Genomic DNA, 68447 nt, shown 5'->3' with positions numbered 1-68447 from the left:
CGTTCCTAGCTAATATATCTTTTAAAAAGCGTGCGGCTTAGAAGGAGGTTAAGAAGTTAATAACTTAGAGTACTAGCTTGCCGCTAAGATATATAATATTTATAATGATATAGAAGTTAAAGTTATAGTTATTTTTAAGGGTAAACTTAAATTGGCCGGGGGACTTCTAGTTTATTTAGTAGTGATAGTAGTACTTTATAAGATGTTTAATCGCCTTAACCTTAACTTTATAACCTACTTATTAAAGAACCCTAAGTAGTTGGTAAATGGATAGGTGGCTAAAATGATAATGTAGTTAATATAGCTCTAACTTAGTTAAGTAACTTTAAGTAACGCTCCTTTTTGGCTGTTAAAGGAGTAACTAAGGGTGACCCTACTTGCGTATAACGGGTACCTGATTATCTTCCTAAATAAGTATATTCTTAAGGTTGTTAAGCTTAACGCCTAATTTATTTATATCTTAGATATAGAATAGGAATGGGGTATTTATGGGAATAATATAGAAAGTGATATATTCTAATGGGGTTTAGACCTTAATTATACTGAGAGAGATTATAGTACCCTTGCTAAAGCGAATTATATATTGGCCTGCTGTTAATTAGTTAATCTAAATAGAACTATTAAGCTGCTAAAGAGCTTGGACTTAAGGTTTTCCTATTATAGATACTTCTATAGCTTTAGTATCTGGTATAATACTATAAAAGACGTTTGCTAAGTATTTATTATTAAAGGAGAACGTAGAACTTTCCTTTAGCTTATTAAACATATTTAACCTTATAATAGAATGGAGCGTAGATTGGTTATTAAGGATAGCAATAGTTTGTGTGCTATTTACCTTACTATATTTAGTAAAGTATTAGTTAGGAGAGTAGTCCTTAATTTTTATATCTATAAGGAGCTATTTAGCCTTATTAATTTTACCCTTAAGATCTTTTTCGCCTTTATATTGAACCAGGAAGCTTTGGAAGTAGGCTATAGTAACTTTTTAGTTTCTAACGTTTTGTGCGCTTTAGCGAAACTTATTATATGCCTCCTTTTGTTTATTAAGGGGGTGTTTAGTTAACTAGTAATTTGGCTTTTTATAAACGTAGTATTTCTTTTACTAATTATTGCGAAATAAACCTCTACAAGGACCTCTACGGTTGCTTTATAGTTAATATTAATTATACCCTTTACTATATCCCCTGCTACGACTACTACATATTTAATTAGTCTAGTTATAATTATATTAGTTAGCTGGGTTAATTAAAGTAGGTTAGAGTTAGGTGTTAAATTGCTATACTTTTTAAGAGCGTAGGGTGGTGCTAATAGAGGATCTTAATTAAGTATATACTCCTTTATAAGTACTTATAGGGTTAAAGAGAGTAAGGTTATATTCTTTAANANNTTNGTATATNCTAATNACTTAATNNNATANGCTAAAGTNCTNTTAATATNATTNGGATAAACNACGCTAAATTATCTAGAGTTAATTAAAGAGCTTTTAAAGATAATTAAGTTAAGAGGCACCTGGGTTTATAGTAATAATTCTTAGGAAGGTAGTCTCTCTCTACTCTAATATATACTGCTGCTTATTCTTCTCTGTTTTAAAGTAGCATCTTGTTTTATATATTATTTGGTTAAAATTATATTCTTTTCCTATTAAACGATTATAGTAGAAGGTACTAGCTTGGCCCTTAAGTATAACTAAATAAGTAATGTGGTATTAATTGGGTTCTAGTCTAACCTTCTAGTAATAGTTATAAAAGATATATAACTTTGAATTAAGGATATTATATAGTTCTCCGCTAAACTTCTTCTCCTATTCTAAATAGAGCTTTATAAGCTCTATAAGCATTTTTAAGGTGCCTCTAATTAGTATTTAGCTGCATTATATTGCAGGCTGTAATAGTAATATAGATCTAGTTAGCGGAGTTTAAAGGTTATTAGACCGCGAAGTAAGGGGATCTTGTGCTTGTTAGGGGTTGTTAATTAAGGCTATAGGTTAAGCTGGTTAATATAGGGGAGTTAAAGATAGAGGTGGAGGCGATAGATATGGAATGTTAGAACTTATACCTAAAGTAATAGAGTTAAAACGCGTCTCTAATAGTGTATTACTTAGGTTCTATTATAATTTAAGCTTCTTTATAGTGCGTAGTTAGTGCTTAATCTCTTATAGAGTCTATTTATGCTCTTTCTTTATATTAATAACATGTTTCTAAATGTTGTCCCTAATACTACCCCTATCTATAGGGATAAATACTCTATACTCCTAAAGGAAGTTATAGAAGTCCTATATAATATCTTTATTTATAGGAACCTATATTTCCTTTATCTATTTAATAAAGTCCTCCTTTATATAATACTATAGCGTGGTATTATTGTATTTACTGTCTTTATAGTGTTCTATGCGGTGTATTAAAAATCTATTTAGGTTTTGTTGCTTAGCGGTTATAAAGTTAGTTACGGCTCTGTTCTATATCTCTGGGTTAATATCTTTCTTATACTTCTTCGGATAGGTTAACGCTATAGTAGGTAGAATTAATAAGGTGTCGTACGTTAAAGGTAGGTAGGATTTTTGGTTTTATAGGATCTTATAGGTTTGCTATCTAAAGGTGGGCAATTTAAGATATTGTTTAACGCGTTTTGGACGTTAACTTAGGACCTTAGGTTTAGTAATACTTCTGACCTAAAGTACTTAACTAAATCTTCGTAAATGTAATTGTTCTGTATAATAGACGCAACTTGGTATCTTTTAGTATTTAGTAATACTTCTGTTACTAGTTTTTTACAAGTTTAAGGTAGCACAGTATTGCCGGGATCTATTCTATATGAGCGCATATAGCACCCCTGCACGAGACTGTCTCTTCTATTAATAACCTAGCTGCTCTATGGTTAACTGTGTATTTAACTACTAATTAGTGTTAGAAATATAGGGCAAATCACTAATATTACTTGAGTAGATACAGTGATGGAATAGGTTGTTGTTCTAGATAGGGGAGGGTGAGGAATTTAAGGTTCCTCACTACGCTAGTGCCGCGACGGCATGTAACGGCAAGTTGCCTCACGTGACGGCAATATGCCGCACGTAAGGGCAAATTGCCTCATTCCCGACAATAAGGTTCCTCTTCTATAAAAACATTATACAGAACCTTGTAAAGTGGGTATCTATTGCTATATATGGCGATATATACTCCTCTTTAGAGTAGGTAAGTATAGAGCTTTACTCTAATAATAGAGCGTATCTTTCTAAAGTCCTTAATAGTAAAGCCTTTAAATTTTTCTTAGAATAGCGACTATAATATATAATCCGTAAAGTTCTTATATGTATACTTATAGATTTTTGTTTCTATATATTCTTCCAGGTCTTCCTTTAAGGCAGTTATTATATTAATCCCATAACTATGTTTAGTAATTCTCTCCTTCTATTTAGGATCTATCTTATTATATAAAGCAGTATGCTAGTCTTTGTATATATTGTAGTTTAAGGTTGAGGTTAAGGTTAAGGTTAAGGTTAAGGTCAAGGTTGAGGTCGTTAAGGTAAGGGTGTTAAGGTAAGGGTGTCGAGGTGAGGGTATTTGGGTGTGTACGTCCTTTACAGCCGTTGGGCCTGTAAAGTATTCTTAGTAAGACTGCGATTTTCTTAGTAATCTGTTATATTAGCTGTAAGGCCAGTATAAATTCTCTTAAGCTTAAGGGAGGTTGTAATCTTCTTTAAGTAAAGATATAATTCTCTAGGCGATCTAACGCGTTAGCAGTTAAGCTAATACGTGGTCTTAAGCTTTGAGGGTAATATAGCTTTCTCCTGCAACTAAAATAGACAAGGCTAGGCAATCCGTATACTATTACTAGTACGGTTTTTAAGCTCTAGCTTATTGCGTATTTCCTAATCTATACGTCTACTAATTAGTGTTAGTATACTCGCTTTATTAACGGGCACGAATATCACTGTATAATACGTATATAGTGTTAAAGTTAGTAGTTAATTAATTGTCTAGAAGTAAGGGGTTGCTCTAAGGTTAGGTTAGCTAGCCTCGCTTTATAGTCTCGTGACTACGTTATATAACTAACATTCCGATAGGAAGAAACTAAACTTAATTAATAGGGAGTATTTGTGTATTAATTAGGGTGTTTATATAGTATCCCTTTACTACTATCCTTCTTTAAAGCCTCTATAGTGTATTAATTAAATTTAATAATATTTAGATACTATCTAAGGTTAAATAAAGTAGATTTAAGACTAGGTAATACTAATATTTATATATATATATATATATATACTACTAAAAATTTAAAATATAACTCTATAACTTTACTAGATCTATATAATTACCCAATTAGGATAAGCGCGCTAATAGCTTTGTAGTTAGCGTATATACTTTTCTAGTGAGCATCTAGTAAGCGGCTTAATTGGCTGCAGTTAGTTAATAGAAGACGTCTTCGCTCGCTAAACGCTAACTATTAGCTATACTGGTTTTATTTAAGGTAATATAGATCCTTTAAGGATCTATATTAGATAGACCGTCTAATAAACGGACTTAGTTGGTCTGCTAGACCGTAAACTAACAGACTAGCTATTTTTATTAGACCGATAGACCGCACGCTATAGTCTATCTGGGTTAATTTAGGTCTAAGTTATAACAAAGCCTTATAGTAGAGACTACGGTGGACTTGTTAATGGGCTAGGTATATAGGTATTGCAAGTAAGTTAACAACGTAATAATAACTAGTGGAGTGGTTGCCCAATAGATTAACTCTAATTATATTCTAAGAATTACTATAAGGAAGGAACTATCTAGGTAGGGATTAAGGGTCCTTAAATATACAACCATACTCCTAAGAAAGTCGTTGCTCTATCTGCTCTGTCTGCTCTATTCGCTCTATTATAAATCTCGTAGATTATACAGATTATATAGATTATATTACATAACTCTGCTTACCATTCCTCGTCATATAGTTCCACTAGTTTTATCCTGAACCGTACCTATATTAACCAACTAGCTTTTTCTAACTCTTCTCTAAGTAGTTATAATATTGTACTTAAAGCGTCCATAATACTATCTCCCTCCTCTTTATCTTCGTCCTTAAAGATTCTAAATATCTCTAAGTTATTTACTAAAGGTATAATGTCCGTTTAATTAATTTGGTTAATATTATTACTTATTATACCTAAAGTTTCTTCCTCTTCCTTAACTCTTTGTTATACGCGTATAGTCTCTTCTATACTATCGCTTAGTAAGGTAATGCTATCTCCGTGTTCTTATTATATAAAAAAGGGGTTAATTTATATTATATTGGCGAGTCCTTTGTCCCAGTAACCCTCTTTTTATTTAGAGTGCACTAAAGCAAACGTTTAATTGTTTTATAATGTTTGTTTAATTCCTAACGCTAAGTATACGCGTTTTATAGTTCTTAATAGTTTCTAAGTTCCCTAAGTAATTTATTATAGGGTCTTGTGTTTAATCTACTACTATAAAGCTTAATAATAAACTATCCATTACTTTGGCGGAACTTTATCGTTTATATAATGCTAAGAAGGAGGCTGCTAATGCTTAACAGCGGGCTCTTAACTCCCGTCTTGCTGCCTCTGCTTAACTAATTCGTCTTAAGAAAGTGCGTAAGAAGGTCCGTTTTAAGGAGTGGAAACTTATAGAATAAGGTCTACAGGAACTTAGTAATGAGAGAACTGGCTCTCCTCCTATAGTAAGGGGAACAACTCTAAGTAGTTCGGCAGTCGCTCTTTCTAGGTCCCCCTTAGGTAACTTATTCTTTAACAATCCTTTCTTATTAATATTACCTAACCTATTCTCTTCTAATACTCCTATACCTTTCCTATAGCGTTTTTTAAATTCTCTAGTAGCTCCTAGGTAGTCTTAGTATAGCCTATCTACTTAACCTTATACTATGTTTTATTGTTAATATCCTTATAGCTAATAACTTTTAAAACTTGCTATTTATCTTCTTCCTAACCTCTATACGTGTCTGCCTTGTAGACTAGTAGCTTAATATTCCTATATACTGGCTCTAGTATTACAATATACTATATAGGATAAATCTTTATTTTAGCTAGTAAGTTTAACTTAAATGTAACTGGTGAAATCCTCTATATAATTTTAAAAGGTTTTAGTCTAACGTAGTCCAACTTCTTACTTTGTTGTTAACTTTTGAAATTTTTATGTAGTAGCCATACTCTATCTCCCTCCTTAAGATCTGGTCCCTTAGATCTCTTAGCATTATAGTACTTTTTCATTCTTTGCTATACTACCTTGGCTATTTTTATAAGGTTTATATAAAGATTTATTAAAGTCTCCATTCTTTACTTAGCTTTATTACTCGTTTTTTTTACTTAATATGGCGATAATAATATTCTTAGCTTATATCCATAATTCGCCTTAAATGGTAACGTACCTATTTCTTCTTGTAGTATTGCATTGTATATAAACTATATAACTAGTAATAATAATACCCAATTGTTCTATGCGTAATTAATATAATACCTTAGATACTGCTCTAGTGTCTAGTTTAATCTTTTTGTTTAACTGTCTATCTGCGGATAATATATAGTGGAAGTTACTACTTAGACTTCTTACTCTGCTAAGAACATTTCCTAAAATGCTACTATAAATCTTAGATCTCTATCCAATATGATTTTACTTAGTGCTCTATATCTTGCGAATACTTCCTTAATATAGATTTTAGCGATATCTTTCGCTAAGATTTCTTCCGTATATACTATAAAGTATCCCCACTTCGTAAGCTTATCTATTATTACTAAGATTATATTATAATCTTGTCTAGTAATAGGGTCTCTTAATTTTAGTAACTTAATAATAAAGTCCTATAATATAACCTCCTATGGTCTCTCTAGTATTTTAATAGGTTGTAGCCCTCCGTACGGCTTATGCCTTATTAGTTTATTCCTTTAGCAATCTAGACACTCTTTAGTGACCCTTTTAGCTATCCTTTAGATTCCGTTAATAATATACTCCTCCTAGAGTCTTAACACTAAGCCCGTGGCTCTATTATGTCCTTAAGTTAGTCCCTTATAAAAGTCCTTCATAAACTACTCTGCTATGCTTCTTAGGATATACTTCGCTTCTTAATTTTCGTATACGTCTAACTATAGATCTTCTAGCTGTGCTTCTAGAATTCTTTATACCTAAAAGCTTCCTAGTGTCTTATAGACTTTCTTTTCTAGTTTATTCTCTTATATTGCTATAATTTTTAGGTAATTGTACCTAATTAATCTATCTATATCCTTTTATAGTAAAGCCCCTAATAGCTTATTATTATTTTATAGTTTAGCTTTTTAACTTAACGCATCGGCTTATGTGTTGTCTATACCCTTAGTATACTAAATCTTAAAATAGTATTCTATAAGCATCTCTACCCATCTAACCTGTCTTTAGTTAAGTTCCTTTATTATTAGGAATCCTATTAGGTTCTTATAATCCGTTTTAACTATAAATGGTTTTTCTATACCTTGCAAGAATACTCTTTATTTCTTTAGTACTATAACTATACCTAGCAACTCCTTATTATAGATATTATAGTTTAACTCTAGTAGTGTTATCTTCCAACTATAGTATACCACTAGATGCTATCCATCTAGATGCTTTTATATAAAGTATGCTCCTAGTATAAAGTCTAATATATCTATTTCTACAACCATCTTTAGCCCTAGTTAGTAGATCTTAAGAACTAGCTCCTAGGTAAATAACTCTTTAACTTTCCTAAAGAGTTCTTACTATTCCTCTCCCTATACCTATAGTTCTTCTTTTTTTGTTAATCGCGTAAATAGTTTAATATCCTTTAACTATTACGCTATAAACCTTTTACAGTAATTGCAAAACCCTAGGAACGATCTTAACTATATAACGTTCTCTAGTTCTTACTAATTCACTATAGCCTTAATCTTTTTTGGATCTATACTAAGTTGGCCTAGTTTAATAATAAATCTAACAAAATTAGTCTTCTTAGTAAAGAACTCGTATTTCTTAATTATTACTAGCATCTATTCTTCCTATAGTCTCTTTAAGACCCATTTAATATATTCTCCGTGCTCTTCCTTATTTATTAAGTAGATAATAATATTATTAAGATATACTATAACAAATTCATCTAAATGTTCTCCTAATACATTATTAATACACTTCTAGAACGTTACTAGTACATTTATAAGCCTAAATTATATAACTAATAGTTTATACAGTCCTTCCTTTAACCTAAAGGCTGCCTTTTATTCGTCGCCTTCCTTAATCCTAATCTAATAGTATGCCTATCTTAGATCTATCTTCGTAAAGATTTATACATTACTAATCCTATCTTAAATTTCGCTAATTAAGGGTAAAGGATACCTATCCTTCCTAGTAATGCTATTTAACTATCTATAGTTAATACACAGCCTTAGTTTACCATTCTTTTTTGGTACAAACAGTACTGGATATCCTACTAATAACTGCGATAGTCTAATATATCCTTTTCGTAAGTTTTCTTAAACAAATTCTTTTAATGCTCTACCTTCTTCTTTAGTAAGCTTATAGATTAAAAAGAACCTTAGACTTATTCCTAGTTCCAATTCTATCTTATAGTCCTATACTGCATACTTTAACAGCTTTTTACTTTTAGGTAACTATAGTTTCTTACTATACTTATAGTATCTTTTTGGTATATGGCTTAGCCCTTTTTCTGTTTCTTTATAGGTCGCTCCTACTTAGTACTATACTAACTTAGCTTATTGTTATATCTTACGGCGTTAAGTATCCCTAATATTAACCTGACCTATAACCTAATTGATTTTTAGATTATATTCCTATAACTAAGGTATTCCTAATACTGCCTTATTATTTCCCAATAGTAATATATCAAAAGACATCTCGACTTATCTTCCTTTAATGGTTAACTAAATAGGTCCTGTTTTAAGATTAATAATGCCTCCTCCGTAGGCTATTAGATCTCCTAAAATCATTACTAATAGGTAAGGACGTTCCTTCTGTCTATATAATAACCCCATTTTTTTAACTACTGCTAGCAAGATGTGGTTCCTTATTACTCTACTATCTATTAATGCCTTAAACTATTAATCTTACCACTTAACTCGTAAATTTAGGTGTTGTCCTTAAATTCCTTTAAAAGTCTAAGGTTTTACCACTAGCTCCCTCTAGTCCTATAGGCCTCTACTTTTTCTAACTATTAGCTGCTAGATCCTGTTTATACTTAGTTTAACTTAGGCTAATACTTAGTTTGCTTTTTATCTTTAATATGCCATAGATAGGTGTTCTCTAGATATTCCTACCATTATTATCTATCTAGGCATTTTTCTATAAGGAATCTTCCTAGTTATAATATTAAATCCCCTTATTCTTAAACTTCTACTAGGTGCTAACCATGTATATACTTAGTGTTTTAATATTTCGCCTTATCCGTTATCTAATATATTCTTATTAGATACTTCCGATTTTTATCCTTTAGTGCTCTATATATATTGCATATATTATCCACGCATACTATCTATAATAGTATATAATATACTTAGTGTTTTGGGTTAACTCTTAGCTTATCTTTATTCTAGAGTTTAAACCTTTCTTATATTAATTTAAGTGTTGCGACTTCATTTACAGGTACTAAGATTTGCCTTTTACTTCTCTAGTCCTCTAATTACTCCTCTAGATCCTTTAATGTTATAATTAAGGCCCCCTTAATATAAGTTATAGCCTTCTCTGTAATTGGGTGGTCTTAGATAACTTTTTCGTCCATCTATATATAGAAATCCTCCTACTTATTATTATGTCGTTGCCTATACCACTTTTAGTACAGCTGCTTAAGTATATACGGCTTATCCGTAAGGAAATATCTCTTTATTACTGTATTATAACAGCCTTTAGTATATCGTTCTTTAAACCTAGTAGGAATCCCTAGATCCTCTTTTTATTCTAGTTTAATAAGCCACTTAGCTCTTAGTATGCCTATTCTAGGCCTATTGGTAACTCTTTATACTAATGCTCTGTCCCTTATACGTCCTAATATACTAGATCTCTTATCTAGTTTCTATTCTTGCTATAAGGTAATTTTTGCCCTAAACTCCTCTATGGTTTCTTTTACGTTGCGTCTTATAAGTAGATCCTTAAAGTCTTTATACTTCTTAATCTTAGTATTAACTTTTTAATCTTTAGGCTAAACACTGTGTTCCCCTAGTAAGTCCTCTAGGTCTATATATCTGTCTCCTAGTCTAATCGCTATTTGCGCTGTAGATTCTCTAATCTATAAAGAAGCTCCTTGCCTCTTACTTATAGGTGTTCTAATTTATACTCCGAATTCTTAACCCCTTAGATTACTTAATCCTAAGCTTGCTTCTAACTTAAGCTTAGCTCTAGCCTTAGTTTAACTAGGCTTTACTAGTGTCCTTATCTTATCTTAAGAGTCCTAGATTTTACTTATCTTGTCTTAAAAGTCTTATGCCGTTGGGAATTCTTGTCCTAAGCTTATTTGTATATCCTTAAACTAAGCTACTGCTCTGCTCTATCGGTTTCTGTTTATTATAGGTCTTTAAGCTTACCTTATTTTGTCTTAAGAATCTTGGTCGTCTTTTATCTTATCTTAAGAATCTTAAGCCTTTAGCCTTTTGCCTTTATTAAGTGGTAAGCTAGCACTAGTAGTTGTCTGCTTGCTTAATCGTCCCTAGATATTACTCCTTCCGTCTTATAAAGCGATAGATGCCGTATTTAATAGTATTATAATACCCGTTACTAAACCTTACTCTATAGCGGTCTTAGTCTCTGCTTCTATTGCGCTATTAAGGTTTAGATACCTCTAGTTAGTTCCTTTACTATCCTTATCGCTGTTAATTAATAAGTACTCCAACTCTATTATTATTATTACTAATCTTTATCTGTATATTGCTGTAATATCTTAATTTAGCTTATAGAGTTAATCTTATTCTTTATCTAACTCTTTAGTTCCTTTAAGTCCTTTTAATTCTAGCTCTTATGGCTAATAGCTTACACTATACTTAGCGTCTTTATAAATTTGGCATGTGTTGTTATAACAAAACGTAAAACTTTTAATTAAATATTCTTTTATTCCTTATAGTATACTATTATCCCTCTATATATATATGTTACATACTACTAGTCTAGTTCCCTTTATTATATAGTGACTCTAACTATCTTTATAATCCCTTATAAAGTAACCCTATTTTTCATAATTTATATAAGCTCCGTTTCTAAACTATTAACTTTATTATAGAGTCCGCCTAAACGTCTTCTGCTGTTAAGATCCCTAGTTTGGCCTCTGCTTCTTAGTCCTATAATTACTAGATCCTTAACCTTTAGGTTTTTATAGTTTCTTACTCTATCTCTTATAGGCTTCTTTAGTACTACTTAGGTCTATTAGCTCTGCGCTATACCATAGTTTCTAACTTAGCTTTAGTTATTGCGTACTCTACGCCTTATATAACTATAGAACTCTGTTTTAGCCTCTCTTAGCCTGTTCCCTTTAGAAGATCCTATTGTTAATCTTAATCACTTAATCTATTAATTCCCTTAGAGTGTCCGCATCTTCTATTAGAATAATTACGTCCTAGACTTTAGCCTTAAGTCCCTATTTATACTATGCTATAAGCGCCTTATTATTCTACTTAAGTTATATAGCTAGTGTTTGGAATTATATTGTGTACTTAATTACTAAAGTCCGTTGCGTTAAGTCCTAAAGCTTTTTTTTCGCTGTAGTTATTGCTTCTAAGTCCCTAAATATTTGTATAAGTTGCTCTATAAATCCATTCTAGCTTAAAAATATAAACCGTACTTCCTAGTTCGTTGTTATTATTCTATTTACTTATATCTCTGTTAGGTAAGGCTTAAACTATTTAAGTGCTTTTTCTAATAGGAATAATCCTATATATACTACTTAATCCATAATTATTGCTAGCTTTACTCCTTTCTATATAACCTTAAAGTGTATTTACGTAAGGAATCCTTTAAGCTTTAATCTTTCTCCTAAGAATCTTTTAATTAATAGTAACTTAACTTTTGCTGCTCCTATCCTATTAATCCTATTTTTAAGTGCCGTATTATCTCCCGTTAACTAATTAACTATTATTTATAACTGTCCTACTGTTATAGGTTGTTATAAATTAATGTCTACTATACTAGTGTTGTTACCTAATCCTAACGTAGTTGCCGCCGTCAATAGCGTTGTGGTGGCTGCTTTTAGTGGTATATTATTTAACTTATTAAAACTATAACTATGGTAGTAATTGTGTAATAAAGCCTTGTAGTAAAGACTACGGTAGACTTGTTAATGGGCTAGGTATATAGGTATTATAAGTAAATTAACAACGTAATAATAACTGGTGGAGTAGTTGCCTAATAGATTAACTCTAATTATATTCTAAGAATTACTATAAGGAAGGAACTATCTAGGTAGGGACTAAGGGTCCTTAAATACACAACCGTACTCCTAAGAAAGTCATTACTCTGTCTGCTCTGTCTGCTCCATTCACTCTATTATAGATCTTACAGATTATATAGATTACACAGATTACATCACGTGACTCTGCTTACCATTCCTCGTTATATAGTTCCACTGGTTCCATCTTAGACCGTGCCTATATTAACCAACTAGCTTCTTCTAACTCTTCTCCAAGTAGTCGTAACATTATACTTAAAGCGTCTGTAATATAAGTAGTTATATAATATATGTCAGGTTTAGCTAATAAGGTTCTGCCAGGTCGACCTAGCAGAAAGTAATTAATTTGCTTAATCGTCCGTAATATCGTTTATGCTATTGCCTAGGGCCCTAGGCTACGACACTATAAGGTATCTACGGCTTTTATAATATACTAAACTATTACTATCCGTCTTTAATATACTTACTCTCGCGCTATTATGCCTTTTAGTAGGGCTTTAAGCCCTATACTATCTATATCGCAGTTTTTTCTATTCTAATCACCTCTTCCTACGCGTGTTAATGATGGCTTTAGCCCCACTTTTACTACCTTTAAAGCTACACCAGACAACGAAACGGATACTTTATAATGCAAATTTGATATTAATTGGGAGAATATATGGTATAATGGCAAACAGCTTATAGATGCTAAAAGGAGGCCTTGTTATAAACGGGTCATTAGTACAAAAATTAAGGAGTTGTGGATTTATCAGTATAGGGCGAATTTAGAATACGGCGGAGTACGTTACTAGCTTTATAAGGCCTGCTATAAAAAAAAGAGCTATTTAACAGCTTTATATGCCTTGTTAGAGACAGCTCACGCAGTAAAGCACTTGCTTTACGTACACTAAATTACAGAATTTGGTTAGCGCAGTTTAAACTAATAGACTTAATTTACTTTAGCAGCTTTATTAGCATTTTTTTTTTACGTTTTTTGTTACAGTAGGCTAGCTTAAGTTTTTAGCTCGCCTTTTACTTTAATAAAGTGGCTTAGAAAGCTTATTTTATAAACTGGATTATCCTTAAAGACGTTACTTTTTAGCAAGCATCTAGTAAATAACTTTAGTGGCTAATAGCGAACGGTAAAGAGCTTATAAGTCAACTAGTTCTAAAGCACTACACTATAGTTTGTTTATGGATCTGTTAAGGCTTTAAACGCTAGCAACAGATTATTTTTAACTTTGTTAAAAACGCGAAGAGCTCTATTTATTTAAGCTTTAATCTATAAACTGCTTTAAATAGGTTTAACTACATTAGAATTATTAGCTACTTTATTAACATCGCTAGTTAAAAACGTAATATCCTTCTTAGACTGCCGCGCCTTATTAGTCCACATTCTGGTAAAAATATCGCCTTTTATATTAAAGAGGTAATCGATTAATACGAATTAAACTTAAAGCTTGGATATTTTATGCTTAATAATGCTGATAGCAATAACACCTGTTTAGAGACTCTTGCTAGGTAGTATCTAATAAATATTAGCTAACGCCGCTTACGTTATATTAGCTATATTATTAACCTTATTATTAGGGCTGTTATTTTTAGCATAAATATTAGTAAGTTTGAGGCGGAGCTTTATAAGGTTAGCGATAAATTTAGTTTTAAGATTTAGGCTAAAAAAGGAGCTGTTAGTAGGCTTTACAACCTTATTTTATACATTTGCTAAATAGACTAATAATAATAAATTCTTCGGCGTCTATAAAGAGAACTCGTAGGTGACGATGTTATTTTCACTATAGAGGTCCTTATTAATGGCAAAACACGCTAGAATTCTGTTTACATTATAATTAAACGCGCTAAGTTTATAACGTACTATTACTTTCTTTTGCTTACGTATTATTTAGCACTTAAGCTTTATAGCGCTATTGAGCTCTATTAGTCCCGCTGGTAAAAGCTTAAAAACGACCTTAATTACTGTAACCTAACGAAAGACTTTCTTAGCGCTAACGACTAGGCTAAATTGGAACGTTTTTATAAGTTTTTAAAGCTGTTTTATATCTTTACAAAAACTATAGAGGGTAACGCCAATAAACCAGATGCTGAAGGAGGCTATAGCGTAGTATAAGAGACGCTTAAGACAATAGACTATATGTTTATGAAATTTAAGCGGGCTGCGGAGGATACTTAGCTGGAAAAAGCCTTATATTTTAAGTCTGGTATTGACTGCGGATGGGCGAAGCTTAAAGAGTACTACGTTAAATTAAATATAACACCTGTCTATTGAGCTGCCCTAGCTTTTTACCCATCCTATAGCTACGACTATTTTAAGCGATACTGGGAAAAGGCGATAAAGAAGCCGCAATGGCATAAGGATATGCAGTCAGCCGTTTATGGTCTATTCAATGAATATTAGCGGCAGGCTGAAGTTGAGGCTTAAGCTCAAGCTGGACTTTTAGAGGACGATGACAGCGGAATTGACTCTAAAGTTAATGAATATTTTTTATTTAGGAAAAGATCAATTAACGCATTAAATGCGCAATAGAAGAAGGCTAAGACAGCTAGCGAGCTTAACCTTTTTTAAACGCGGACAATCTATGCTGAAAATTTTGACGTCGCGAATCCTCTTAGGTGGTGGAGCTGGCATCAATCTAAATATCTAGTTTTTTATTAGATGGCACTAGATCTCTTCTTTATTCCTGGTATAAGTGCCAAGTGCGAGAGAGTTTTTAGCCAGGCAAAGAAAATAATTACAGACGAGCGCAATCAACTATCACCTAAGACCGTTGGGGCTGATCAGCTTCAAAAACAGTGGCTAATGAGAGGCCTGGTAGTGTAGGAGCGTGTATATAATAGGAGAAATAGCCATATCTACTGCAACGCCATCAGTCTAATGAATCCATTTCAGTGGTGCAATTATTACTAATCAGACCATCAGACCTAGACCGACCGGCCTGCTAACCACAGACAGACCTAGACCGACAGACCGACATCCTATACAAACCCAGACCGACAGACCGAAGAGGCCGGTCTAGGTCTGTCGGTCTGTTAGCCACACTGCTCCAGATCCCTCTTCTGACGAGCTAAACAAAATTATCACCTAATTTGAGCAGTTTGAGTATATATAAAAACCAATTAATCAGCCAGAGAGACCCTTGTGTGAAAGTTGTTGAATTTTTCACAAATGAGCAAAGAAATTGTGGTGGGCGTGGTTGCCGTTGTGGTGGTGCGGGAAGATTTAGGTACGTACAGTATTTGCGGCTAAAGTCTTTTGTAGAGGGCTAGGATATGCAAGTGCGAGCGCGCTTTCGTTTCATATGATAAGTTGATTATATACCTGCTTCTTTGTCCACTTCGGCACGCTTAGCTACGGGGCCTAGGTTTACGGTCGTAGGTCATTGAGAATGTCACCGCCGGGGAAGGGGCAACACAGATGCTAGGAACATATAGCGGCGATTCGTTTTTCGGTCGAATTCCGTTCTCTTACCGCCTACCCCATGTTACCCATCCTCATGGTACCCATCCTCACGCGATATGGCGGACCTGAAGTCTCCAGTTCCGTTCTCGTATGATATGGTAAACACGAAGCCTCCCGTTTCGTTCTTGTATAAAGGGCGCAGATTTCGAACTATCCCTTGCACCGATAGTGTGTTCGGAGTTGTGGCCCGTGCACAGCAACACCAAAATCGACGAGAGTTTATGGCTTCAAGTTGGTGTTCCTGGCTGGTTGCGCACGGGCCAGAGCTCCGAACACATAATTATCGGTGCAAGGGATAATAATTTTATTATGATGTCAATCGTTCTGTCCGCTGCATCCGTCCGGGGCCGCCAGACCTGTATTGGCTGCTCGAGACCCAGCCAGTTTCGGAAGCAAAGCAGGGCGTCCAATCAACGACTTTCAAGTCCGCGGCCGCTCGGCCTTATCGGGTCATGAGAATCCCTTTAAAGGAAGCATAACCCCAACAGTGCCTCATCCAAGGCTTCACTCTCTACCTAATATTTGTCAGCATCGAAAATCAATGCCCAAACCTTTTAGCCCTGCCGTAGTTGGCGTCACCAAGCCCAGCCTTACACCGCGCAAAGCTTCTTCATCGTGAGCTACAGAAAATTAAGGCGTTGTATACTTCGCGATCAGTAGATTTTCAAAGCTCGGTCCAGGAGGCGGATTTTAGCGTTGCCATATATAGAATCTGCCAGTAGATTCTTAGTCAGCCTGGCGTAGTTTAGCGCACTCACCGCAAATCTCAATCTCAGGCCCTGTTCACTTTTTCCTGCGGCAGGATAAGCTAATAGTTAAGAAGGGGTCCCGTTCACTTTTACCTGCGGCAGGAAGCCTCCTGCCACAAACTTACCTTCCAGAGAGCCTATCGTTCACTGGCGCGTGAGACGGGTATGCCTCGCGTTGTTTCGAAATCCCGCGCCTCCTTCAGCTTAGCCTCTTCTGTCATTCTTGCGTCTTAGATAGGCGCAGCCAATTCGATATATTTCCGACAAGCAACCAGCCCGTACCTGCAGTCAACCACCTGCAAAACAGCCCTCGCCCTGGACGAAATCAAACTCGAAGCAGAAACCAAACATCGCGCCAATTGATTCTGGAACGGCACTATGGACAGAATAGGCGACTTTCAATACATGAGTCCTACCGAATTCTCAAAAGGAGAAGTGCCATGGTGTTTGCAACCGGAAGAAATGCCGACGACCTCAGACGCCGAGCGAGAACGTTTGCAAGAATTCAGACGTGTCTGGCTCCAACTTATCGACACTCGCATTGCTTCATACGAGATAATTCCAATCAAACAGCTCACACCATCGTCGCCACTTATGGCTGAGAGTCGCTCCAACTCTAACGCCGGCTTGGCCAGCAACCGCGTTTTCGGAATCGCAGAACTTCTGGAAAAGATACTCCGCCACGCCAACAGCTCAGCACACCTCATCGCTTTAAGTGTCTGTCATAAGTGGAAAGATATAGCTCTGCATATCATGAGACCATCTAGCGTAATCCATGATTTCGCTCATGCTTACCCCTGCCCGCCAGTCAAATTTGGTGATCGAGTTCCCCAACAGCTTAACTGGCTGCCCGCCACGACCGAAGAGTTTGACTATTTAGCTTTCGAACGCGAGCAAAATTTAGGATGGGAACGCGACGGTATATATCGAGGCATGCTCCGCTTCCAAGAATCCGATAGGCCCAATATCATTAAAACAGTCTGCTACCCGGGACGAATTACCATGGCATCGAACGCAACTTCCGATCAGATCTATGGAGCTAAGTTTTTCTACTATGAGCAGTTGCTGTGGAACGATATCCAGCTGGATTTCCATTATCACGCTAGGCACGTCCATTTACCGAAGTGGGTCGATGTCACGCAATTTAGGTTAAATGCGTATTTTGCGAACCTAATTCAAGATGCATTCGAAGTTATTAATGGTCTATATGAAATCAGCCTCCAACCTTTATGCCCCATGGACAGTGGGTCGACTTGGGATTCGTTGCCACTAGCGGCTATGAGCTACCTCGCCACCCAATTCATTACGCAGCCACCAGTTATCTCCCTCAACGTTAGCACCTGGATCCCAATGATGGATAAGCCACGAGTGCGGAAGGCCCTACATATTGTTAACGTGCGAAACGATAATGGCATCCGCGTTTCGGAGTTATTGGTGGCAATGAAAGCGGCATCGGGCTTAGCTATTGAGCACTGGAAATACTGGGCAAGGCTACTATATGCCGCGGTTAAGAATGGTCACCCAAAACAAGATTTTTGGGTTGTAGACGGAAGACCAAAGCTGCTTATATCGTTGGATCCATTTGTGAGTGGAGAGTCGAGCGCGACGTCGTTGCACTATCTTTCTTGCATGCATGCACTTCCGGACAGGGACAAGCGTCAGGAAGAATGGTTACCGAAGAAAATATGGTACCCCGAGACACCGGAGTAGATGCAGTAACCATAGTGTCAATAAGGACATTGAACTATATTGCGACGGGTACCCAGCACAGCAAGTCAGTTAGGGTGCGCATGACATTTTGTTCTGAGCTGTAGCACGCCGCGAGTACATGACGGAGACTATCTGCTCCTACCAGCGCGTACAACCCCACCAGCTCCAACTACAGCAACCCCTATGTATCATTTACACACCGACCGATAGCCCCCAACGACACCCTACTTTCCGGACCCGAAATATCACCCGTTTACATATTCCCAGGAAGGAAGGAAGGGTAAAAAATAAGGCGGCTACATAGGCAGAGACACGTGTAGAGGCTATCGGGAATATAGCTGGGACCCGATGCAGAGCTTCGTGTAGAGCCTCCGTACGCAGAGCTTCGTACAGAGCTTCGTGCAGAGCCTCTAAGTAATAAGACTATATAAGATTATATAAGATTGCGTAATTGGCATATAATTTTACCTTAATTGCATGTCAAGGAATATACAGTTAGCTTTTAAAGTTGTTAAGTAGGTTAACTGCGTGTTATTTAACTTTTAAATATGTCAAGTAGGTCAACTGCGTGTTATTTAACTTTTAAATGTGTCAAGTAGGTCAACTGCGTATTATTTAACTTTTGAATGTGTCAAGTTGGTCAATTGCGTGTCGAGTTGGTCAATTTGCATGTCAATTACGCGAAACGCGCTAAACAAAGTCCACTTGAATCTCATCCTGCGAATATTTTCCCGATGATATAATTATATAAAGTAATTAAATTATAAAGGCTAACTTAAAGTACTGCGTTTAAATCGTCAACTTATTTTAGCGGGCGGTGACTTTTTATGCCAATCATTAAAAGTACGCCAAACCACCTAGGTAATCACCTAATCACTTAAACACCTGCTTTGGCGTTTAACGACGCGTCTGTAGGGCCGCGAATAACCTCGTCATCCAAAACAATGTGCCAAAACAGTCGCTCATGCTAACTCTCCCGTATACTCGAGCTATTGCAACCAAGAACAATGGCTCCCCGCGCGCAATTATCTGTGCCCACTAATGGCGCACTTCCTCACGGTCACCGTCTACCGTCAACAAACCCAGAGGTCTCCCGGACAATATCCAGGCTCTCACGACAATCCTTGATATCTCTAGCCCTTCAATGGCTTCACAAGAAACACCGCGCCTTTTGCGAACCATACCTCACCGCCGACTACAGCCTTGGAGACGCCGACATCGATGACGCCCCTTACGACCCAGCACAGAGCTGCGAGGAACTGCAAGAGATATACGAGGAACTTCAAGGCCGTAAAGGCGGCCGAAAAGAGGTTGCAGAGCGGATACTGGAAGGCGATTGGAGGCATGGACTGTCATTATACCAACTTGCCATGGCGGAAATCCAATATCTGCTCGACCACCCGACATCACTACGATGGAGCGCTCAACGGCTGGCCAAGATCGAGAACTCCAAGAGGAGGAGCAAGGACCTGGAGATGGACAACTCCGCAAACCACCTTCCCCGCTTCCACGCGCAGACCTTCCTCCTCAACCTCGTGCATGAGGTGTCTCCCTTAGTTAAAGCGCACTACTACCTCACCCGCATCAACTCCATGCCCCTCACCCTCCTCCGCGTCTACATCCACGACTCGCCATACAGCACCGAAAAATCCCTCCACGACACCCTCATCACGCCTCACAGCAGCTACAGCAGCGACGGCTCCAAATCCATCTTCCTCGTCTTCCCGGACGGCTCCCCCTTCACCTACGTCTCCACCGCCACTAGCCTCGGCCAGGCCGTCGGGGTAGAAGGCCGTAGCCTGCGCAAAATAGTCCTCGACGCCGTGCCCAAGGCCCTCTCTAAGCCCGCGGCGCGCTACACCCTCCAACCGACCTCGCTCTCCGCGCGCTCCCTCTCCACACTCCTCACCCTCCGCGGGCCCGGCCGCAGCAACGCCGCCGCAGGCGGCTGGAGCATCTTCGCCGCCAACAGCCTCACCCCGAACGCACTGGACTTCGCGCTTGGCGGGCCCGACACGCTCTCCTCCCCTTCCTCCGCCGACGCAGCCGCAGCCGCAACCGCCAACAAGGAAAACGCCGCTCCAGCCGCCCCGCAGCCCCCGTCCCGCAAACGCGCGCCCCACACCCCCGACTCGCCCGCCTCGAAGCGCCGCAAGCAGGTCGCGGCGGGCCGCTTCGGGCGCTCCGCGCGCCAGGGCGACGGCCAGGGCATCGAGCGCTTCGACGTCCGCATCGACGACGCGTTTCCCGCACTTCCTGCCCCTGTCGCCGCCGCCACCGCAGCAGCAGTGGCCGCGCAAGCACTCCCAGCTCTAGATCCGGCTCCGTCCCAGCCCGCTAAACAGCCGTCGAAGCGCCCCCGCCGCTCCCGTGCCTCGGTGCTGGATCGGTCGGAGGGCCGGCGCGGCGCTGCTGGTGGGGATGCAGGTGCGGGTGCGGGTGCGGGTGCGGGTGTGGAGGGCGCGGCGTGGTGTCCGGACGTGCGGATCTCGTTCCAGGGCGCGCATGTGTTTGCGGGGATTCGGCAGCTGGTGGAGCGCGGGGTTGTGGACGGCGAGGCGATGCCCGGGTGGATGACTGGGGAGGCGGGGGTGAGCATTGGGGTTGTGAGGGGGGGGCGGATCTTGGGGCAGGGGGAGGGCGGGGTGTAGGGGTGTTTGGTTTTAGGGGAAGGGGGAAAGGGGAAAGGGGGTTGGGTGCGCTGGCGTTGGGTTTGGAGTTTCTTGGGTGTAGGGGATGATTTGGGAGGTGGGCTTAGATACCAGTTGGCGGTACGTTGTGGAATTAAATGTTATTGGCTTCGAGGAATTGGAGCTCTTCGGCATCTATATAGAGGCGCGGGTAACTGCTGATGGCCTGAAGTAAGGCACGATACGTTGGCATATGAAGCGAACCCAAAACTCGACGTATCTCTTGCCATCATTGTGGACGCTGCAAACACCGCCACGAAAGCATACGCACGTTTTATTAACAATCGGATTTGTACAACCGCTAAAGTACTTCGGCGCGTCTTGCTTGGTCGGTCTTGGGTTCCGGAACACGGGTTGAGGGCTTCCACTTCCCTCCCTCGTTCTCGAGAAGAAGTATAGTGTACTGGCTGTCCCTTATCGGTTTCTCGAACAACATGTGATTCTGAGAGAACCAGTGAAATCAACACCAATGAAGTCTTTCCCAGGCTGTGGCTAGCGAGTGCCAATATCTACTAAGTAGAGTATCGAACAATTGCATAACTATAGTTGATTACAGTAACCGGATTCAAAGCCACAAAAAGAGTGTTTTTTCCATACGAAAAACGTCTTGCAAACTGATGGCCGGCTGCACGAAGCCGCCATATATGACAACAATCAATTCCAAAAGCCCTGTCCCTAACCAAAAGAAGCACATTAGGGTATCCTAGCGTCCCTACCAACGCCTCCCTACCCCATCCAATCCTACCTCACTTCCTGAACGCGCTCCCGACCGCCAGTTTATTGATCCTCTTCTCATCCTCCGGTGTTATATTTTTGGCATTAAACTCACCCGGCTGCGCTCTAAACCCTTTCTCATACCATTCCTCAAAATGTTCCATCTTAACCTTGTGATACGGAATGCCCAGATCGCGTGAGACGCGGTCATCCCACGCCGTCATAGAAAATGCCGAAACCTCGTTACGGTTCATTCCCATGAGCTCGGTCTTGCGATCGTCCTCATTCCGTTCCCGCTCGAGCATCTCCATGTATTTCTTGCCAGACCTCGCGCGTGGCCGGCGTGTTGCGGCAGCGATGGCGTGGTAGTCGAGCTCGTAGCCTAGGCTGTCATAGGTCGGGGAGCCGTTGGGACCTTTGTTGAGACAGCGTTGGACCGGGTCATCCTCGGTGCTGGAGCTGTCGGAAGATGACTCTGAGGGTGGTGACTTTTTACCCTTTGACGCTGATCCGGAGGCCTTTGGTGGAGGCGCTTTGGGTTTCTCTTTGGTCGCTTTTGCGGCTTTAGGCTTCTCTTTGGCTGCCTCTGTGGCTTTAGGCGCTAGGTCTGCTTTCTTGGTTCTTTTAGACAGAGGTTCGGGGTCTGGCGGGCTTGCCTGCTCCTCTGAAGCTCCACTCCTCCTCTTGCTGCGTCTCACGGGTTCAGATGCTTGTTTAGATTCCTCAGCCTTCCGCTTCGACCCCTTCGCCGGCTTCTTGGCCTGCGCCTTCTTCCCTTCCTTTTCCTCTTCTTCCTTGTCTTCGTCGGCGCTCGCTTTCTTCTCGGCTTTCCCAGGCTCTGTACCAGCCAAATCAGCACCCTCCCTCCCCAACACCCACGCCACCTTCTCCATCTCCACAGCCGGGACATCAAGCCTCGCTCTCACTTTCTCCACCTCCTTACATAAACTCTGATACTCTTTCATCGTATACCCAATCTTCCTATCCCACCCCTTCCCCTTCCCCTCCTCCCAATGCACCCACCTGAACAGCTCATCCGAGAAGAACGCCACCGCGTCAGGCTTGTAGACGCTCAACAGCAAGGAGGCAGTAGCAGGGCCAATACCTTTGAGCTTAACTAAGATCTTAGCTGCCTCGACAGGGTTGGAGGGATTCCCATGACAATGCCCGAAGGCATAGCCCGTCGTGCCACGGAGGTCGCTTGCGGGGTTGGAGGAGACAAGGGAGAGCAGTTTCGGGCGGAATGTGCCGTGCTTGCTGTATGAACCATTAGCTCATCTGCTTACAGCGGTGAGTTTATCTGGGGTTGATTTGGCTCTGTGCTTGCATAGCACTTCAAGACATCCGCTATATCAACGTCGATAGGAAATTAGAGATACATACAGTTTCCACTCGACGAGGCTTTCCACCTCCTCTTTCTCCAGGAATCCATCGAACTCTTTCTTACGTTGTGCGACTTTCTCTGGGATCGACTCGAAGCGCAATTTGTCGAGGTCGTGGAGTTTTGCGGGGACTGCGTCCTGGTAGCGTGCGAGGATGTTATTGAAGTCGACGCGAGAGATAGTATGCGCGGAGAGGGAAGCCATGACATTTATCGCGTATAGGCAGATATAAGCTGTATAAAAATACTCTCCTCGAGCGAGGGCGTTCTTGTGCTATAGACCGTGGAGGCTTTGTTGAGTACCTTGATTATTGGTCCACGACGTACGACGTTAGGATCTTGGAAGAACGCGCTTGAGTTCACGAGTTCACGTGATCCAACCATCTCAAGAGCTGAATTGTATTGAGCTTCTATTGCACGGTAGTTTTTGAATATCATTAAGTGGAATATACTAATCATTACTATACTAATTGCAGGTCCTTAATCGATCAAGCCATCCATAATCATCCCGTTACTTCAAACCCCCATCCATTGAACATTCTCACCCCATAAACTTTTCAAGGTAAAGCAGAATCAGCCGAAGAATTGCCAGATAAAACATAATCCCAGTACAAAGAGTCTTACCTTGCAAAACCACAGTCTATTTCGGTTTCGGAGGTCTTCCTCTTCCCCGCTTCGCCGTTCCAGAAAGACTCAACAAAGGCGGTCCACCCACAGGCGGTCGTCCCACAGGCGATTGTCCCACAGGCGGTCGTCCAACAGGCGGTCTTCCAACAGGCGATCTTCCAACAGGCGGTCTTCCTAGAGGCGGTCTTCCTACAGGCGGTCTTCCTACAGGCGGCCTTCCTACAGGCGGTCTTCCTACAGGCGGCCTTCCCACAGGCGGTCTTCCTACAGGCGGTCGTCCCACAGGCGGCCTTCCCACAGGCGGCCTTCCCACAGGCGGCCTTCCCACAGGCGGTCTTCCCACAGGCGATCGTCCCACAGGCGGTCTTCCTACAGGCGGTCTTCCTACAGGCGGTCTTCCCACAGGCGGTCTTCCAACAGGCCTTGCCGGCAGTACCGGCAATCTCGCCGGTATCTCATCTTCACTTTCGCTCTCGGAAGGGTCCGATAGCTGAACTCTAGGCGGCCTGCTGGGCCTACGAGAGCTATTGGACGCCGTGTCGATTACGACTTTTGTCGCAGATGTGGTGGATTTTGGAGTACTCTGATTCTGCTTTGATGCCGCAGATACAATCTTGATCTTCTTCCCAGCCATCCCGGGGCGGGAAAGGATGGAATTATTGGGTTTTGGAGGAGCAGGATGCAGGGAATAATTGATCGCGTTGAATTTGGTAGGTTTTGGATCTTCGGTCGCGACAGTGTCAATGTAGGCGTCTAAAGATTCGTTACCAGACTCCTGATATTCGTCCTCGTCCTCGCTGACCACCCATTCTGCCGCCATTAGTTTAGCTTTTCTATTTTCCTCGACTGCCTTGGCTTCTTCGGCTTTCTTCTTCTTACTCTCTTTCAGCAGTGGGGCAGCAGATCTCGCGAGTTCGATAGCTGAATCCGGCGGCTTGGCTACAGCAATTGACGTTTCATCAGCATTGAAGACACCACCCTCAGACATGTTAATCGTGGACATGTTACCCGTGCTAACTCGCATATGACGGTGTCCAGGAGGCCGAATTTGTGCCGGAGATTGAGGATTAGGCATGGTTTTCCGTCTTTCAGCACGACGGTTGACGTCCCCCTCTCTAAAATCCGGGGGTAGCTCTGATGGTAAGTCTCCATCTTTTTGATTCTTTCTTGCAAGCCAAGATGAAATACGCCGACCGCCACCAGAGCCATTATTAATCCTGCTGGGGTATTCTTCTTCCTCGTATTCTTTGTCATCGGAATCAACAGTGATTTCTTCATATCGAAGTTTTGCCTTTGCAGCGCCATTTACACCACCAGACATCTTGCGTCGATGCCTAGACTTAAAATCCTCATCGTCTTCTACACGGTACCGGAATTGATTAGTCGCTTTTGGCTGCAGACTAGATTTTGGTGCGCCATTTGATATAGGTACGACATCGGACTGAATGATTGCCCTAGTTCCATCATCTGCTCCATCACCACCGAAGCTTGGTGCAGCCGCCCGTTTGGCAGCTTCTTGGGAGGCTATCAAAGCGAGTTTTTCACTGCTAATAGGCAGTTTCACTACTCGGGACTTTCCTCTCATCGCCGCAGCCACCATGATATAGCGACCAATTTTCCTGGCTTCCTCAAGCTGCCTCTTTTCTTTTTCCTTTTGGAATTGTTTGGTTGCACCGCTCTTCGGTTGTGCTAACGGACGCCCATCATCTTTCTTCCGTCTCTTAGAGCTGATCAATTTTATTTGATCGTCATCATCAGACTGACGAGGCCTTTTCTTAGACTTGTCCGATCGAGGTATTTCTGCACTAGGATCCGGGTAGAAGGAAGCGTCGTCATCATCCAAACGATCAGGCTGATACCCATACATAACCGCAGAAGGATCAACGTAACCAAGATGTAAGTTGGCATCTTGCTCATGGTGCGATTCTTGACGTTGAGTGTACGGCGATACGAAAAGGCCAGACTCGTCTCCCCGAAGTGAAGGATCTATGAGGGCGTCATGGAAGCCGTTTGTACCTCCATTTGAGTCATCTACAGGAGAATACTCAATTCCATTCTGGGCCGCTTGATGTGTGTAGTGCCCACCTCCGTCATCCATATATCTATCGTCAAGAGCGGGGTCACTCTGTTTGGCTCTTTCGGCTTCTTCTTTACGCCTTTGTAACCTAACGCTCTTTAATGGAGCGTCAACATCTTCTCGCAGCCAGTTGAGATTCGATACGCTAAAATCTACAAGGCATTCCATACTTCTCACATCCGCTACTTTTCGTGTATCGTGCCCCAGCAGCGTGCCCTTGGGCTCGTAAGGCTTCTGGCGAGGATCGCGCCGACACGCACCCGTGTTGCATACTCTTTCGCAGTGGGGGCACTTCCAGTTCGGATTCTCCATAACCGTCAGCGGCATCAAGTCGTGCGCTCGAAACAAGGTGCCATAGCAGTAGGAGTAGTCGCAATTAGAACAATTTGCCATCTTCCACTTTGGATGTCGGTGTAAACAGAAATGACATGACTTATGGCTGCTCAGCCATTGCTTGGACTTCTTCTTCACGGTTTTCTTGACTGTTCCATCATCGTTAACCAGGATCTCTTCCTCCTCGGATTCTTCTTCCATGGGCTTCGGCTGTGTGATATCTATCCATGGTCGAAGCTTCAGTTGCTCCTGGCAAACCTGGGCGAGGGTTTTCTTTCCGAGATAACGTCTCTCTTCTGGGAGTGGAAGAGGGGTCTTCTCAGTTACACCTCCGTCGATTTCGAGCACCTGTTGTCTCCATTCCTCGTACTTATGAATAAGATCTTTCCACTTCCATTGCTCAGTCCACTTTAGATCTGACTGGCAAGCACAACTGCGGCCCATTGCGTAGCATTCCATGCATACATCGTAGGGTTCCTCACTTTCAGTCCCAAGCGCGGTGGTACAGCTCTTGCAGGTCAAGAACCTATTGAAAATGTTCCCTCGACAATAAGCGCATGTGACGTTACTCTCGTACGGAAGGAATTCGGGATGTTCTCGAGATTCCGGAGCAAACATCTCCGATAGCATGATAATCTTGTACAGATCAAATAGCCTTTTAAAGTCCCTCTGCACTTGGCGGAGCTTCAAGCTAGTGCTCAATGCCTCCGCTTGTTCGCCACCCAATTGCATTTGAGCTTTAGCAGACTTAAGCAATCCCGAATATTTGAGAAGGCTGTAGTATACGATCGCCTTGTTTTTATACTGCTCGTCGCGACAGACCATCCGGGCGTTGGGTAGCGCTTCGGTCATAGCCATCTCGAGTGTCTCAACCGTCGTTCGATTCCATGCAACCTTCATTGTTCGAGTTCCACGATTCCACACCTGATGTGGTGCGAGTGGTGGAACGAGGATGAAGTCTCCAGGTCTCTGTTCCACAACGTAGGTCTTGAATGGTGCTCGCTTCCAAGCGATCAGTTGCGCAAAATGATTTTCAACCTCTATATCATGGCCAAGGATAGAGAGCCAATATTCTGAGACTACCTGACGATCTTTCGTTTCCGTCATGAACCATATTGAGGACCCCGGCCGTTCAGGCTTCCCGTCCTCGCCCACAGCATTGACAGTTCCAGAGGCCTCAACCATAATATTATGTCCCAAGGAGGCGCACATCTCTCGATGTGCTGGGGTATACGTTCCCTCATGACCGACGTAGCACATTAGGTTCTCTGCGCGCATTTCCAAAGGTAGGCTACTCATTAGGTCTCCAGCTCTTGCGATTCCTCGGCCTTTGCGTCTCCCTGTAGCATTTGGGATTGATTCATCAACCGAGCCAGGTCCGCCAACATCCCCCGTGCTTTCATTGAGATAGAAAAGACCTGCAGGGATATGCTCTTTTAGCTTGTCATGCCAAACAGGAGGGCAATCGATATCTTTCAGATATATCCTCTGTCGGTTTTTGTCACGGTAATTTTCCGGTTGATCGAAGAACTGATCTGTGAGCCGTCCCATATTCTTGAGATAGTGTTTGATCGTGAGAGGGAGATTGTCTTTGATAGTCAAGTTGCGTGCATTCTCGACTAAACACGCGTTGGGAGTTAGTACGATCTCTGAGCATGGCTGACTTCAGGTGAACATACTTTTATCACCATGGTTATCCCTAAGCCATTGCGGAGTGAACGTCCAGGGATCCAGCAATTCATCGAAGCCGTCAATGACTAGAGGTTTTCCTCCAATAACTACATGAAGGAGTACCAGCTTCTCGAATTGATCCATGCCCTGCTGAGCGATCATCTCGCAAGAGATACGGTCAACATACTGAAAGTTCTCGGCGTTTTCGACGAATGTTCGCAAGTCGAAGTCTGGTGGAATGGGCTCAAAAGATGCCCGAGGTCGTTGTGCAGGCATGGTTTGCAGGAGTTACGACGAAAATTATGAGGGCTAACCAACACCATGTATGCGATCTGCACAAGGCTGCAGTTATAACTGTCTCATGATAGAGCAAATGCGCAGACGAGACCTAGACGCGACAAGACGAATCAGTGAAGGGTGCGGAGAGATATCGTGAAGCTGAAACGAGGCTCGGGATGTCGAGCACGGGCCACTGGTAACTCTGGCCAGATCCGCGTCTCCAACTCCTCGACCCTTCAGCCGGTTATAGCCTTGCCCCTCCACCGCCTAAACGTAAGAGGCACCTTGTGCAAATAAGAGCATTTCGTAATTGACACGCGGAAGCTTTAGATGCACTCCTTTTAATTAGCCAATGCCAGGACACAAGTGAACCTTCATGTGAATTTTTAAAAGGGCAACTTATACACAACTGTATATAAGGTGAGAATTTCTTAGTGTTTCTCCTACTAATGCTTAAACCACCAGCACTTCAACTCCCGACAAAATATGTCCTGCAATATAGAGTAGCATTAACAGCCATTTAGGGATTCGGCAAGGGCAAGCTAATAGCTCTGCGATGTCATGAAATCTGTTTTCTTTTATAATTTGCTGAAGAGCTGGGGCATTTCTCTTTTCTTCGGAAGCAATTAATCACCGCCAGAGTAGAGCACGACCTTCATCTCAACGTGATAGCTCTTTCCTATCGTCCTTTTTGGCACTTGCCGTGACTGATTGCCTTCTACCATCATGGCATCAATCTGCACTCTTGAAGCCCGTCGGCTTTGTCATTTCAGAAATCACGCACTTCATCCCTTGAATGAGGTGTCACGATTAATCCCAAGCCGGTTTGGTCCTCACCGTGTCTGGATTGGATGGAGCCCAAGCACCACCGTTCACCAACAGAGACCTTTCCATCAATCGAAATGGCGCCAAAATTACGAACAAGAGAAAATTCTTCATCTTTCCGGATCTCAAATCAAAATTAAAAGCCCATCCGTCCCCCGTCTTACGTGTCTCCAACACTCCCGCCTGACAACCTCCTCAGCATTACAAAATACGGCCACTAATCATCCGCCCCTGCCTGCTTATACACCTCCTCAAACTGGAATACTCTCATATCTCCCCAAGCAGATGGTTCCTTACGCCGAACTTATTCGAATCGACAAACCAACAGGGACATATTACCTTTTCTACCCATGTCTTTTCAGCACCATTATTGCGGCAACCATCTGCACGCCGATAGCGTCGCCTTCATCTATCATTGGCACTGCAGCCCTCTTCTTCACCGGAGCTCTCGTCATGCGGGGAGCCGGATGCACCATCAACGACCTCTGGGATCGTAACCTTGATCCCCATGTCGCCCGTACTCGTCTTCGTCCCATCGCCCGAGGGGCCATTACGCCTGAGGCAGCAATCATTTTCACAGGGGCACAACTTCTGACCGGACTAGCTGTTCTCCTTCAGTTTCCCACCGCGTGTTTTTGGTACGCCACCCCATCTCTGGCCCTGGTGGTGACCTATCCGTTGGCCAAGCGCATTACATACTATCCGCAGTTTGTTCTTGGCCTCACCTTCTCATGGGGTGCCATAATGGGTTTTCCAGCCCTTGGTATTGACCTCCTCTCAAACCAGCCCGCCTTAGTTGCGGCGGCATGTCTTTATGCCAGTAATGTCGCCTGGACAGTCCTCTATGACATGATATATGCCCACATGGATATCAAGGACGATGCAAAAGCTGGCATCATGAGCATTGCCCTAAAGCACGAGAACAATACCAAGGCTGTATTGACAATGCTCGCGACTACTCAAATAGTGTTACTGGGAGCCGCTGGGGTCGCTGTTGATATGGGACCAATCTTCTTTATTGGAGCTTGTGGGAGTGCAGCTATCACTTTGGGAACTACGATCTGGAGGGTCAAGCTGAAAGAAGTTGCTAACTGTTGGTGGTGGTTTAAGTATGGATGTTGGTTCACAGGAGGCGGAATCACCCTTGGTCTGTTAGGCGAATATTTTGCTCAGTTCGTCGGTCTATACAAATCCGACACAGAGCTCACCAAATAGGAAGTTCTTTCTTGCAACGCGCTTATCTAGGGTTACTTACTTCGCGCCATATCTCGTTCAAATGGTATCCTAAAATTTCGTTAATGGTTAGCACAGTCGCCTCTCCAAAAACTGAGGTTTCGTGTACATTAAACAACATATAGGCTGGGGCCGCGGACCATGTTCATACACACCCAAACAGATCTCGCTTATTACATAGGAGATCCTTAAAACGTGAACAAGCTGTGGCCACCCATCGCAGAGCCGTGTCTGGATGCCGACTCAATATGATTTTGGGACTGTGCCTGATGGCAAGGTTTGAATGGCTTAAAGCCGCCGGGAAACGGCCCGGTAGGTAAGGCCTCTCATAATTATGCGATATTGCCAATAATCCCCAGTTCAGCCAAAACAGTGTCCAGTTTGAGAGGTTGCCTCCTAAAATCATGCGCTTTCATCTCGACAAGGCCCTATTTGTAAACCTGAACACCAAGCCCCACGGACCTACTATCTCCGTGGCATGCAAAAATACACGGTAGAAAATTTATTAAAACATTTCATTTGTTTGTACCGCATTTATTCATCTATCCTCGCTTCCAACTCTTTTTTCAAACAACTGCGCAGGATAGCCTTGAAAAAATCGTTTGAAGTTTGGAAGCCCAACGGGTACACTCGAACATAAGTGAGGTAAACGGGAGAAAATGTTTCATTCATACGAACAAAGCTATCATGTCCATAGGACTGCAAATACTCGAAAGGTGGGCCTCGCAATTCGGAGTGTCGCGCCTGCCCAGTTAGCACTCAAGAAGTATTTTTTAGGCCTTCCTTCATTCTCTCCTTTTCCATCCATCCATCGCCAAGATGCACTGCACACGCTCTCTTACGCCGCCTTTTTTGTTGGCTCCGGGCGCCAGTCCCAGCGTTTTAGGCGCCTATACGCTCAAGGATAACTACACTCCTTCATCGTTCTTTTCCATGTTCAACCTCTTTACGGTCAGCAAGAAATCTCTCATGGCATGCATGCTTAGCTTAGCTGATAAAACGATCTTCCTCAGGCTACCGATCCTACGAATGGTTTTATAAAGTACTAAAAAACCTTCAACCCCAGTATGGAGAGATTAAATGAGAGTTGTCAAAAAGGAGGATCAAGAATGAGAACTCTGTCTGATTGAGAGCGACTCTCGAGCCTCTACATATACAGTCACTATCAGCGGCCAAGACACCCCTGATCTATACCCAATATAGGAAAGCTAAATCGACAGGGGTAGTCACGATCGTTCGACAAGAGTAGACGTTAACTCAATTCGTCTCTCCTACTGGATATTTTGACCAAGCCACGGCCGCTTCTCAAGGCTTGATCTCTTCGACCGCATCCAGCGTCTACATTGGTGTTGATCATAGCAACGCTGCATCCAGTGGACGTAGCAGCATCCGCATCCAGAGCAAAAACTTGTATACTCATGGCTTATTCATTTTGGACTTCGCCCACATGCCAGGTAGCATCTGCGGTGAGAATGGACACAGAAGCAATGAATCTCTAACTTAGCTAATTTAAATTTGCAGGAACTTGGCCATCTTTCTGGACTTATGGATCGCAACAGACTTGGCCTGTTGTCGACCTGGTGTCGATCACTACTATATTAAAGCTAAATCAGGGGTACCTTGGCATCATGTATAGATATAGTCTCTTTTCTTCGTAGATCAATCTACACACGAGTTTTCCTGTTCGACACCTGTCAATGGAGAGATAGGTAAGCTTTATCTCATCATCTCCGAAACAGAAGTGTCAGAATATTGATTGTTAATCTTGCCTAGTAGACGTTATTGAAAGTTCGCAAAGTGGAAAAATTAAGTCACTAAGTTACGCTAGGAGTCCGTACTCAGGCCATAAATAGTATGGCACTTCACACAGCGGACGGCTGCACAACAAGCGGTGTCAACGAAACTGGAACGGTCACGACGAGCAATTGCTATGTCAACGCGGCAGGACAATCCAGCAACGCGGGATGTGGTGTTGCGGTGTGTGCTTCAAGGTTTTCAACCATTGAGAGGATTTGCTGATATCAGTGATCTATTTGGACTGGAACGGCGTGGATCCAGCGTGGAGCGCCGTTGGAGCGCCAGTTTACATTTATCAATTATAGGAAAGCGCTAAACCTACAATTGATAAACGTAAACTGGCGCTCCAACGGCGCTCCACGCCGGATCCACGCCGCTCCAGTCTAAATATATCACTGGCTGATATATTATAGAGCGCGAGCGCCTCATTTTACGGCGCAGCATTTAACGCTGTCGGTGGCGGTGTCTACGCAATGGAATGGTAAAATACTCCATCCCTTACTTAAAATCATACTTACGCCTGCTGCCAAGATGTCTTCTGCGTCAAGATCTGGTATTTTCCCCACACAGCTATCCCCAGTGATATCACGAGCGGTTCTCCGAATCCAAACGGTTGGGAGTTACCACAAGCCAATTTTGCCGGTAATAGTGGTCGCAGTAATGAATGAATGAATAATGTAGTCCACGGGCTAGTGACCCACACGGGCCAGTGACTCACTCCACCAAGAACGCGTCTCTATAGCTTCGAAAACGACCTTGCTTGTAGGCTTGAATAGCTAGTTCAAGCCTACCTTCTTTGCGTAAGGCTGCTTGTTGTTGTGGTGTAGTTATAGCAGTAGTAAAAAAGATTCGCGACGCGTTCTTGGTGGGGTGAGTCACTGGCCTGTGTGGGTCACTAGCCCGTGGACTACGTTATTATGAATATTGCTTACATAATGACTATCACGAGTTTCGGCATGGTGTTCCGCTCAATCGTCATCCTCAACCTCGCCGCGTCCTGATCGTCCTGGAAGCCTTCCTCCCCCCATCTGTACATCATTCCTTTTCATAAGCTCTTGCTTCTATCCTGCTACTAGTCCTGTGCGAATCCATAACCTCAAGCACTCAATTCTCTCAATATTCACTGGCCCAAGCTTTATCCGTTGCCATGAGTTTGTATGCCGAGCGCCCGAGAAGATTCGTATCAAGTACCGTAGGATTGGATAAAGCAGGGGAATTGGGGATAGGGTGTGGATATAATATCAGGGTGGTGGTGGAGTGTTGATATCAGAAGGATTATCGTATTTAGAAAAAATAACCGAGCTCTATGTATATATAAGAACGCTCGGCGTATATATAAGCATATACCCCTAAAATCTTACATTTTGATTGTCTTCTACTACCGCTAAAGCTTTATATATATTCTATATATATTGATAAGCTTATGAATAATTTATTCGTTCAGGTTATTAAATATTCAACTCATATCACAGCCTTATGAATGAATATATTCAAAAGCTCTGAATATTATTCATATCATTGCGATCACTTACTGGTGGCTGCAATATCGACCCCTACTTCACCAGCCACCAAATTGTCTTTGATCTAACTTTCTGTGGTGACTGGGCAGACAGCGTCTAGGGTACTACTTCTTCGTAGTATGTTGGAGGGCTTGACCTCTGAATGCTAAATGTAACATAGTTCCGCTTTGGCCTCTACTTGCAGCGCATATGTTGCAAACAACCCACTGCCTTTGCTGAGGCTTATTGGCGTATCAATTCCCTAAAGGTCTACCAGAGTTTATAGGCGTCTCAATACCTAATTGTCAAATAGTGGATGTACGATTTGAGAGAATGCGTTTTGGCAGACGGGCAATAGCAAGAAGAGATGGGCTTATAACTTGTAACTACAATTCAGATAATTTTTTATAGTTAGAAGTATTTGAGATTTTTGCATGCTCACCAGATCCACAGAACTGCTTTATGTAAATAGTGGCTAAGGAAGTTTTCAATTCCAAGTCACAAGCAAATCAGGAAGCATCTACTATTGGATGCTATAAAGCTGCATGCCAATGTAACGAAAGGAGTCCGTGTTATCGGATGATCAGATTCATGATCTCAATTACACTAGGCTCGCCGCATGCTGAAATACGATTCACTAGGTTGTAGCATGCTTATTTGATCGCCGCAGATAGTCCCTCTCTATCAATCAAGCACAAAGGAGTGTCGACACGCTTTCCCCCTTCAGGTCACCGTCCTTTCCGAGATCCAGCAGATACCCGGAGGTGGGCAGAGGTAGTTTGTCATGCCGGAGATTGTGGACAAGAGAAGAAGATGTGGATGCTTCCGAAATACGATGAAGAAGTCTCCATACCGATTAGCTGGTAAGAGCCCATGACACACTCGCCGCTTTACAGATCTGGTTATGGTATGGCAAGGCAGGCCTTTAATATCTAGAGCGGTTAGAAAAAGTAAAGTCGCTCGGCCGAGAGGCTCGGTATATGTAGGAACAAACCTAGAAGCGATCTATGCAAGATCGATTGTATCGAGAACGTAACCCCAGTCTGCGCTAAATAAGAGTGGCATGAGGCGGGTGTGCATACAAGCTGCGGGACCATGCAAGGATACACGGAACCGCGCTGGCGGGAGACCCTTCCGGGCCCAGGAAGGCCAGTACCATACCGATCGAGCGGGAATGCATACCATTGGACTATTTTCCTTAGAAGGCGAACCCATCTAAATTATCTGGTAAACTTATGTACAATCTATCCTAACGCTTCGCCTAGTCCGAACATCTTGACAGAATTCCGCCACGCGCTATATCAGATCTGATTAGCTGAATGAAAGGCAATAGTTGGTATCTACTTACGCTTCACATACATCCTCCACTGGCACCCCCTTAATCTTTGCTATTGCATAGGCAACATGTGGTATTGTTGCGGACTCATTTCTTCCTTTCACCATCATACCTTTGCTCCATTTCTCCTTCTTCACAGCTTTCGGAAGCGGTGGCGCATCTTTCAGAAACTTCGCAGAAGCGTGGCTTGGCCGCATTTCGCACTAGCGCAAATATTAAAAAGCTAAGATGGCAAAAGAATATCGTAGTGAAGCTTACCCATGGCCCATCTGTCTCAATTTGCAAGTTTTCCAGTGGTATCTGTCTGACAACCTCAATGTTCTCCTCCGTCTTCATACTACAACCATTGACTCCTACATCAAGACCCAATTCTACCATTCGCTTCATTTCCTCAACGGTGCCCGTGAAACTATGCACTAGGCCTTTCTTTGGCAGATTCGAAAGTCTCGCGACTAGTAGCCGTTCGAAATCTTCGCTAGCTGCTCGTGAATGTAAGAAGAGTGGAAGCTGAATCTCAACCGCAAGATCAAGCTGGGCCTCGAAGTACTTCAGCTGCTGCTCTTTTGGCGTAAGGAATAGCCGGTCATAGTCAAGACCGATTTCGCCAAAGGCAACTGTATAGCCTGCAGCCTTAGATGTCTTGGCAAGTTCACCGAGTGCAGATATTAGAGCAGAAGGACCTCCGGGGAAGCTGTCAAACTGCTTTGCGGAGCAAGGGTGTACGCCTACGGTAGCATAGCAAAGTCCAGCTTTCAGAGTAGTCAGCACCTGCCGAATATTATGGGCGCCAGCGCGGGAAACAAACGGTGATCTTTTGCAATTCCAATGNCATGTTCTGACTCCTTGAGGTCTGAACCGGTCACCATCATCTTCCTACATCCCACTTCTAGAGCTCGTTGCAAAACGTCCGCAAAGTCATCTTGATGGCTCTGTTTCCCGTGGTATCGACCTCGAAATACCGGGTCACCTAAATTGATGCCAATCTACGAATGGTCACTAAAGTGAATTAAAAGTCTCTAGTAGCTGAATACGAACTAACATCGACGTATTTTAGGCCATCTTGAGTCCTCAATCCTGCAAGGGCAGGATCAGATAGATTTTGGGAGGAAGCACTGGCAGAAGCGGAAGCAGTAGTAGTCCCGGAGGACATCCTAACTTCTAGTGCATGTTAGTAGGGATGATCATCTCATTGCTAGCCCGCTGCCTACCAGACGAGTAGTTGTATCCTGTGGCGGGTACTGAGAGCCACGGTAAGAGCGACCTTTGGTTAGAGGCCGCGAGTCTAAAATGCGATAGAGCTCTACAGCCAATCCAAAAATTCCCAGATGCTAAAAGCATACGTCTGCAAGGTTGAAAACTTAAAAGATAGAGCTATGTTGGTGCACTTAATTTTGCCGATTCCCATGACTCTCAAGGCGGTGAGGTAATTTGCTCGCCTTGCCTTCAGCCCTATAGAACCTCAGCCCCTGCCATGAGCCCTACGCTTTCTTTCTCACCTCAAACATCGCATCGCTTCTTCCGATAATCTATAGCATCAATAACACGCTGAATTTAGCCCTTCATACATCCTAGCAACCTCAAATGATCTATATCATATGCCTTCCAAACTTGTAGGAACCGTGGCGAAGATGCGACCATGACCATGAAGGTGTGACTCTATGTTAAGTCCATGACCGATCCGGCATACCCTGCTAGATTATTTTAGCTGTTTTAGTATCGAATTTCCTCTTCACACCCTAATCAATCTCGAAAAGACACATCACTCTACTGGTGGCTTTTACTTTCTCAAATTATCCGGAAAGATAAGGAACATGGTCTACGAATATTTGCTTTTGGAACCCACACCAGGTTCTACCACGACTCAAGTTCTCGTAAAAAAGAGCCATTTCAGCCCTGGGGTAGCACGGCCTTCTGAGTTGGACTGTATGAATTGGGTCAAATACCCATGCTCATGACATGAGGCGCTCGGGTTGGAATCACAGATTAAAGCCTACGTTTGACCTTCATCTTGGTCTGCTGGGAACGAATAGTCAGATACATTGGGAGGCTTCAAGTATATTTTACGGGCTGAATGGCTTCAAACTGTTGATTGGAGTATTCACAAAGAGGGTGGGACGACCCTGGGACGCACCCTTACCGTCTCAGACTTCAGTAGAGTGTTTCAAGAGAGAAATGCACTGCGGAAGCTGGAAATTCATTTTTGTAACCCTCGTTAGCATGCTATTGGCTGCCATCAAAAGGAAATGGGTTTCAACCATAACAGACTCAAAGAGGCTGAGCGAGTTTTTAGCTTCGCTGCTCCGGGAATTGATCTTGTGTTTGGGGTAAATGGTAAGCCTGTATGGGTTTATTCTCTCCGTCGTCATATTCTCTGATAAAGCCAACGGAGTCGCGAGAGTCAATTTCTGTTCTTTCCGATCATGAAGGAGTAGTTGAGGGTCTTACGATATTCGGCTGGCAATATGTGAAGATAATTCTGATAGCACTAATAGAGATGTCTATGTACGTGTACTAATGGAGTGCAAGTGGCAGTGATAGGTGATTTGGGCATTAAGTTACAGGAAATATGTAAACAAAGAGCTACTAATCACGGGATCAAACCCACGCCTAGAAGCTTCAAGGTTCCCCCATAACTGATAATATAAGAGTAGAAAATGCCGAAGATATCTGTGATAGGCCGATATATTACAGCGTTAGACGCGAAGTGAAATTTACCAGTATTTTATGCCGGCATTTCTTTCCTCCAGCTCCGTCGCTTCATTCTGCCTAGTCCTCACAGGGTTGACCGTGCTTCCCACCTTTTGATATCCGGGCTTATGCCAAGTCAGTGCTTTCCACAAGCCAAAAATGTCGCTCCCAAATATTTGGCATCATCGGAAGGTAGCAGAAGGGTCGGCAAAAGCCTGTTGGATTTGTTACAAACCTTCGACAAGCGTCTTGATCACGCCGGATAACAAGGTAATAATGCCGGATGTAAACGGCAAAGCTTAAGGCTCATGCCTGGACAGGATTTCTTCTATATCTGTGTCGGCCACCTGAAAGACCGAGCGTTTTGTCAAGCTGATGCAGATGAGGTAGCTGCGGCAGCTGTAAAGAAGACAAAGGAAGAGCTTGATCGGGAAATTGAGAAGGTGAAACAGGAGTACGAGGAAAAGCAGAAACGGAAGAAAGAGAAACGGAAGCAGAAAGAGAAGGACAAGGATAAGGACAAGGACAAAGACAAGGATAAAGATTCGAAGAAGCAGGATGAAGACGAAGACAAGCAGGACGAGAAGGCCAAAGATGATGAGGTTAGTATGGGATATTTTGAAAGCTTATGACACTAACGCACGCAATTTCCAGATCAAAGCATTGTCGAAATCTAAAGACGAGCAGAATTCAGATGAAGGGCCTCGCATCTTCTCGCTACACAAGTACGTTCGGACCCATTTTTGCACCCTAGCCGACCCACTTCTCATTATGCTGTGTACTAATTGACGCACGTCGGCCAGGAACTTCTACCAGATGCGACTGGACCGTATACGTAATGCTGAAATTGCCAAAAGGAACCGAGAGCGGTTGAAGAACCCAGCAAGCTTCCCGTCTGTTCCAAGCGGAGATCTTTGATAGACATTATACTTAAACTTGCCGTTTTTGGCGTCTATTAACCTCATTCGTGGCCGGGCAGGCAAATCATCTTGGCAAAGTACTCGCCTATTTATTTAGCATTGGCCAACAGTGATCCGATTACGGCGGCCAGCCCTAAAGCATTCACGAAGGGATGTAATATGCAGTCAGCATTTAGCGACCGCAGACAAGGCATGCTTACAGTTGGTGTGGCACAAAGATGCATCTGCGCAGTCACATCGGAGCGGAAGCTGATCCGTTTGCTGGAAGATTAATAAGTTTAGACTCTCTTGGGGCGTATAAAAAGCAATCTGGTCAGACGACTTTGCTGACTGCATGTGCGGAGATTTGCGGGGGTTGTTCGGTAGCACGGTCAGTCTCATTTTTCAAACCGCCTTTGTTCACAATTACCTCCAATGAATCCTCGGTCTCTGAGCATCTTTAAATCTGGCTGAATTTTTGGCTTCGGAATACATGAAAGAACGCGCACACTCCATCAAATCAAATATCTTATTCGCTTTCGTCGATCTGTTTTTGTCTCAACCCCCCACTTCATTCCGGTATGGTGGTCTGCCAACTATTACCTGCTCGGAGTCCGGGAGCAGACCCTCGAGAGGCGGTAGAATCTTTCAAGATAGTGCTCACTCTGCGTCACTTTGTACCCGGTCCCGCTCGTGGCTTCTTTGATTCCCCGCAATGCTGTTCCGGTTGCCGAGATGTCAGGGTTTGGATCAGATACCGCTTTGCTAAATACGTTTACTATTGCGCTTACGTTGGTCAGCACAAGCTGGTGTTGATTAAGTTTATCGGCGATGATAGCTTGTGGCATTTGAGATACTACTGTTGTACTGTCTGTTGTGTGTGAGACTCCTGTACAAGCCAACATCTCCACAATACTCACCGCCCATATAATGCTAGCCACGAATAGGATCTCCGCCATACATGTGGGCCAATCGTAGGTGCTGTTTGCTTCTTGCATTCTAATCCCAGTCCCTCACCCCGGTCGCCTGAGGCATTCGCTGCAAGGCAGCACTTGACAAGCCTGGCAGACTGAAGCTATAATTCGTGAGCTGCGGCTATCATGTTTAAGGAGGGACGTCCCAAAGCCTTTGACAGCATAATCCCCCACCATGGCTTTATTGATGCTAACAATAGAATTAGACTTTCAAATAATGGTTATGGTATCAATATCTTTTGAGTAGAGCTTGACGCCTTCGCTTGATCTTCCCTAGAGAAAATGAGTGCGTCAAACCCTAACTTGATTACTTTCTATTTAGCCGATGGTTACACGACATGAATCTGAAAAGAGCCTTGGCGGGTTTGATATTCTGGGAATCCTAAACCGTTTACCAGATCGAGGTTAGAACCCAGCACGATTGCTCATCTGTAAACTGGTTTCTTTATCGAAGTATCAGTTTCCTAAGTCGAGCGTTGAGGGTTTGTAAGGTGTAGTAATTTGCGTGGACCTGAGTATGCTTGGGGGAACCATGAATTTTGGCTTAATTGAAGTCATCTGGAAAAAGCAGATCTAACCGAACTCATGGACAGATCTTTCCTGAATACGATGGGAGTCCAATAATCCGGGTATATTTGAACGCATCTTTAAATAACGTGCAGAACAAAGCAAGACACTCCATAGCCCTTTTAACCAATGTGCCTTGAGCATCTCTAGATCTCGTTATGCCGCTTAAGTCGTAAGTGTTATGCACGCGAAAAAGAAGCAAAAGAAACAAAAGCAGCAGCAGGCGCCCCCTGCATGTGCAGTCAACGGCCGGCGCGGGAAGAGTCGAAGGACCAATAAAGTTTCCCATGACTGTTGAATCGGGCGGACATGGGAGTCATAAGGCTCTGAAACCCCTCGATAGACAATGCAGAACATCACTGAAGTTAAGGAGTGTGGCTTATGGGCTGGGCACTTACATAACGATTTTTGATTGTTGCCGACATAAAAAGTGTGTCGACTCTGCACGTAGATTGGGACGCACATGGCTGTGACGAAGCGCTGGGCACGCTCTGTACATTTTGCTTTTGGTAGCTAGACTCACCAGACCCCAGTCTTGACGCTTCAACTGCTTCAGATCAAATGTCCGTTGGTCCGTGGGTTGCCCACGAGAAATAACGATAGCCTCATCCACAAAGTTTCCATCTCGTATTCGACCTTGAATGACCTTGAGTGACCTTGAATTCGCCCCTATCCGCCAAATACTTCCCTTTTGACGTTGAAGGCGAAACGCATAATCTCATCAAGCCGAGGCGCACGACAAGCGGACACAAAGGCACAAACCAAATCTTTAACACTCGGAGACTCGGGAATTTCCCGATTCGTTAAAGATCGGCTCTTGGCCCATCGGTCACCACCGCTATGACAATTGACAACGGCTTTGTCACGATTCTGGAGCCTCGTGGGATCCTTGGTCAACGGGAGACGGTCCTGCTGTCACAGGACACTGTTCACCAGGGCATCAGTCCACCTCCGGCTTTACTCTCGATCTATCAACCAAGTCCGTTATACTCACGGCAATGCCTGAATTAAAAGCTCGAGCTCCTCTGCTCTGTTTCAATAATTCGCCGATGGGTCTAAGCACGTGCCTCCAAACGCAGGGCTCGAGGCTAGGGCCTCAGACGTGAGGACCATGCTGGCTCCATCTTCAGATGACAATAAGCTTCAACGCCGCCATGTGCTACATCATTTTTCTCATCTCCGACGGCATAGTCTCTGCAAATCATGTCTATCAACCGTTCGAATTCCTTTCCCGAAAATGGCAAAGCTGCCGACCCGCCGCCTTCGATGACAGTCATGAAACTGGCCATGGCAGGGCGTGATGACCGTGCGTGATCAACAACAAGCTACCTACGGGAGAAAACACTGTAATATCCAGATAAATTAATCCAATACCCTACCCTGTACAGCGGGAAGCAGGCCAGCATTACCCTCTTATCCACCCCACGTCAGCTAAGTGACAAATGCTACTCGGTATCGCCGACGGCCAACTGCGTCCATACCGCAATCATGCTTCCTTGGCCTTAGAGTTTGAAAGGAGAGACTCGCGTGAAACCCTCCGCCGGATGGGCCCCGACTCCGGAGCGTGGAGGGGAGGGGGGGTTTCTGCCGGCATCAAGCAAGCTTGTGTTGGCACTGCCTCTAACGCGGAAGCTTACAAGTGGAGAACTGTAGCGTCGAGGGTTAAACACCAGCGCGAGGACAGGTCTGCTCCGCGGGGTAGCAGTAGCAACCTTAACCAGGAAACGCTAAGCTCAAGGGTTAGTGATCGACTCCAGGACGATTTTCTCGAAGGTTACGTCAAAACCCACCGAGTCCATACCAGACCCTCTCCTTTCCGTGTTGCTACTACAGTGGGATAGCTCTTACTTGCCCGCCGGGCTGGCCCTATCAGCATAACCGGCCTAGTCCTCCCGCAGCGGTCCTCTCCCCACAATGCCAGACTTTGTTTAGATGAATTGGGTCACCTGACGCGGCAGCTGACGTCAAGACCCAGGGATTTGGATTTAGAGATCTCTACCATTCCACCATCTAGATCTTTAAATAACCTAGGATCTTGTCTCCACCGCGTGCTCAGCCCTCCAACGCCTGCGACGGGTGCAAAAAGCAGACCGATCACTTAGCACACCGATGAGCATCGCAAGAGCAGCCTCGCCAAACTGACTCGAGCGCGACGTCGCATTGCATTCTGGTGCCGACGCATCCGCCTCTCGTGATTCGCCAGCAGCTCCTCCTCCCAAGATACGCACCCCACGACGTCGCTCGAAAACGGTGAACGGGCGGGCGCTGGAAGACTGAGAAACCATGTCGCCGATTACTGTCGACGCAACTACGCAATCTCTCGACCAGCGCAGCACCCGGGGCCGCCTTGCTTTTCGTGCTTAGCTGACCCTATTTCGCGTGCCGCACCGTCTCGTGTGTGTGTGTATGTGTATGTGAGTGTGCGTGCCCGTCAGCGACATCCAGACAGGGGAACAGGGGATAAACCTAGAGGCAGGAAGCGTCTGGGGTGGCCGAGTAGGCAGAGTGAGAGAGACAGTAAAAAGGGAGCGTTCCGCAAAAGGGAAGGGCACGTTCCGCGTAACGTCAGCAAGCAGAGCCCAGACGTTGCGGCATCTGGCAGAAGCGAGTGTATTCGGACATCCGCTCACATTAAGGCTTAGCGCGCGGCTCGCACGCGCTGTTTCTGTAGAAGACCCCAGCGGGAAGGATGTATTGATGATTCCTGTCAGATTTTCGGTAATTTGGTGAGGATGCTGATGGTGGTGAGGCTGCTGTTTTGGGGTGTTGCCTGCTATTCCTTGTGAGACTGCAGTGCCAACCGCCAGCCCGGGGTGCGTGCGCACATCATCGCTTTCTCTCAAAATGCCCACACAAGCCCCGTTTGCATGCTCCTGTGGCTTTTGCGTTTCTGATTAGCCATAAGTGCTACTTATGGGCGCCTAAGATGTCGACACTGTTTGGAGATTGTGTTATAGTGTTTTAATTAATCGGATCTGAGAGATGTTTCCGAGTCTGCCCGTTCATAGGACGTAGCTGAAAGCTGAGTAAGAGATAGGTCACGCCCTACTCGGAAAATGCTCGGGGCTCTCGCGCCTGTCAGATCTTAAGGTACTAATAATGAGGACACATCGAATTTGATTACGTGATACGTAAATGTAGTAGATTGATTCAGCGGTGAGGAAAAGTTGTTGAAACATCGTGGTAAGAAAAAGAAAACGCGCTAGGGCTCGACGTCCCCAGCAATGACACCTGAGATGCAACAAACCAATCCAAATATCGCAACAGACTTGTTCTCCGAGACACAAACTGCGTCGAAACGCCGTCATCAATATCGTAAAATGTGTTGGGTACGCAGGAATCTCAAGCTCCGCTGAGGGAATAATTATGTCCAACGAGACGAGGAAATTTTTGCCCAGGATTTTAGGCATGCGGAATCCAGAATCCAGTGAACTGACCCACCTTGCGGCAAGAAAATGCTCCACAAATAAGGCGCGGAATGTAAGATTCGCAAAAAACAAGGCAGCACGGCTTGAATCAATGCTTGAATGCTCGCTCAATAAGCCACCAAACGCCTCAAGATTCGTCATGCACTTCGTCAATAACCCCCGGCTTTGATGCCGAACCCAGCGCACCCCCGGTCGAGGAGCCGCTGAGCGAGCTGACCGATACCACCCTCTCCTTGGGCGGCGGCTCGTCCTTCATACACGCGTTTTCGAGCATATTGGTCCACTTGCCACTAGTCCCGGCGTGGCTGTGTTTCAAGTGCTGCCGAAAGTGATCGGCGCGGAAGAATTTCTTTGCCTGGTTGCACTCCCCGAATTTGTGCACGTGATTCAGGTGCTCGGATCGTACTTCCCAATTCGCGGGATTGGGGAACTCCTCACCGCAGTAGCCGCAGACATCGGCAGTGGCAGGGTGGGCCGTGGAGGGGTGAAAGGCCGCTTGCACACCCGCGAGCGCTGCGCAGGACCATGAATGTCGTCGTAGGTGTAGCGAATTTTGGTGTCGCTCGGCTTCATTCTTGTTCTTGAAGCGGTTCTGGCAGTATTGGCAGGTGTACTGCTTCTCGAGCTCGTGGATGCTGGCGGGGGGAGTTAGTTTTCACGTGCAAGATTGCAAGATCGAAAATATGACGCCCTAGTGAACGCTCTGGACGATACATACCGTAATTCTTCCTCACTGTCGAATTTTTTCGGTTTCTTGGGGCAGCACTCGCAGATAAAGAGACCTTGGATCTTGCTGGAGACGCTGTTCTGTCTCGAGTGCGCTAGGCTGTCTCCAGACATTTTGCGATGTTGGGTGGGCTCGTTTTCAGAAAGACCGCGTTGGTGGTGCGCTCTGGACAAGGAACCACGTGGACTGGGATTCAGCGACCTGCTAGCTGCATACGGTGAAACGGGGCCGAACTCCGTTTCGGTCGAAGGCGAAAGTGCGCCCGGTGAAAGTCGTGGCTCGCCGCTGTAGCTGGTGGCGCTGCTGGCGGCGGAGAGGCCGTATGATGATGCAAATGACCCCGTTCTCTGACTGAGTGATGAGGCTGAAGAAAGTGACCCTTGGTTTGCGTGGAACCTCGATACTGGTGAGTTGCGGTTGACCAGCATTTGTGCAGACCGACGGTGATAGAGATCGTTGCCCCCACCCACCGTTGGTCGGTCTTCCCGAGCAGCCTCTGAGGGAGGCGAAGAAGCACGTCGCTTAAGTCCGCATTTTGAGCCCAATTGGTATTCATCAGACCCTGACGGACTGCGATCGTTGATGTTCAGGTCGCGCAGGCCATTTTCCTCCATTGTGAATTCTTGTTCTGAGAAGACACTCTGATCGTAACTTCCGCGGTGTTGCTGTGATGAAGAATTATCATCCAAGGTCCCTGGGGTAGAAATGCTGCCGTAACGTCGTTGGTAGCTGTCTAAGCCCGGATCGAACGAGTGGGCAGGCGAAACGGCTCCGGACGGCGTCCACCGGGAGATAGGTGACTCGAGGGACGGGTACAGCCGTTCTGGGACGGACAGAGGCTTTAATTGTCCATTGAGCTTGCTTAAGGCTGTGTGTGGAGCCGAAGATGTTTCTTGGGCGCTTGAGGAGAGGAAACCCGGGCCTGAAGTTCTGGTCGGTGTGTTGGGACCACCAATTTTGGAGAGGACTTGTTTGTCGTATGCTTGAGAGGAGTTCTCGAGAGATCTCTGGCCTAGTTGCTTTTCGCTAGTGAATCTGTTGTTCAGTGCATCCGCCATGTCAGCCTTCATGATCAAAAGTAACATTAACCTAAACCACCAAGATCTTTTGGAAATTGCCAGTGGCAATATTTTGAAGCAGAAAGTCGGAGTGCACGATAGAAGTGTAGGGCTCACCGATGATTCTTCGAGAGGGGCGGGCGACTCAAGGCCCCACGATCTTCGTCGCTGTCTGGGCTTTCGTTGCTCATTTCCGTGTCGCGGGGGTATTTAGTTGCTGAGACTGGGCCGTCCCGCCGGACAACAACGCCATATCCATTCCGCTCGCCATGGTCTGCCGGTTTGTCCCGCCGCAACTGACCGCCACCACCAAGCAAGCTCGATCCTGGTTTTATAGATCCAAACGACGACCTTCCAAAACCTGCGCTGCTGGAGCTGTTGGAGTTGCCCCACTGCCAACCTGGATCCTGCCCCTCGCTGAGCTCGTCGATATAACGAGGAGGCGGCAGGGGCGGTGGCGGAGACTCTCGAGCGTTTGGAATGGCCATAGGAATTCCTGGGCCGGAGGCGTAGGGGGAACGGCGCGGTATCGAGTACCGACTGTGGACTGATCCCGAATCATATATCCGAATCGACGGTGTCGAAGTTGCGTGCGACATGTCCGTAAGGGGTGACAAGGGGGTTGCCACCAGCTGAATCGTGCCCGTCGCGAATGACTGAACGGATGTGGCAAGCAAGTAGTTAATGCTCAGCGCTTAGGACTCTGAAAGGCAGCCAGCCAGCCACGGAGAGACCGAAATGGTAAGCAGAATTGGCCGTGCCCCAGGGTACGACGAAAGCAGAGCGATGCTAGGCACCGGGTTGCTTTGGCACAGCGTATTGCTGGTGGGAAGGTGTTGAGGGAGAAGTTATCGTGGTACTGATTCAGGCCGCGGGGAGGTTAGCACCAAAACAACCTTTCAGCCCTACGTCGTTTGAGGCAACTTCAGGCTGAGAATGGCATCGGAGACGCCCATAGCTGAAAAAAAGAGGGTACTAACGCTGCACAGCCACGCACAACTCAAGCAACTGAGTGCGCGTCTTTCCTCTACTATCCTGATATTTCTGCTGCAGTCGTGTGTTGGTCGTAGCTCATGGTAATACCACCAGCCATTAGAAAGCACACAGCACCCAAACGGCGAGGGTTCTGAGGACCGGACTCGGCGGCGTCGCGCCAAGACGCTAAGAAGGGAATAATTTCAGGAGGGATGAAGCATCAGAGGGCAGGGCACCATTCGTGGGCGTAAGGGCAGAACGTAGGGAAGAAAAAGAAGTCGAGGGAGCTTACACTCATCCAACGGCCGAGGGGGGAAGGGATCCTTAGCATGCCAAATTATGCACCGTGCGAGAGGGCGGCGAGCAGAGGCGCCCCGGTTGACAGCGGCTGGATTGGCTAAACTAGACGAGACTCCACTGAACTACCAGCCAGAGTGCGGCAGCATGAACAGGGGCCCCAGCTTGGAGATGGCTTTCATCTGCAGCCCTTACTCGAGAACCACACCATCGGCTCGAGCTTTCCAGAAGACCTGCAGAATGCCGCAGGGCCAACGAATCCTCATCCCCCAATGACCTTCGGTGGGCGGTCGGGGGGTACAGGGCGACAGGGCTCGATACAAAGGTAATCAACCGAGAGTCGGCCGGCACACAGAGCAGAGGGTGACGGCTTGCACATTTGAGATCGGGATGTTTCAAGATGACGAGGAGGAGCGCTGGAGGCTCCCCGGTGGCTTGGGACAAGCTCGAATAAGCCCAACAGCGTCGACTTTCAATCTAAAGGAAGCCCGCGCATTCGCAGCCCTGTCGGCTCAGGCCGTTTCCAGAGCGCCCACCGGCCCAGCAGCCCAGCAGCAACGTCGCCCGCAGCGCAACGTCAGATCGGAGGGATAGACCCGCGACCAACGGCGAGGGAGGAGCGGGACGGGCGAGGGAGGGATAGGCCACTGGGGGGAGGGGGGCGATTAGATAGAAATGCAGAGCAGATGCACTGGATGCACTGGGGGAGGACACGACGTCCCACGGCAGGGCCACGGAATTTTAGGAGCAATGCTTGCAGAGCTGCAGCGCTCCGCCAAGAGCAAGCATGCGTGCATTCATTCATACATTGGACCTAAGCCAAATGGGCAGGTAGCGCCAAGGTAAGGCAGCGGGTAAGGACTTGCAGCTGTTTGGGATCAAGGCGCGACCGTCAGCCTTACAACTCTGCCCATCCCCACTTTGTGACTAGCTTTAGCGGCGTCGGCTGGGGACTTCAGACTCCTGCCAGCCTCCTCTTTTTGTTTCTTACTGCTTGCGTGCATTCCTCCGCGGCGACTACATGCCCATGCCCCCTCCCAGCCCGCCCCAACATGTCCTTTCTTCACCGCACTCCCTTCGCTGCCTTGCTCTGGCCCACCTCCCCCACTCGACGCCCGCCCTGCAACGGTGATCTGCTGATCAGTGCATTTCCATCTCTCCAAGTAGTCGTAGCAACGTGACAGCGCCCCCGTTGCTGCTTTGCTGGCTTGCTGCGTGTCGCGGCAGAGGGCTGGAGGCTCCAAGTGGCGGTGCTATTTTTCCGAGGCTGACAGAGTCCTGCCGTGATCCGCCTTGTCCCCTTGCTTAGGGGGCATTACACAATCCTCACTTGGCCAAAGACGGTAGATTCCGTGCGAGGGGACTGCAGCCATCAAGCCATCATCTCGCTCATCTCGCCATTATTTTCGCTCATGATGCGCTTGACGGCTCGGAGCAAGCAAACGGGGGCATATTAGCATGGCTGCCGTGGGAATTACCCCAGACAACAAAAACAGGACCCGCTTCTCCATCCGTTCCCGGCTACAGCACTTTCTGCTCTTGGGATCGCTCAGTCGATGGCCCTCTCCTGACTGCACTGTCGGCCTGGCTCGTCGCTCTCTAGCCGGATGTGATGCAAGCTGCAGAGTGTGACGATCGCCGATTGTTAATGTGCTGGCGTCGACTGGTTTATCACGGCCGCCCAAAAGATCTCGACAACTGTGACAGGGGGTAAACTCTGCGGCCGACGCGCTGGGCGTCGTATTGCCGTGTTGCTAATTCTTAGATTGCCAGTTCCCCAGATTGCCCGGTACCTCTGGGCTCTGAGCGAGTCTCCGGTTGACGCACGCGGGGGCGGGCGCTCCCTGACTCTAAGCGTCTTGGGTGTGTGGATGCTTTGACAGGGCTGTGGCGCTCTGACCCATAGGGCTGGTGGCTGTGACCCTTCCCGGCGCCTTGATGATCGCGCTTCAGAAATCCGCAGGGGCGCTGGGCAGCTAGCGACGACACCATCAAAGTGTGGGATTACTTTGCTACAAAAGTCCTTTTAGTCCTCTCCAGCTCGCCGACTTGGGAAGACTGCCCTTCCTTCGTCCGTAGTCCGAAAATAGGCATTTTGCCCGTTGAGCTCGTTGACAAGCAATTACGTTTGGCCCGGTTGACGCTGGCCCAGTCCTTGGAGCCTCGGGAAAAAACTCGAGCCCTTCAAAGGCTAGGACGACACAACCCCCCTTGGGCCCCAATACTCCACACACTCGCCTCACGATCTGAAATCAAGTCTCCACTACTGCACGCAATCTCGAGCTGTCATGGCCCTACTCGACAAGGTGCCCGGCGATTTGAAACTCTACATTGGCGGGTATGTTAAATACACCTTTTTACTGGTCACCTGTCCGTCCCGCACGCCTCTCTACCATCCCCAATCTCGGCCACTGACATATCTGGCATAGGCTGTTCACCTTGCGCCGGCGCGATGCACTTCAACAAGCTAATATAACGCACGTCCTGTCAGTGCTTCGAATGCCGCTCAATCAGGAGCTCTTCAGCCCTTTCAAGCACATGGTTGTCGAGGTCGACGATGTAGAAGATGAAAACTTGCTCGAGCATTTTCCTGCCACCAACCAGTTTATTCAAGAGGGTCTTGACGGGGGTGGCGGCGTGCTGGTCCACTGGTATGTGATCCTGGTATAGCTGAGTGCCACATATCCCAACTTTTGACCGACACCTCGAATCTCCCTTCTTGGCAATTTCGCCATCTTCAATAGTGAACGGGTAGTCCACTTGTGTCATTGTGCGCAAACACACAGCTTTACATGCTGCACGTGTCCTTGTTTTTCATTTTTTTCGCCCTGTAACCCTTACGGCTTCACCAAGGCGCAAGTTTTTCCCGCTTCCCGAGCTTTGTCTCCTGTTCATACACACCGCTCGTTTGCCACCACAATTTTTCAGAACCAATCTTTACAGCATGCCAACCACGTTCTTCACCCTAGTGCCATGGGAAAATCACGGTCGGCGACGTGTGTCATCGCTTACTTGATGCAAAAGCACAACATTACGCCTTCTGAAGCCTTGTCTCACATCCGCCAAGCACGATCAATATGCGAACCTAACGACGGCTTCATGACCCAATTGGAGCTATATGGGCGCATGAATGCGCCTCAAAACGTCGAAGAATCTCCGGCTTACCAGCGCTGGGTTTACCTACGGGAAGTCGAACTAAGCCGCGCGTGTGGTCAAGCGCCCGAGGCAGAAAAGATTAGATTCGAAGACGAACATGTGGCTGGGCAATCTGCTGACTTTGAACTACGATGCCGCAAATGCAGGTGAGTTGTCGTGTGCTGGAGGACGTTGTCTCGCTTTTGGCCCCCTTCTATCTATTGATTCACCGCCCAGCAACCTGCTTACGCAATGCAGACGAACTTTGGCAACCTCTCAATATCTCATCTCGCACGTCCCTTCTACCGCTATCAATGACCAAACTGAGGCACCAGCCCCTGCAGCATCGTCCTCTAATTGCGCCCACTACTTCTTGGACCCCTTGTCGTGGATGCGACCAGAGCTTGAGCAAGGCAAGCTGGACGGGCGCCTCGAATGTCCGAAATGCCATACGAACGTGGGCAAATATGCTTGGCAAGGAATGCAATGCAGTTGCGGCGGCTGGGTTGTCCCTGGCATCAGCCTGTCAAAGGGTAGAATCGATGAGGTGAAGTCGCGGACCTCTGCTGCTGCAGAGATTAGGCGACCGCCCGGCGCCGTCTCACCATCGCCAAGTCGTGGAACTGCAAAGGAGAACCTGTAAGGCTGTAGGGCAAGGTTTACAATAGCGTAAGGCTATGGAATGTGGCGTCGAATGGTGTTGATGCTTCGACGATAGTTTCTGTCGAATCACGCCACTGACTCGAAACCGACTTCCCCCTCGTGCACAGCTGCTGGGAAGTTTTGCCTCGCTCTCGACCGGGGTTTCAGCTCTACCTAACTAAATCTGGCTAACCGTACGTTACTTAATTATGTCACCTGAATTAAGCCAACGTGCCATTTTTAAAGCTTCAAATACATATGAGGATAGGTATCTTAATTAAATTCGCCGGGTTTTGTCTTCAACCGCACAGCACCGAACCTTGCTGCCTCACAGTACGACCTAATTCGTGATTTAATCCTCTATAAGCGGCTCTCTACTGCTCAAATGGCTAACGTTGCTAAGTGTAGTAAGCATTCAATTAAATTAATACGCTCGAATCTTCATTACTTCGGCACTACAAAAGCTCCTTGAAACGATGGCGGAAGGCCTTAATCTATTACGCCTTCTATGCTAGAGGCTCTGCGTAAACACCTACTTAAGAAGCCTAAGCTATATTAGGATAAGATGACGGTCGTCTTATGGGACGAATTCAAGGTCCTTATGTTAACATTTAGCATTAGCGGGACTTTAAAGTCTATAGGTTGGTTAAAGAAAGTAGCTCGCCGAGTAGCAGAGTAAAATCTAGATCTACGAGATTTCTGCCTCTGCAACCTATTAGTATTTCACTCTATTACCTCGTACGCGTCAATGAGTCTAAATATAATAAATTGATCCGATTTAGACAGATTAGTTGGTCTCTTCCTAGTGTAGCGCCTATCTAAATTGATCGGCTCCACCGTGACCAGTAATATCAAAAATCCTACCTGCCTATATTCAAGATGGGATCCTTCTAGCACGCGTATTTTAGGGATCTACACGCTCTATTCCCATGAGGGACTTTCTTATTACTATAACGTGAACAACATTAGACGCGAGCGCTTCTAGAAGAAATAGCTGTGCTTTGAGCGACGGCATATGTATATGATCTAGCCTGTGGCTAGTCTATTCCGTTTGCCCGAAAATTTACTATTTTGGAATCTTAAAGTTAACAGCACAGACAGCATCTTTTAGGGTTAAAAATGATCTTATACTTCTTTATTTCAGTTTACAGACGCCTAAACACTAGTAGATGCAAGTGAAGTATCTAGGAAGTATGTGGGCCAGCTAAGAAAATTTGGCTGGACAATAACGGTACGGGCGAGGAAGATGGTCAGTTAGGCAGGGTTTGGGACGCTTGGAATAAGGGCGGGCTAGCGTACAGAAAGTAGGAAGGAGTTCGCGGGCATATTAAATAAGGCTGCGGGAGGCGCCATTTCGGTCGTGGCTTAGGACAGTTTGTTCTTAGGATATATAAATGTATCTGTCTAAATTGATTTACATCTGAACTGTCTAATATCTAAAATCTTGTAATGCCGTTTCGTATGGAATGCATGTCAATTCGTTAACAAAGCTAAGAAGACGACAAGCGTTCTAGAAATCCTTTCTACAGCCTTAAGCATATGTCCACGGCAGTTGTCTTGGAATAAAAATCTGGTGGATATACCAACACTGCCATGCAATAGTCAACCTTTGTGTACACCCAAGAGTAACGCCATCTCCAAACGTATCCTATGTAGAAAATCATATTCCTTTTAACACTTTTATACGAGCTGGCGTATCCATATAAAGACTGGTGTCGTTGGGAAGGGTAATAGTATAGTTATTCATTACCAACTATTGAGATAGCTGGTAGCCTCGAAATGGATGAGAGGATCTGAGGGGCTGAGCAGCGGAGGCTAGTATGTAGCAAACAATCGGCAACTAGCTGATTAACTTATTGATTAGATTAACCGTTTAGCACGAGATATCTATAGCCACAACCACTGCGACATCTGCGGAACCGCGCCTTAAAAGCTCATTGCTCCTCCTCCCGAATTAAATGTGTTGCCATATATCGCTTTGCCCCCAGCTGTGTACACGGAGCCGGAGAAATTATTAACTTGGCCTTGCTGTGTCTTGCTTGAGGGGTGAACTTCTGTACCGCAAGTGAGCAAAAGATAAATAGTTAATACCCACATCTGGTCCACTAACTCACTGGACTTGATCTGCTCAGCAATTGAACATGTCTCCGAGACGTGACTCTCCGGTATCACAGACAGAAGCTCCTTCGCACACGCAGCTGCCGTTGCTGCCGCATAAGGCTGCCATCCCTTGTTCTTGTGCGAGTTCGCATAGTCGCAGATGCCTCGGATGACAAGGCACGGGAAGCTGTTCATTAGTCCTGCCGCTTCCATCTCAAAGCAGAGGACACTGCCAAGCTCCGAGCTCAGCCTATCTCGAGTGACGCCATCCTTCATGACTTGATTACCGGAGGCTATCGTGCCATAGTGAATAACAACCTCTTCAGTTGTACGTGGAGCACGCTCCATTAACACCTCTCTACTGCATTCCTCACATGTTGCTCCCCCAGTATAATTATATGTTGGCTTGAACAGTATATCAGGTCCTGCTTTTTCGCGGCTAAATTGTGGCAAGCGATCGAAAACCGAGAGATGAGTAGGAAGACTGCTTTTGCCTCTAGCGATTCGACTGCAGCTTTGCAAGTGCGTTCGGCAGAGCTGTTGGCGGTGTGTTACATGTAAGCGATCCCGTCCGCGTAAATTGCCCACCCGCTCCAGTCTTCCCAAAGTCGTACTAGACCACTCCTCCATGTTGCATGTACGGTTGACTGATGACTACATCACCAAGCCTTATATCTAACCCGGCGCTTGGGACCCCGCCTCCAACACCGACCATTAGGGCAAACCGGATTGATGCAAATCTTGACTTCATCTGAATCGCGACCGCGGCTGCAGAGTTGGTGCCTGTCTGGCCTGCTGGTAAACAGGCAACGACGACTTTGTGGTCTCCGACACAGCCGAATGTGTACAGGTTGGTGTCGTTACTGTCTTCAGGGAGGTCTTCGAATTCTTCATCAAGCAGCTCCGCTGCCGCAGCCAGCTCGATCGGGAGCGCACAAATCCATCCTACTGTGTAGTCATTGGTATGAGGACGGCGAAAACTTGTCATTGCAAAAGATCTGTAGTAGCAGTACGACTCTGGTGGAAATAGGTGGGCATTGCTGTCTAAGAGCTGATTGTCGAGAGATATCGCTCAAAGTGCGTGCACATGCATATGCGCCCACCAATAAAAGGATGAAGTGCAGGTCCTTAGTGACGCGCAGCAGGCAGCGTTAAAAGAAAGACAGCTAAGAGAACTGCTGCCCGTAACTTCATGTGCGCTTCGCGCTGGCCAGCACCCTCTCCACTACGATAAGGTCGCCGCAGCAGCGCCGGGCTTCATGACGAGTCATGGATACATACCGCAATTCGCAAAACAACATGTTCAGCGGTGGATTCCATAGCAATGGCGGCCACCTTCTGGCTGGCAATATTTTCGACATAGGCGGAGGTGATGTACACTTCGCAAGTCCAGGTACCGCAAGCAGTCAAGCCGGCTTCTACTATGTTACGTCGACGCTAACTTTTAGTGCATGTAATAGCTGCAGACGGCGATGCTGATAATCAATGCCTGAGCGCCTGGCGTCTGACCGACCCGCGGGAGGATAAAGACCGAATCTTAAGCAGCAAAGATCCTTTGCTTGAAGGCTCGTGCACATGGATCCTCCACGATCGAGCCTTCACGCAGTGGTGGAACGATGACAAGTCCTGTATTCTATGGATACATGGTGATCCAGGCAAGGGCAAGACGATGATAATGATGGCTCTTATTGATGAGATATCACAGCGGCTCCAGTTAAGCCCCGGGTCAGGGATCCTGTCGTACTTCTTCTGCCAGAACGCAATCCAGGAACTAAATAATGCAGTTTCGATCATCCGAGGCCTTACCTACCTCCTAGCCACGCAAAATCCGGTGTTGGCCCGTCATCTGCGGAAGAGGTATGACGGAACCGGCAGCTGCCCTTTCGAGGGGTTAAATGCACTCTACTGCCTTTGGAGAACGCTCTCAGAGGTAGCGCAGGATCTAAGTCATCCGAGAGTCTACTTGATGGTTGATGCTCTTGACGAGTGCGACTCCCAGTCGCTTGAGACCTTTCTAAATCTATTCAGCCACTCCAAGTTGTCAAGCAAAGTCAAGTGGGTGGTGACTAGCCGCAACGAGACAAAAATCCTTGAACATCTTCAACGCGGCCACCTCGGCCATAACATGAGCCTAGAGTTGAACTCATTCCACGTTTCAGAAGCAGTTACTTCTTTCATTAATTACAAGGTCAATAAGTTAGCTTCCCAAAAGAATTACAGAAGTGAGCTCCAGAGTTCTATTAAGGAGTATCTCACCAAGCATGCAGATGGAACCTTCCTATGGGTGGCTTTGGTCTGCAAAGAACTCGAGAAAGTACCAGCATGGAGGACTCGAGATGTCTATACAAAGTTCCCAGCGGGACTAGAGCCTCTCTACCAGCGAATGTTGGAGCAGATTCAGCATAATAGAGATCCGGAAGAGGTGGAAGTCTACCTACAGACTCTTCGCACGATCACGCTCTCCTATCGTCCTCTGCACCTTGGCGAAATGGGAATCGTCGCCGGCCTTCCAAAAGATCTCAGCAATGACTCACAAGCTCTGCAAGATCTAGTCGGCTCTTGTGGTTCTTTCTTAACGCTTCGTAAGCAAATAGTCTACTTTGTCCATCAATCGGCGAAGGACTACTTTAGTACTGGTAATGGCTTGAACATCTTTCCATCAGGGCAGACCAAGGCGCATGGCCTACTAGCTGATCGATCGCTGCGGCTTATGTCGGACTCCCTAAAAAGAGACGTCTGCGGTCTGCAGAAGCCAGGTACCCTTATGGAAGAGGTAGATAATAACATAGTAGGCCGTCATCTTCCCGCACACGTTCAGTATGCGTGTTGCTACTGGGTGCACCACCTAAAAGAGAATGGAGCTTTCCTTAAAGACAGTAAACAGGTTCATACGTTCCTTCAAGAGCACTTTCTGCATTGGCTTGAAGCTCTTGGTCTAATAAAGAAGATCTCTGACGGGGCTGTTATGGTGAGACTGTTAGACGAAATGCTTATAGTAAGTAATTAATTCTACGAAGCCGTAGTACTAGTAGCTGATATAGTAAAACAGAAGTATAACGTAAATTCGCTTTTACTAGCGATGATTCGTGATGCAAAACGCTTTATTCTCCGTTTTGGATCAATAATCGGAAGGGCTCCTCTGCAGACGTATGGCGCTGCTCTTGCATTCAGTCCGCTGAAGAGCGAAATTAGGCAACAGTTCTGGAATCACAGAGATCCGCAGATCGAACGTGTCCTGCACGCAGAAGAAACCTGGAATTCGGCGCGCGGCGCGCTCGAGGGCCATTCGGGTGCTGTCAACTCAGTCGCATTCTCGCCGGACGGCCAGCTGGTCGCGTCGGGGTCGCTCGACGACACGGTCAGGCTCTGGGACTCCGCGACGGGAGCGGCGCGCGGCACGCTCGAGGGCCATTCTGATTCTGTCTTGTCGGTCGCATTCTCGCCGGACGGCCAGCTGGTCGCGTCGGGGTCGGACGACAAGACGGTCAGGCTCTGGGACGCCGCGACGGGAGCGGCGCGCGGCACGCTCGAGGGCCATTCTGATTCTGTCTTCTCGGTCGCATTCTCGCCGGACGGCCAGCTGGTCGCGTCGGGGTCGCGCGACGAGACGGTCAGGCTCTGGGACTCCGCGACGACGGCGGCGCGCGCACGCTCGAGGCCATTCTGATTCTGTCATGTCGGTCGCATTCTCGCCGGACGGCCAGCTGGTCGCGGTCGGGGTCGCTCGACAAGACGGTCAGGCTCTGGGACTCCCGCGACGGGAGCGGCGCGCGGCCACGCTCGAGGGCCATTCGAGTTCTGTCAACTCGGTCGCATTCTCGCGGACGGCCAGCTGGTCGCGTCGGGGTCGTTCGACGAGACGGTCAGGCTCTGGGACTCCGCGACGGGAGCGGCGCGCGGCACGCTCGAGGGCCATTCGGATTCTGTCATTGTCGGTCCGCATTCTCGCCGGACGGCCAGCTGGTCGTCGGTCGGGGTCGCGCGACGAGACGGTCAGGCTCTGGGACTCCGCGCGGGAGCGGCGCGCGGCACGCCGAGGGCCATTCGAGGTCTGTCAACTCGGTCGCATTCTCGCCGGACGGCCAGCTGGTCGCGTCGGGGTCGCGCGACGAGACGGTCAGGCTCTGGGACTCCGCGACGGGAGCGGCGCGCGGCACGCTCGAGGGCCATTCGGATTCTGTCTACTCGGTCGCATTCTCGCCGGACGGCCAGCTGGTCGCGTCGGGGTCGCGCGACGAGACGGTCAGGCTCTGGGACTCCGCGACGGGAGCGGCGCGCGGCACGCTCGAGGGCCATTCGGATTCTGTCTACTCGGTCGCATTCTCGCCGGACGGCCAGCTGGTCGCGTCGGGGTCGCGCGACGAGACGGTCAGGCTCTGGGACTCCGCGACGGGAGCGGCGCGCGGCACGCTCGAGGGCATTCGGATTCTGTCATGTCGGTCGCATTCTCGCCGGACGGCCAGCTGGTCGCGTCGGGGTCGCTCGACAAGACGGTCAGGCTCTGGGACTCCGCGACGGGAGCGGCGCGCGGCACGCTCGAAGGCCATTCGGATTCTGTCTACTCGGTCGCATTCTCGCCGGACGGCCAGCTGGTCGAGACAAATAGTGGAGTGTTAGATATTCGCTCTCTTCTCTCTAGCGCTGTTTCTCATTCTTCAAATCATTTACACACCCTCTTTGTAGCAAATGACTGGGTGGTTAGGGAGGAGGAAAGTATCCTTTGGCTTCCTCCTGATTACCGTAGGACTTGTGCAGCCGTCCGTAACGGCGTTCTCGTCTTAGGACACTCGTCCGGATGTATTTCATTCTTTAAATTCAAGTGAGGTTATTCTTTTAACCTCCTCCCCACCCACCTCCTACCCAACCAGCTTTCTTATATACTCACTAATAGAATCTGCTGGAATAACTCTGCCTAGGAACGTGCCTAGTTTTGAAATTCATTCTGCTTAGAAACGTCCTTAGTTTAAAATCAATTCTGCTTAGAAATATCCTTGGTTTAAAATCAATTCTGCTTAGAAATATCCTTGGTTTAAAATCAATTCTGCTTAGATATTAACTCCGCTTATAAATTAAACACTACTTTTAAAGGATTAGTTAATTAGTAGTCTTATATCTATTAGCTTAACCCCGTTTTAAAACAATAGTAATATAACTGGTATATGCGTATTAGTGAAGCACTTTTACTCTTAGTAAGTGCTAGAAAAAGTTCCTAGTAGTCGCCCTTTCCAAGGCTAAACTAAGCAAAGGATTTGATTTAGGCCCTTATTCATATTAGAATTTACAACTTTTTTTTGAGTCGCGACCATATTGTGCTGCAGTTTTGGATACGAATACGTTGGGCAAATCTCCCTTAAATCCTTCTTTAGAGACATCGTGCGCTCAAGGAAAAGCCGCTTTCGATCTAAGTGCACAAGAAGCACAAGTCCTTGTTCGGCAATATCTTTGGTAGTGCTGCTTACGCTAACCCAGCAAAGACATCACGTGGATGCCTTGACTACGGGCCGTAAAGTTGGTTATTGTAAGCTTTGCAGTGTGGGTATTGAACGAGCAACTTGATTGTAAATCTATGGAAATCAAGTGGTATATATACATGAAGAAGGCGTAGGAATAAGATAAAAGGGGAGACTAATATGTAGTCGAAACGGGGTAATAATATGCGGAACGTTGGTCCCCTGTTCTGCCCCATACTGGCTCGAGCCTCGTTCCGGAAAATTCCTGCGTCATACCGGAACAAATCGTCTTCAAAAAGGAACGATTCGTGTATCGGTTTTACCGTCTTGATTCCGGAACAATTGCTTTATTCCGGAAAAGATCTTTAAAAGATTAGGCCAATTATAAGGTGGTACAGTAGCGTATGGCTATGCACGAATCGTGAAGCTCTTTGACATATATTATACTAATAACTTCGGTTTTCTTCCCCTCTTAATCTAATTGGTAAATTGTTATTGTATAACGTCTAAAACAGCCTTAAATTACCCCAACCATGCGTATACGACGTCGCCAAAACGGCTAGTTAATAAGCCTAAGTTTGGTAGTTCGTTTGTATTTTATACCTAAGTGCAAGGCATTTCTCGTGAAACCTCCTGAGGTGTTAATTTTCTTATTGTAATTACCCGATTAGACTAGCGTAGGGGCTCCGAAAGTTGAACTTCGACGTCTGTTAAATTTTCTTATTTGTTCTTCCTTATTTACTGCCTTTACGCATAACTTAATTATATCCTTAACGAGATGCACGTCTTATCTGTAAGTTCTAAATATATATTAACTTAATTGCCAGCTTAAATCTAACACCAGTAACAGCAATATTAACCTCTGTGACAACCTCCGCGACAACCTCCGCGACAACCTCCGCAACAACTCCGCGATAACCTCCGCGACAACCTCCGCGACTACCTCCGCGACCACCTCCGCACCTAATGCGATTGCCTCTCCTTCTACCGCAAACGACTCCTACAACGTTTCTCACGCTATTTCTGCTTTTTCAGTTATAGTAAAGCCTGCATTTACTAAGTATCTGGAAGAAACTAGAGTTAACTAGCCTATAAGAGGCCATAGAAGGCTTACTAGTACTTAGCTAAGCGGTTAATTAAAGTGAGCCTAACAGGAGACCTTATTGCAAAGTCCTATACTACCTTAATTAATAATAGCAAATAGAGAAGGCAATTAATTAAGCCCACTATAAAGGCTGCGTAAGATGAAGGAAAGGAAGACTATAAAGTAAGTAAGGTTGGCGACTAGGAGAAATCTAAATTATAATCGCGCTAAACCTAAATAGGCAATTAGTTTATGGCTGGTAGAACCTCGGAGGGCCCGGTTTTTAAGAGATCTTAATAAGATTGGAGCTTTGCAAGATTTTTAATTTTTAGTGTTGGGGAACGCAATTAATCACCCCCTACCTAACTAGCTTTTACTACTTGTAGGCTATATCTATAACGCGGAAAAGCCTTTAAATATACTTATTAATTGCAGCGTAATCTAGTTTAGATGGAATTTAATAATATTATAGTAGTTAGAGGGGGGTAGTAAAATTTAATCCCTAGAGCCTTATAAAATCTCATTAGAAAATCAAGATTTTATATTTTTATCCTAAATATGCTCCACTAGATAATAAATTATAATATTAAGGATATATTATTACTTATTTTACGCCTAAAATCAATAAGATTATATATTAATTATTATTTATAACCATTGACTACACAGTACTTCCTAAATCTGCTTATAGAAATGGCCAAAATCTAATAAAAAGCTCCACTAAAAGCTTTATATAGCTTTAAATATAGTATCAAATCTTTTCCAGAATAACGCAATTGTTCCGGAATTAAGACGATAAAACCGATACACGATTTGTTCCTTTTTGAAGACGATCTATTCCGGTATAAAGCAGAAATTTTCCGGAACGAGCCGTGTGCCGATATGGGGCAGAACACCCCTAACGCAAATTTTGACCCGAGTTTATAACCTAAAGCTTTAACTTAGAGCTTTATTATATAGACTTTAATTAATATATATAGAGATAAGGTTTTCCAGGGGGAGACCCCCTGGGACCCCCCTATATAGAGCTTTTACTTAATTTAGAAGTAGTAGTAAGATTAAGGCGCCTTAGTTACCGCTAGGTAAGGATCTACTGCAGTAACTACATCGGCAAAATATGGTACCCTACCAATGGCCTCAATGGTTGGTGGTTGACGCAATTGGCGCGCAGTTGAGGGCATTTGGCAACTCGACCGACTAGCCTATGTCGTGTTTTTTTGACACGCAGCCTGCGCGCAGTCTGCGCGCAACCTGCGCGCAACCTGCGCGAAACCTGCCAGTAATCTGCGCATTTGGTAACCACAATTATATTTACCTCTTTTATACTAATAGCATATTTTAAATAAATAAAAGCTACTTTAAGGCTATTTATAAGGCTAGCAAAATAAATATTATTTTAGATAATTTAATATAATATAGCAATGGTTCTCTTCTACCTATCTACCTATTAACTTACCTACCTACCTATCTACCTACCTACCTACATCGCCTACCTGTCTACATTGCCTACCTATCTACATCGCCTACCTATCTGCATTGCCTACCTGTCTACATTGCCTACCTGTCTGCATCGCCTACCTATCTGCATTGCCTACCTGTCTACATCGCCTACCTGTCTGCATCGCCTACCTATCTGCATCGCCTACCTGTTTACATTGCCTACCTATCTACATCGCCTACCTATCTGCATTGCCTACCTGTCTGCATCGCCTACCTGTCTGCATCGCCTACCTATTTGCATCTGCCTACCTATCTATATCTGCCTACCCGTCAGCATTTACTTACCTGTCTGCATCTGCTTGCCTATCTGCATCTAATTACCAGTCTGCATCTGCCTACCTGTCAGCATCTGCCTACCCGTCAGCATCTCCCTGTTTGTGCCTACCTGTCTATGCTGCCTTGATTCGATCGATCGATTAAATCGTTTATAGTGTTCGCTGGCTAGTCGTTGTCGTCTGGCTCTGGCGACGGTCGTCGGTTTGGCGACGGTCGTCTAGTTCTGGTAACGGTCGTCTGGTTCTAGCGACGATCGTCTGGTTCTGGCGACGGTCGTCTAGCTCTGGCGACGGTCGTCTGGCGACGGTTGTGTGGTTCTGGTAACGGTCGTCTGGCTGGCGACGGTTGTCTAGTTCTGGCGACGGTCGTCTAGCGCTGCAACGGTCGTCTGGTTCTGGCGACGGTCGTCTAGCTTGGCAACGGTCGTCTGGCGCTGGCAACGGTCGTCTGGTTCTGGCGACGGTCGTCTGGCTCTGCAACGGTCGTCTAGTTCTAGTAACGGTCGTCTGGCTGGCGACGGTCGTCCTGTTCTGGCGACGGTCGTCTGGTTCTGGCGACGGTCGTCGTCTGGTTCTAGTAACGGTCGTCTGGCTGGCGACGGTCGTCTGGTTCTGGCGACGGTCGTCTGGCGCTGGCAACGGTCGTCTGGTTCTGGCGACGGTCGTCTGGCTCTGGCAACGGTCGTCTGGTTCTGATAACGGTCGTCTGGCTGGCGACGGTCGTCTGGTTCTCTGGCCGACAGTCGTCTGGTTCTGGCGACAGTCGTCTGTTTGGCGACAGTCGTCTGGTTCTGGCGACGGTCGTCCTGGCTGGCGATGGTCGTCTAGTTCTGGTAACGGTCATCGGTTCTGGCGACGGTCGTCTAGTTCTAGCAACGGTCCTCTGCTGGCTGGCCCGTTCTGGTGCTCCCTAGGTAGGGAGGATATAAAGAAGGAAGGAAAGGGTAAAAAATAAGGTGGTTACATAGGGTAGAGGCACGGTGTAGAGGCTATCGGGAATATAGCGGGGACCCCGATGCAGAGCTTCGTGTAGAGCCTCTGTACGCAGAGCTTCGCGCAGAGCCTCGTGCAGAGCCTCTGTACGCAGAGCTTTCTCGCAGAAGCCTCGTGCAGAGCCTCGTGCAGAGCTTCGTGCAGAGCTTCGTGGCAGAGGCTTCGTGCAGAGCTTCGTGCAGAGCCTCTGTACGCAGAGCTTCGTGCAGAGCCTCTGTACGTAGAGCTTCGTGTAAAGCCTTGTGCAGAGCCTCCAAGTAATAAGACTATAAGATTGTATGAGATTGTATGAGATTATATAAGATTGTATAGGATTATATATAATAGTTAAATATATAGTATATAACTTTACCTTAATCGCACGTTAAGAAATATACAGTTAGCTTTTAAAGTTGTTAAGTAGGTTAACTACATATTAAGTTAGTTAAATTATATATTAAGTAGGTTAATTGCGTGTTAAGTTAGTTAAATTGTATATTAAGTAGGTTAATTGCGTGTTAAGTTAGTTAAATTATATATTAAGTAGGTTAACTGCGTGTCGAGTTAGTTAAATTACATATTAAGTAGGTCAACTGCGTATTAAGTTAGTTAAATTATATATTAAGTAGGTCAACTGCGTGTTAAGTTAGTTAAATTGCATATTAAGTAGGTTAACTGCGTATTAAGTTGGTTAAATTATATATTAAGTAGATCAACTACGTGTCAAGTTGGTTAAATTGCATATTAAGTTGGTCAATTGCGTGTTAAGTTGGTCAATTGCGTGTCGAGTTGGTTAAATTGCATGTTAATTACGCGAAACGCGAAAACCAAAGTCTACTTAAATCTCATCCTGCGAATATTTTCCTGATGAAGCAGCTTTAAATGCAAAATCTAGAATATTTAGTAGTGGTGTGAGTATGGGACGGGGGTATATATTTGCGTTCCCAAATATCGTTATATAACGCAATTTTTGGGTAATAAAAACCGCCGTTGACGTTACTTAACTAACACCTACTGGAGGTTCCTCCGTCCTTTCTGTCTCCTCTCTTACCCGTCTCTTTGTTAGATGCTATCTATATCGCCACGTTAACTAATAGATCCCTTAGTGGGGACTAGGGAGGGGTATTGGAGTACCTCTTATAAGGAAGAAGAAAGAAGAAGAGAGGAAGGTATAGAGGAGGGAGTATTTATAGACGGGAGGAGGCCTACAAACGGGAGATTAGGCAGCCATAATATAGACGTTAATGTTACTTAGCTAATACCTACCGGACGCCCCTCCGTCCTTCCTGTCTCCTCTCTTACCCGTCTCCTTGTCAGATGCTATCTATATCGCCACGTCGACCAATAAATCCCTTAGTGGGGACTAGGGAGGAGTATTGGAGCACCTCTAGCTCTTATAAGGAAGAAGAAAAGAAGAGAGGAAGGTGTAGAGAAGGGAGTATTTATAGACGGGAGGAGGCCCTATAAGTACGTGATTTGGTAAGTACTAATAAGCATAAGATTCTTATATAAGATGGGCTTAATTACTGTCACGGAACCCTACCGCAGGGGCCTCCATAGGAGAGCCCCGTGCTCTCATATACACCTCGCGTACAGCTTATGTCAGCTACGCGTAGGTATATTACCTCCTTACGCCCTTAACCCTTACGATCAATCGCGTAACGTCTTGTAGACTCCTTAAATATATACGTCTTATAGCCACTACCCCGTCCCACGACATTACGTTACGCCTTTTTACCACCAACACCCAGCCTACGACCAATTCTACGTCTCTATAATACTACAGGCGCTACTAAAAGTAGCGTGCCTATAAGTTACCTTACTTTATACTTCTAAGGAACCTATAATAGTAAGATAATATTTCTTACTAGCCACTATATTAAACCTAAAGAATAATCTAATACCTATACTTAACCTACGACGCCAATTAATCCTAGGAGAATTCGATTTATTAGCCCTAGCTTTAACCCCTAAGGAGATAAACACTAATAATGTCTTATCTTTTATTGATTATATAACTACGGATAAGTAAGCGGAAGGGTTACTACCTATTAAAATTAAAATACGAGACGCTAAGACGTTTGTAAAAATGGTAGCACGAGAACCTAATAAATACTACCGCCTTCTATAGAACTACCACCTAAAGCTTATATAAGCTAAGATGCGTACTACCTAAGATCGCGATATTATCTAAGACCTATAAGCTTGTGAGGCGCTTGCTAATAACACGCGTTAAGAAACTGAAGATAACCTCTACGTGTCTAAACGCGACGTCTAACAGTTAAAGAAGGCTAAAATCGTACTTATTGCTACGGTTACTAAAAAAGAAGGTATAATTAAATACCTATAATCTTAGCTTAATAAGCACATTTGTAACAACGCTAGATACCTCTTTACTATATATAACGCCACTTAAGTCTCTACGCCCCTAGCAACTTTACCTACTTAATACTTAACGGAGGGTTAGCGCTAAGCAGTTTTACCTAACGGGAACCCCTACTAAAGCAATGATAAAAGCTATAATGACTAAACCTAAGCTACTACCGCAGGGTCTAATATATGTTACCTTAATCCCCTAGTTTTCTAAGGAGACCGTAAAGAATATAGCTACTAGAAGATATAAATCCGTAAGAAACTAACTTAAAGCGCCTACCTTTTTCCTACAAAAGACACTAAGATTGGCTATATTATTGGGCGAATAAAGGGTATACTGTTTAATAGACTCTTCGCCTAATAGGAGACCAATAGCCCCTAGAAGTGGCAGTCCTACTAAGAAGTCCTTAACGATTTTAACCTAATATACCGCGATTATAACTTACTGGCCACTAACTAAGCTAAACTATATGCCCTAAAGATAAGCCCCACTAAATTATTTAATGAGTTCTATATTAAATTCTAGGAATATACTAGAGCCCTCGCCCGAGATAATACTAAAGACTAGGAAGATCTCCTTAAAAAAGTTACTTATTGCCTTAGTTACGCAGCCGCCAGCTATAACTATAATAATGTTTATAATATAGTAGCAGCTATATAAAAGATTAAATAACGACTAAATTAGATCGCTACTATAAACCCCTGCCTAAAGACCTCCCTATAGAAGCCCTCCGGACCTACCAAACTACTAACGCCTACTACCTTAAGCAATACTACTAGTTCTAATATTAACCTTTCTATACTAACCTTCCTGTAGAAGCTATTAGACGGAGAATATAAGCTACTCCAGAAGCTAAAGCGTTGCTATAGATGTTGTTAAGAAGGCTGTTATAGCTATAGCCTAAACTGCCTAATGGCTAGGTTTAGTAGCTGCCGCCTAATACCTAACCTAGTACCTTAAATATTAAATATGTTGCTATATGCCATTACTATATAAGATAAAGACGTAGTAATAGCGGTAGAGTTAGATATAAAAACGGAAAACGCTAAGTCCTAGCCCTAAGTCGTAGGTTAGGACGCCCTAATAATAAGGGGATCTATATATCGGCCTGCTTAATAGATAACTTAGTAAAGATAAATAGACGGAAATAAATAGTTTTACCCGTAATAGGAACTACTGCCAAAAAATAATATAAAAGCCGTTCTATAATTAATTGTGGGAGCTACTAATAAATTTATAGATACCTAATTTGTGCGTACTTATAACCTACCTACCTTACCCCTTACTAAAGCCCGCGCCCTATAACTTGCTAACGGTAGTTATACCGTATAAAAGATTACCTATATGGCATAACTCCACCTAGACATAAATAGGCACTAGGAAGAACTTTAGGCCTATATTATACTACTTACTAACTACCCTATTATCCTTGGAATAAACTAGCTCGAACAATATAACCCCGCCATTAACTGGAAAAAGAGAGAAGTAACCTTTAACTCTAAATATTGTAGAGAGACCTGCCTAGGACATAGCCTAGCCGCCTCTATTTACTCTCTAGGATACTAACCTAAGGAACCCCTTATTACCTTACCTATAACTAACTATTATTATATAAGTGCTACGGCCTTCTACTGTATAGTATGTAGGAAAGGCTAGACCGTTACCGCAGCCTCCTAATTATAACTATATAAGCTTAATAAAGAATAGGATTACGTCCTCTATAGTAATAGAATAGATATAGTCGACCTCCTAGAAAACAATGCCCCCGTAGAACTCTACGGACTTTTACCTTTAGACTTTAAGAAGTTTATAAAGCTTAAAAAAGGACTTACTAATAAGGAACTCCGTAAGCTTCTCCCTAAGAGGTACTATAACTTTATTAACGTATGCTTATAAAAGAGCGCAGATATACTCCCCCTATATTAACCTAATAACTATACCATTAATATTAAATAAGGAAAAACGCTACCCTATAAGAGACCCTACCTAATATTAAAAGATGAACTTTTAGTTGTTAAAAAGTATATTAACGAACACCTTAATAAAGGGTTTATTTGCCCTAGTATATCCCTAGCAGCCGCCCCTATCCTCCTTACTAAGAAGCTAGGAGGAGGTATTTAATTCTGCGTTAACTATAGAGGACTTAACGCTATTACGATTAAGAACCGATACCCTATACCGCTTATACGTAAGACTTTTAAGCGGCTTAGCTAAGCTAAAATCTATACTAAGCTTAATATTATCGCCGCTTTTAACCGCCTCTAAATATAAAAAGGTGACGAATAGAAAACCGCATTTATATTACGCTTCGGCCAATTTAAATATACCGTTATGCCCTTTAGCGTATATAATAGCCTAGGTAGCTTTTAAAGCTATATTAATAACGCCTTACGGGACTACCTTAATGACTTCTACTTTGCGTACCTGGACGATATACTTATTTATAGCAATGACCCTTCTAAGCATACTGAGTACGTTTAAAAGGTCCTATAGCGCCTTAGGGACGTAGGACTTTATATTAATTTAAAGAAGTGTAAATTCTTAGTTATAGAAGTAAAATACCTTAAACTAATCGTTACTACTAAGGGTGTCCGTATGGACCCTAAGAAGGTATATATAATTACTAAATAGTAAACCCCTAACTGCATTAAAGACGTATAAGCTTTCCTTAGTTTTGCTAACTTCTATTAAAAATTTATATATAACTTCTTGGGTATTATAGTACCACTTATAGCAATAATGCGAATAAAGGGCCTTTCCGCGAAAGGAAGAAAAATATATCTATGTTTTACCTAGACGCCTAAATATAAGAAGGCGTTCTAAGACCTTAAAGATACTTTTACTAAAGTACCTATCCTAGCTTACTTCATACTAGGACAACAACTCTATCTTAAGACTAACTCCTTAGACTATATTAACGTAGGCGTCCTCTCCTAAATAAGTAACAATGGTTTCCTTTACCTAGTCGCATTCTATTTATCTAAGCTTATACTATAAGAATATAACTATAAGATCTATAATAAGGAACTTCTCGCGATTATATAAGTGTTTAAGGAATTCTGACCGGAACTTTCCTTAGTAAAACCTAACTAGCTAACTAAAGTCCTTACGGATTATTATAACCTTAAGTACTTTATAACTATAAAATAGCTAAACTAATGCTAAGTACGCTAGAACGAGTTCCTCTCTAGTTTTAACTTTAAAATTATATACTAGCGTCTATATATTGCTTAGCAGCATCTACCTTAGTAACGCACAATGCTAAGACCTCCTGCAATATTCGCGAATATTAAACGCAGTCACTACGTGGCTAATTCGCTTTTAATATCGCTAAACTTATTAATATTTATTATATATCTATTATCTATTTATTTAAGAATTATTTTATAACGCTATTACCGCTTATAACTAACTGGGAGATTTGTACGCGTGTATAATCCTAATAAGTAAACCCACCTAGATGACCTACCTTAACTATACCATCGTCTATAACTGCTATACCCTCCTCTACTAGTTCTATAATGCCGTCCGAGGCTAATATACGCGCCGCTGCCGTAGAAGAGCGCGAAATTGCTAAAGAGTAAAGGGAACAAGCCTAAGATAAAAGGGAGATTTAAAAGTATAAGGAAGAGTATAAAGCCCGCCTAGTGGAGGAGGCTCGCTAGTATAAATACCACCTAGCTCGAATGGCTTAATTATAGTTAGGCTTGGCCGCTTCGGCCTTATAGGCCACTATAACAGCTGCTATAGCTAATGTCCTTAGTAAGCCTCTTCCTCCTAGTATAAAGTCGCTCGAACTCCGCCTTCCTGGCGTTATAAAAAGGGATTACCTAGATATTTTTAAGGGTACCTTTGATCTAGTAAACCTCGCCCGTTTTTAAGTCTATACCGCTTAAATTAAAATCGCCAATAAGACATAGATTAAGAATGGTACTTTAGTTATAAGGAAGGCAAAGGTAGATAGGAAGCTATTTATAGATAAAGGCGTCTGGTTTGAAGGTTTTACTAACTACGTAGTTATTACTGGCACCCTCTATATATGCCCGCTAGACCTTATTACTAGCATACTTCTCTAGATAAATATAATTTGTACCTTATTAACCTAGTATGTCTAGGTAGGTTATATACTTAACTTAGCACTCGACTATTATACCTTTATAATAACTAATAGCTAACTAGAGCCCGCTAATTAGTAAATACTAGCCTAGTATACAGCGCCATACCTTATAATGTCTAGTGCTATCGGCTTTGCCGCCTTAAAGAGACCTAGGTTAGATACCTTTTATACCTCTAATACCTGCCGTAGGTTTAATAGCAGAGGCTGCGATAATACAGCTTGTAAATACCCCTATAAGTGCTTAAAGTGTGGTAAAGATTATACTATATTATCTAAAGCTTGCGCCTAGGAATAGCAAGGCGAACCTTATAAAGTAGGGTCTAGCCTAACAACAACACCAACTTTAATTATACGCCTAGGACCTAGGCCTAATACGTTACTATTATTCTCTACCTTTATAGAGGCAAAGGCTCTCCACCACTCTCC

At 44.7% G+C, this 68447-nt stretch overlaps 14 protein-coding genes across 14 annotated transcripts; 8 read left to right on the top strand and 6 right to left on the bottom strand.

Moving 5' to 3' along the window:
* Nucleotides 1-16965: 16965 nt before the first annotated feature.
* Nucleotides 16966-18297, top strand: K441DRAFT_674106 (uncharacterized protein; the record flags this gene model as incomplete). The annotated part of the gene is made up of 1 exon (XM_067650713.1): nucleotides 16966-18297. One exon carries the CDS (start codon nucleotides 16966-16968, stop codon nucleotides 18295-18297), a length of 1332 nt encoding a protein of 443 aa, XP_067508687.1.
* A 983-nt stretch (nucleotides 18298-19280) lies between these two features.
* On the top strand, nucleotides 19281-20948 carry K441DRAFT_603483 (CHL4-domain-containing protein; the record flags this gene model as incomplete). The annotated part of the gene is made up of 2 exons (XM_067645306.1): nucleotides 19281-20561; nucleotides 20757-20948. The coding sequence occupies exons 1-2, from the start codon at nucleotides 19305-19307 to the stop codon at nucleotides 20946-20948; spliced, it is 1449 nt and encodes a 482-aa protein (XP_067508686.1). The 5' UTR covers nucleotides 19281-19304.
* A 520-nt stretch (nucleotides 20949-21468) lies between these two features.
* On the bottom strand, nucleotides 21469-23336 carry K441DRAFT_628582 (uncharacterized protein). Its single transcript, XM_067646202.1, has 2 exons — nucleotides 23085-23336; nucleotides 21469-22958 (listed from the first exon to the last, which is right to left on the bottom strand). The coding sequence occupies exons 1-2, from the start codon at nucleotides 23285-23287 to the stop codon at nucleotides 21734-21736; spliced, it is 1428 nt and encodes a 475-aa protein (XP_067508685.1). The 5' UTR covers nucleotides 23288-23336; the 3' UTR covers nucleotides 21469-21733.
* Nucleotides 23337-23722: 386 nt separating this feature from the next.
* K441DRAFT_733807 (uncharacterized protein) lies at nucleotides 23723-28066 on the bottom strand (the record flags this gene model as incomplete). Its single annotated transcript, XM_067654263.1, has 2 exons — nucleotides 23723-27738; nucleotides 27799-28066. 2 exons carry the CDS (start codon nucleotides 28064-28066, stop codon nucleotides 23723-23725), a joined length of 4284 nt encoding a protein of 1427 aa, XP_067508684.1.
* A 270-nt stretch (nucleotides 28067-28336) lies between these two features.
* On the top strand, nucleotides 28337-30298 carry K441DRAFT_603475 (4-hydroxybenzoate polyprenyl transferase family protein). Its single transcript, XM_067645305.1, has 2 exons — nucleotides 28337-28489; nucleotides 28594-30298. The coding sequence occupies exon 2, from the start codon at nucleotides 28796-28798 to the stop codon at nucleotides 30107-30109; it is 1314 nt and encodes a 437-aa protein (XP_067508683.1). The 5' UTR covers nucleotides 28337-28489; nucleotides 28594-28795; the 3' UTR covers nucleotides 30110-30298.
* A 4009-nt stretch (nucleotides 30299-34307) lies between these two features.
* On the bottom strand, nucleotides 34308-35995 carry K441DRAFT_653669 (Mg-dependent DNase). The gene is made up of 7 exons (XM_067647566.1): nucleotides 35968-35995; nucleotides 35799-35917; nucleotides 35565-35742; nucleotides 35018-35508; nucleotides 34772-34962; nucleotides 34418-34719; nucleotides 34308-34346 (listed from the first exon to the last, which is right to left on the bottom strand). Exons 2-6 carry the CDS (start codon nucleotides 35907-35909, stop codon nucleotides 34668-34670), a joined length of 1023 nt encoding a protein of 340 aa, XP_067508682.1. The 5' UTR covers nucleotides 35910-35917; nucleotides 35968-35995; the 3' UTR covers nucleotides 34308-34346; nucleotides 34418-34667.
* A 260-nt stretch (nucleotides 35996-36255) lies between these two features.
* K441DRAFT_653668 (uncharacterized protein) lies at nucleotides 36256-37269 on the top strand. Its single transcript, XM_067647565.1, has one exon. It carries the CDS (start codon nucleotides 36716-36718, stop codon nucleotides 37085-37087), a length of 372 nt encoding a protein of 123 aa, XP_067508681.1. The 5' UTR covers nucleotides 36256-36715; the 3' UTR covers nucleotides 37088-37269.
* A 78-nt stretch (nucleotides 37270-37347) lies between these two features.
* K441DRAFT_260838 (DUF1742-domain-containing protein) lies at nucleotides 37348-38475 on the top strand. The gene is made up of 4 exons (XM_067640820.1): nucleotides 37348-37717; nucleotides 37768-38049; nucleotides 38102-38172; nucleotides 38251-38475. The coding sequence occupies exons 1-4, from the start codon at nucleotides 37607-37609 to the stop codon at nucleotides 38363-38365; spliced, it is 579 nt and encodes a 192-aa protein (XP_067508680.1). The 5' UTR covers nucleotides 37348-37606; the 3' UTR covers nucleotides 38366-38475.
* Nucleotides 38476-41090: 2615 nt separating this feature from the next.
* K441DRAFT_674100 (uncharacterized protein) lies at nucleotides 41091-41728 on the top strand (the record flags this gene model as incomplete). Its single annotated transcript, XM_067650712.1, has 2 exons — nucleotides 41091-41193; nucleotides 41394-41728. The coding sequence occupies 2 exons, from the start codon at nucleotides 41091-41093 to the stop codon at nucleotides 41726-41728; spliced, it is 438 nt and encodes a 145-aa protein (XP_067508679.1).
* A 793-nt stretch (nucleotides 41729-42521) lies between these two features.
* On the bottom strand, nucleotides 42522-43579 carry K441DRAFT_260806 (uncharacterized protein). Its single transcript, XM_067640819.1, has 2 exons — nucleotides 42713-43579; nucleotides 42522-42657 (listed from the first exon to the last, which is right to left on the bottom strand). The coding sequence occupies exon 1, from the start codon at nucleotides 43454-43456 to the stop codon at nucleotides 42926-42928; it is 531 nt and encodes a 176-aa protein (XP_067508678.1). The 5' UTR covers nucleotides 43457-43579; the 3' UTR covers nucleotides 42522-42657; nucleotides 42713-42925.
* K441DRAFT_684604 (uncharacterized protein) lies at nucleotides 43443-45699 on the bottom strand (the record flags this gene model as incomplete). Its single annotated transcript, XM_067651799.1, has 3 exons — nucleotides 43443-43950; nucleotides 44034-45077; nucleotides 45218-45699. The coding sequence occupies 3 exons, from the start codon at nucleotides 45697-45699 to the stop codon at nucleotides 43443-43445; spliced, it is 2034 nt and encodes a 677-aa protein (XP_067508677.1).
* A 2886-nt stretch (nucleotides 45700-48585) lies between these two features.
* Nucleotides 48586-50604, top strand: K441DRAFT_653662 (dual specificity protein phosphatase 12). The gene is made up of 4 exons (XM_067647564.1): nucleotides 48586-48710; nucleotides 48802-49023; nucleotides 49342-49674; nucleotides 49766-50604. The coding sequence occupies exons 1-4, from the start codon at nucleotides 48661-48663 to the stop codon at nucleotides 50148-50150; spliced, it is 990 nt and encodes a 329-aa protein (XP_067508676.1). The 5' UTR covers nucleotides 48586-48660; the 3' UTR covers nucleotides 50151-50604.
* A 1659-nt stretch (nucleotides 50605-52263) lies between these two features.
* K441DRAFT_260701 (purine and uridine phosphorylase) lies at nucleotides 52264-53238 on the bottom strand (the record flags this gene model as incomplete). Its single annotated transcript, XM_067640818.1, has 1 exon — nucleotides 52264-53238. A coding segment is annotated over exon 1 (616 nt), but the record flags the coding sequence as incomplete, so codon positions are not given.
* Nucleotides 53239-53518: 280 nt separating this feature from the next.
* On the top strand, nucleotides 53519-57072 carry K441DRAFT_684602 (WD40 repeat-like protein; the record flags this gene model as incomplete). Its single annotated transcript, XM_067651798.1, has 6 exons — nucleotides 53519-53642; nucleotides 53710-55244; nucleotides 55299-55837; nucleotides 55982-56180; nucleotides 56288-56805; nucleotides 56952-57072. The coding sequence occupies 6 exons, from the start codon at nucleotides 53519-53521 to the stop codon at nucleotides 57070-57072; spliced, it is 3036 nt and encodes a 1011-aa protein (XP_067508674.1).
* Nucleotides 57073-68447: the final 11375 nt, after the last annotated feature.

This window comes from Cenococcum geophilum, assembly GCF_001692895.1.
Source record: "Cenococcum geophilum 1.58 unplaced genomic scaffold K441scaffold_5, whole genome shotgun sequence".
NCBI lineage: Eukaryota > Fungi > Ascomycota > Dothideomycetes > Gloniales > Gloniaceae > Cenococcum > Cenococcum geophilum.
Note: the sequence above shows the minus strand (reverse complement) of the source record. Positions and strands in the feature narration are given on the sequence as shown.

Coding starts and splice junctions, on each gene's coding strand:
- K441DRAFT_628582 (XM_067646202.1), bottom strand. CDS start 23,287: ATGGCTTCCCTCTCCGCGCATACTATCTCTCGCGTCGACTTCAATAAC. Junction 22,959..23,084: donor AGCCTCGTCGAGTGGAAACT/GTATGTATCTCT, acceptor TGGTTCATACAG/CAAGCACGGCACATTCCGCC.
- K441DRAFT_603475 (XM_067645305.1), top strand. CDS start 28,796: ATGGCATCAATCTGCACTCTTGAAGCCCGTCGGCTTTGTCATTTCAGA.
- K441DRAFT_653668 (XM_067647565.1), top strand. CDS start 36,716: ATGAGGCGCTCGGGTTGGAATCACAGATTAAAGCCTACGTTTGACCTT.
- K441DRAFT_260838 (XM_067640820.1), top strand. CDS start 37,607: ATGTCGCTCCCAAATATTTGGCATCATCGGAAGGTAGCAGAAGGGTCG. Junction 37,718..37,767: donor TGATCACGCCGGATAACAAG/GTAATAATGCCG, acceptor ATGCCTGGACAG/GATTTCTTCTATATCTGTGT. Junction 38,050..38,101: donor AGAAGGCCAAAGATGATGAG/GTTAGTATGGGA, acceptor CGCAATTTCCAG/ATCAAAGCATTGTCGAAATC.
- K441DRAFT_260806 (XM_067640819.1), bottom strand. CDS start 43,456: ATGACGAATCTTGAGGCGTTTGGTGGCTTATTGAGCGAGCATTCAAGC.
- K441DRAFT_653662 (XM_067647564.1), top strand. CDS start 48,661: ATGGCCCTACTCGACAAGGTGCCCGGCGATTTGAAACTCTACATTGGC. Junction 48,711..48,801: donor TTGAAACTCTACATTGGCGG/GTATGTTAAATA, acceptor TATCTGGCATAG/GCTGTTCACCTTGCGCCGGC. Junction 49,675..49,765: donor CTACGATGCCGCAAATGCAG/GTGAGTTGTCGT, acceptor TACGCAATGCAG/ACGAACTTTGGCAACCTCTC.